General features: G+C 43.0%; 1 protein-coding gene across 1 annotated transcript; it reads left to right on the forward strand.

Annotated features, from left to right (window-relative positions):
• Window positions 1–15749: 15749 nt before the first annotated feature.
• Window positions 15750–57171, forward strand: TBC1D30 (TBC1 domain family member 30). The gene is made up of 12 exons (XM_040637226.1): window positions 15750–17059; window positions 20473–20534; window positions 21047–21112; window positions 22925–23050; window positions 24758–24943; window positions 30648–30816; window positions 32870–33038; window positions 37923–38028; window positions 45288–45400; window positions 46874–47013; window positions 49651–49857; window positions 53262–57171. Exons 1-12 carry the CDS (start codon window positions 16570–16572, stop codon window positions 54044–54046), a joined length of 2619 nt encoding a protein of 872 aa, XP_040493160.1. The 5' UTR covers window positions 15750–16569; the 3' UTR covers window positions 54047–57171.
• Window positions 57172–72089: the final 14918 nt, after the last annotated feature.

Below are 72089 nucleotides of genomic sequence, written 5' to 3' on the forward strand. Positions count from 1 at the left end.
GAACGTAGTTCAGCCTTTCTGACTCAGGCCACGACGTGGACGAACCTTGAGGACATTATGCGAAATGAAATAATGCAATCACATAAATCCTCTATGATTCCACTTGCATGAGGTACCTAGAGGAGTCAGAATTATAGAGACATAAGATAGGTTGGTGGTTGCCAGGGACCGGGAAGAGGAGGAAATGGGGAGTTATTGTTTAATGGGTATAGAGTTTTAGTTTGGGAAGATAAAGTTCTGGAGATGGTTGTACAACAGTGTGAATGTACTTAACACTCCAGAACTATAGACTTAAAATGGTTAATATGGTAAATTTATGTTATGTGTATTTTAATGTGCGCGCGCACACACACACACACACATACACACACACACACACACACACACACACACACACACAGAGATGCTTGTGCCCGCGTGGGTAGTTGGTGCTGTATTTCCTCTTACCTCCTGTTCTGTGCTTGTCCTAATATGCCAGTCATGGCATTCCCCCCCCCCTCAAAATTATGATCAGAAGCTAAAGCATCCTTCCTTGGGTTGGTTCACCACTGCCCAGAAAAATAATTTTCATTGTTGATGTGTGGATGCTGCTTGACTCCATCTCTGCCTTCCTCTCCTTCACGTCACTTGTCACTCTGTGCTCCAGGCAGGTGAGTTACACTGCAGTGCTTAAACCTCACCATATTCTCTCCAGCCCCAACGACTTCCTCTGCCTGCTCCTCTTTTCTCCCCCACCTCTAGATGGTAATTTCTGTTTTTAGGGTCCTGCTGAGCCATCAGCTCTCCTGCAAAGTACTTTTGACCACATAGTCTGAATTAGATGCTCACTGTTTTCAGGGTCATCCTGGCTACATGGAATTGCCATACTTTGTTTCCTGGTCTGTATCTCACGCTGAACTTGACGTTTTCAGTGTCTAGCACACTGCTTGTATAGGTAGATGCTCTAAAATGTTTGCCAAAGATGAACTGTACCTTGGAAGATACTGCTGTAGGGGACACATATTCAAAACTGCCTGACACCGAGTCCCACTCTGCAACTCTCTGGCTTTTTTCTTTTAAGGGCATCTCTCATTTTTTTAAAAAAAGATTTTATTTATTTATTTGACAGAGAGAGAGAGCGCAAGCAGGCAGAGGCTCGCTCCCAGGACTCTGGGATTATGACCAGAGCTGAAGGCAGACGCTTAACCAACTGAGCCACCCAGGCACCCTCTCATTTTTTCTATCGTGGTAAAATACACATAACATAAGCTTTATCATCTTTATCACTTTTAAGGGTATAGTTCGTGGTATTAAGTATCTTTATATTGTACAACCATCACCACCACCTGTCTCCAGATCTCTTTTCATCCAGCAAAACCATGCCCGCTAAACAAGAACTTCCCAATTTTCCCTCTCCCCAGCCCCTGTCAACCAGCATTCAGTATTTGTCTTTATTTCACTTAACGTTGTCAAGGTTTGTCCATGTCGTAGCATATGTCGGAATTTCCTCCCCTTTAAAGGCTGAACAATGTTCCACCATATGTATGTGCCACGTTTTGTGTATTCATTCATCTGGCGATGGACACTTGGGTTGCTCTCACCCGGTGGCTCTTGGGAATAATGCTGCTACAAAGTAGCTCTGACTTTATAAACATGGCAGAGCTGGCCTTGTGCCATTCATACAGCACTACATCAAAAACACACCTTTCATACTCTGAATTCTTTTTGAAATTAAAAAAAAATATTTTATTTATTTATTTATTTTAGAGAGACAGAGAGAGAGAGAGCACGTGAGTGACCACAGGGGGAGAGGGAGAGGGAGTCCCAAACCGACTCTACGCTGAGCGTGGAGCCCAAGTGGGCTCGATCTCATGACCCCGAGACCATGACCAGAGCTGAAAAGAGTCTGACTCTTAACTGACTGAGCCACCCAGGCACTCCTACCCTGAGTTCTTAATAGCCTTCATCCTGAACTGTTTTTCTCCATCCATCTGCTTTTTGTCCTGTTCCAGTCTCCCCAGCTTTGATCTTGTGACTTGTTTTTCCTCACTTAAAATTGCTTCTGTGGCTTCCCTCTGCTTCTGTGATTCATACCCACCCACTTGTTTGTGGTTTCAGGTCGGTCATCCACAGGTCCTGTCTGAAGGCTTGCTACCATACGTCATGGAGTATGGGATCTCTTGATAGAATGTCTTCCCCTCCCTCTTCCTCCTGTACTTTCTCCTTCCCTCCACGGCTCTACCTTTTGCTTTTCCCAGCTATTCTCATCAGAGAAAGGAGGATTCTCTGGCTGGAGCTCTCCCATGCTCTGTTCAGCATGAAGCCTCCCTTCCTTACCCTTCATTCCTGCTGGCTCCCCTCCCCACATCTCCCACGATTGCAAAGCCTAGGAGAAATGAAGAGTGACCTCCTGTACCGGAGACAACCAATAGCAAAATACAGCCCCTGCTCCCAGCAGCCCTTGTTGGTGGATCTGGGCAGGGGCAGCAGCGTGGTTCACACCTAATCTGGTTTAGCCTTCTGACTTCTCCACTGCTATGTGCTCCCCGCCCCCATGCTTTCCTCCTCATTCCTTCGCTTCACTCTCACCCTGCGCCTCCTTTGTCATTCCCCAAAGTACCACTGGCGTGAGGCTGCTTGTGGGTAACACACTTACCTGAAGGTTCCAGGGTAACATGGAAGAAAACTGCAACATGCACAGAAGGACACAAGAAATGGCTGGCTATTGACTTGAGTCTAAGACAATCTTGTTCTTCAGTGTTCTTTGGACTTCTTTCCCTGAAAACTTCTCTTTGGCAGTCATTTCTGTTAGGCCCTACTAATCTATTTTATTTATTTTATTTTGAAGATTTTATTTATTTATTTGAAAGAGAGCGAGAGAGAGCACAAGTGGAGGGGGAGGGGCAGAGGAAGAGGAAGAAGCAGGGAGCCAGATGTGGGGCTCCATCCCAGGACCCTAGGATCACAACCTGAGCCGAAGGCAGACGCTTAACCGACTCAGCCACCCAGACGCCCCCCTAGTAATCTATTTTAGAGCACAACTGTCCTTACTGTTAGGAAGCCAGAAGACTAAGGAGGTGGAAGGTGAACTCACATCATTGGCCTAATCTGATTTGTCCCTTCTGGAAGAGTCAGTCATAGAGGAATTTGCTGCCTCTAACATCCCTCTATGTGGTTCCAACTCACCTGGGTGAGGTCCGGTGGGATGGTGGAAGCATCCTAAACATTTCTCTTTGACTAAAGTTCATTTTGAATCAAATTGTACATCAGATTTTGTAATGCAAATGTGGGACATATGGCAAGGGAGCATCTGAAGTGTTGATTCACTGCATCGAATCTTTAGCATCAGTAAGTAGTTAATGAGATTTTGCTACCGCGTGTGATATTGCGCAAGAGTTTTCAGACACGTTCTTAAAAGTCTGGGCAATTTGGTTTGAATCATCTCAAATGTTATCCTCACTCCGAGATGTAGTAATTACAACAGCTGCTCCTTGCACATGAGGGAACGCAACAATGGCACCAGCATCATTCAAGACTGATTACACCCTGAGTCCGCATCATTTACCATTTGCTCTCTATGGAGAGGGTCTTTGGTTTGTTGCTTTCTCAGCTAATTAAACCAGCTTCCTGCTTCCTGTTTCACATTTGGCAAATTATTTTTAGAGATAAATCATATCTGCAGCTTCTTGGGGGAACTTCAAGGTGGCCCAGATTTTGCTTGGATGAGTTGTGGGATGAGTTGATGCAGAAAGACATGCCCCATGGGGTCTCCACCAAGCCTACCTCTCCAAGGGCACTAATTAACTCCTGCATGCCCCATCATGTTGTCATAAAGGATACAGCTGGTTTTCTGTAATCCCAGCCTAAGAACTTCCCTCGTTTGCTCTGGCATCATGGGGTTTTTGTTGTTGTTGTTCACTGCTGGGCTAAGCTGACCTGGTTGAATTAGCTCCTTGTTACCTCTACCCACACTTTGTTTTAGTAGGTTAATAGAATAGGGGGAGTTTGAGGAAATGATGGGTACTTTATTCACTTTTTGGTAACATAAATGGGGCTGTGAACAAGTCTTTCAGAACTTCCAAAATGTTTTTGATCCTGCTCAGATAAAAATTATCTGGTTATATTTTATTGGCTTAGAGGCTAGAGTGCGGCTTTGGAGGGAGACAGACCTGCCTTCAAATCCCAGCCCCACCACTTATTGTTTGTATGACCTTTGGAAAGTTATCTCATCTCTTGGTTTGTTTGTTTGTTCCTTCTTTCTTTCCTTCCTTGGTTCCTTCTTAGGGAATAAAAAAAAGTCAGGAAAGTACAAGGAAAAATACAGGAAGCTCCCATATTCCCACCACACAGGATTCATGGTGTTGGATTGTATTTTTCTTTCAGTCATTTGTTTCCTCTGCTTAGCAAAAAATTATATGCATACACTTTCTTTTACTCCCCATTTCTTGGAAGATAATATCTACCTTTTTGGGTTAAAATGAGCTCATTAAAGCACCTAGCTTAGTGCTGATTCAGAGTAGACAATTAGTACGTGATGGTTGTTATTAGTTGTTCTCCTTTCATCCTCGCTTCTTTCTTTGTGCATCTCCCTTAGAAAATATAGTTCTGGAAATTTACAGACTTATAAAAATGATTTTTTTTTTTTGGACAACCTATTTCTCCTTCTAGAATGTCTTTGCCACTCTCAGCTTGAGGAATTAGTGTTACTACATGTAAGAATGTGGAATACACCATACAACTTATTATATTGCAAATCAAAATTTATCGAAAGACCAAAACTTTCTAATATATGCTGGCCTACATTTGGGAAACCTTTACAGTAAAATGATTGAACCAAATTTCGGAAACTTGCATGCATTATTTAAAACGTTATAATATTGGTGGAATGGAAAGATTGAGAAGAAAATTGCTTACTTAAATTGTGCTGTGAAAGATTGATTTCCTGCTTGTAGTGATCTTGTAGAGCAAGTGGCTGTTGGGTAACTAATGCTGGGGCTTTATTAATTTATGAAGAGAAGGGAAGGATTAACTTGTCTGCATTGAAGTGAGTTCTCAACATGTCAAAAAAAATCAGGGTGATGAAAAATGTGAGCAGTTTGTCAATTTAAATGAATGTTCTTTTTTATGGGCTTCCTAGACTAGTTTTGCACTAAAATCTGGATTGCAAAATGGGTAGTGACATAATTAAAGAGCAAAGAAGCTAGAGTGAGCTGGTGGCATTGTTAGTAATCTATAGCAATACTGATGTATTAGTTTAAAATGTCTTTCCTTTAAAAGATAGTCTCGGGGTGCCTGGATAGCTCAGTTGGTTGAGTGACTGACTCTTGATTTTGGCTCAGGTTGTGGAATCGAGCCCTGCCTTGGGCTCCAGGCTCAGTGCAGAGTCTCCTTGTCCCTCTCCCTCTGCTCCTTCCCCTGCTCTCTCTCTCAATTAGATAAATAAATAAAATCTTTAAAAAAAGACAGTCAAAGTGCCTTTTGTACTATATATATATTTCAAGATTTATTTACTTATTTATTTATTTGAGAGAGAGAGAGTGTGTGAGTGCACAGTGCCCAGAGACAGGGGGAGGAGTGGAGGGAGAGGGAGAAGGAGAGAAGCAGACTCCCCCCGAGTGGGGTGCCCAATGCAGAGCTCGGTCTTACCACCCTGAGATAATGACGTGAGCTGAAATCAAGAGTCTCAACTGACTGAGCCACCCGGGTGCCCCCGTTATACTAGATACTAAAGATATAATAGGTTATATTTATATAGAGCTTACTGTGGGCCAGACATTGTAGTAAAGTGCTTTACCTGTATCATTGGATCGTTAGAATAACTCCTATGAAGTAGGTACTTTAATTGTCTCATTTTGTGGATGAGGAAATGAGACAATGAATTTACCCCAGTTGCATCGCTACCGAGTGGTAGAGCCAGGTTTCAAACCCAGGCAGCTGGTTCTAGAGTCTGTGCTTTTTCGCTGCTTTATTATGCTGACTGCCATTAGATATAGCATTTCAAGAGCGTCTTCTGCCTGATAAGTAGAGCACATATGTGACATTTGAGCATCACATATTTTGGAAACTTGTCAGGGAGACTAAGAATAGTATTTGTGGATTTTTTGGTACATTGTACAAATGTCAGTGAAAATAACTGTTCATAAACACATCTGCTTATTTCTCTTGTGGTTGAATAAAAAGCTCTTTTTCAATGAGTGGGAAGGTATGGCTCTCTTCTTGGCATGATGAATTTATGATGTGTATTTTTAACATTCATGTACTGAGTACCAAACGTGTACAGAGTTCCAGGCTCGCTGCAGGCAGGGGAGGGGAGAGATACAACAATGAATAAGACTTCGTCCCTACGCTCCAGGGAGTTTATGATCTATTAAGAGGAAAAGATCTGCCTATAAATAATTCAAAGGCATAGATGAATCAGCTGTGGGGTTGGGAGAAGTGTGTCATATGGAATATAGGTGTGAAGGCAGGTACCATTTGTAAAAAAATTATTTTTATTGAGAAATAATTGACACCTTAGTTTTAGGTGTACATCATAATGATTTGAGATACGTATATATTGTGAAGTGATTGCCACAATATGCAGGTACTTTTTTTTTATTTTATCGTTTAACATTTTTATTTGCATAGAGTTGGCACACAATGTTACATCAGTTCCAGGTGTACAACATAATGATTCAGCTTCGTGTACATTATGCTGTGCTCCTCACAGATACAGCCACCGTCTGTCACCATGCAATGCTCTTACAGTATTATTGACTAGATGCCCTATGCTGAACCTTTTATTTCCATGCCTTATTCATTCCATAACTGGAAACCTGTATCTTTCACTCTCCTTCATCCATTTTGCCCATTTCCCCCCACCCCCTTCCTTTTGGCAACCATGAGTTCTCTATAGTTCTGATTTTGCTTTTAGTTTTTTTTATTCATTTATTTTTTTAGATTCTGCGTATGAGTAAAATCATATGGTATTTGTCTTTCTCTGCCTGACTTATTTCATTTAGCATAATACCCTCTAGGTCCATCCATGTTGCTGCAAATGGCACGATCGCATCCTTTCTTATGGCTGTGTAATAGACCAGTGCGTGTTTATACCACATCTTCCTTATTCATTTGTCTATCAGTGGGCACTTAGATTGCTTCCATATCTTGGCTATTGTAAATAGTGGTGCAATAAACATAGAGGTGCCTAAATCTTTTTGAAGTAGAGTTTTCGTTTTCTTTGGGTAAATACCCAGTAGTGGAATTACTGAATTGTATGGTATTTCTAGTTTTGATTTTTAAAAGAACCTCCACAGTGTGTCCCACAGTAGCCGCACCAGATTGCATTCCCACCAACAATGCATGACGGTTCCTTTTTCTCCACATCCTCACCAACGCTTGTTATTTCTTGTTGTTTGGATTTCAGCCATTCTGCCATGTGTAAGGTGGTATCTCATTGTGGTTTTGATTTGCATTTCCCTGATGATGAGTGATGTCGAGCAGCTTTTCATGTGTCTGTTGGCCATCTCTATGTCTTCTTGGGAAAAATGTCCATTCAGGTCCTCATGCGGGTGCCATTTTTAAATGTTTAATCCAGGATCATGATCTGATATTCTCTGTGTGTCACAGAGGCAATTAAAAAACCACAACATTTACTGAGTGCCTATGGTGTATCAGGACCTGCGCTAGAAAATCATTTAGAATTTTTCTAAAATACATCATGGTACTTAGTTTTCAAGGGTCAAGAAGCTTTAAAATTTAGAGAAACCAGAGATAACTTTTTTTTTTAAGACATAATCTATTCCCTCCCTAGGAGCTGGCATATCTGATTGATTCTGGCATTAGGCCAGACTGATATACTGCCAAGTGACACTCTGGAGAGCGGGGACTAAAGACAATGGTAATTGAAGGTGCTGGCACTGCCCTATCAAGTACATGAGTATAATAGGCCACAGTTGTATTGCTTCTAGAGGAGAAGGAGCACATAGCAAGTGGATTTACTAAGAGTTGTCTGCTTCTTTAAGAGTTTTTCTCTATTACCAAAACTTTAGGTTGACTTTCAAAAGCTAGAACACGTATATGACCATTCCCAAGGATGCACCGGTGGATTCCTAAAGCTTTTATAAAGGTAGAGGTAGAAGTGAATATAAATCACCAGATAAGCTACACTGAAGCTGTGTTGATAGACTGTAAAATCCCTCCTGCCCCCAAGTATCTGTCACCCGTGTAATTCAGGAGATATGCGATTTCCTTTTCACGTAGTTCCTAATGTGATTTGGAATTTCTTTCTAATACCTGTCTTGGACTCTTATATAATAAAAATAATGATCTAAAGATAATGTAAGATTCTTAATAAATACAGAAAAATTCGGTTTGTTCAGAATATTCTTTTTAAGTCAGGAAAGTATAGTAATACATTTTAAAAGTATTCTTGGGGTGCCTGGGTGGTTCAGTCGGTGAAGCGTCTGCCTTCAACTCAGGTCATGATCCCAGGGTCCTGGGATTGAGCCCCACGTTGGGCTCCCTGCTCAGTGGGGATCCTGCTTTTCCCTCTCTCTCTGCCAATTCCCCCTGCTCGTGTGCTTTCTCTCTCTGTCAAATTAAAAAAAAAAAAAAAGTATTCCTATTGAGGACCGAAGCCAAAAGGATCTTTTTTTTTTTTTTGCTTAAATTTCAGTTTACCTAAAAATATGACAACCCAAACTGTATTCTCTATGCATCACAGTTGGTGATATTGGGTTGAGGACAGAGTAATAGAATCTGAGTATCAGTTAAATTGAAGCTACCTCACTGGTATTGATTGTTGAACCATACCTCATTTTACATGTCCTCCCAGGGTACTCCTGACTGCTGGGCATGCAGCCTGAGAGCTGCAAATGACAGGGCGTTGAAGACCTCCTGAGGCTCTGTGTTTTATTACGGTTAGAGCGTTCTTGAATTTTGCAGATATCTGCCTCCCTGTAACTCCCATGTAGCAGTTCTGATTTGGTCCTTTGGAGTACATAGGAAGCTAATCTCAATACTCCTATCAAGTGAGTGAGGGCAGGAGGAGAAGAAGGTAGAAGAGGGAACGTCTGGGGAGGACCTCAGTGAGGTGTGCTGGCCAGTCAGACGCTCCTGTGGGTCTGGGCCTGGTTCATCTGCTGGGCAGGTGTCCGGGTAGACCGCGCACCACGCCATTTTAACCTTTAGCCTGTAACAACAGTAACAGCAAGTACTAAGAACAAAAGGACACCAAATGTAAGTGTTATTGAGTGCCTGCTTTGCGCCACTGTGTGCTAGACTCTTGACTTGTTATGCCATTTCATTTTCACAAGAATGTAAATCAGTAACATTGATTCTAAAGGGGAGGAAACTGAAACCCAGGAATTAATGAACTTGCCCAGGGACATTGAGCTAGTTGAGTGTGGGCGTTAGAATTCTCACCTTGTCTGCAGCGCTTTCGTGACACACCACACTCCCTCCTGGAGGGCTGTATGAGGTGCAGAGACTGCTTTCATATGCTCCCTCATTCGTCTGCACATTCTGCATCTTCTCTCTGAGTGATCTGAGCCTCCCAGCCCAGCCAAGCCAACATTAATGTCCATTCTAATCTCTCCTTCCCACACTTCTCTCCTCTCACCATCAAAATTAAGCACGTCCTTTTCCAAGGCACGACCCTTCTTCTCTGCATAAACGTATATTTCTAAGCCACCCTAATTTGCATCGACAGGTATCAGAAACCCTCTCTTTTCATATCCCTCGACTGGGTCAAAGGAATCTTAGAATGGTTTGGCCCAAAAGGTTGGGAAGGCTAAGCTAAGTAGTTAATCAGGACTGGGTTGAACAGTGATTTCATCTTCTAAAGTGATGGTGTAAGTCTTCAGTTCCACTCTTGATGTGGAAGCAAAGAGCCAAATACCATAATTGTAAGAGCAGAGATGAGCTTTTTCCTTGGCTCATTTTCAGTTGAAATATAATAGCTCAATAAAATAAAGCCCTGGGAAAACATTGGAATGTACAATCCTTAGGAGGAGGTAAAGATAATGCTATCCCTCCAAGTACTCACATAGTATTTTATTTTATTTTTTATTTTGAGAGAGAGAGAGAGAGGGAGCAACTGAGTGCAGGGGAGGGGCAGCGGGAGAGGGAGAGAGAGAATCCCAAGCAGACTCCATGCCTAGCGTGGAACCCAACCCAGGCTTGATCTCAAGACCCTGAGATCATGACCTGAGCTGAAATCAAGAGTCGGAGGCTTAACTGACTGAGCCACCCAGGCGCCCCTCACATAGTATTTTTTAAACCTGTAACACTGTCTTATCTCTACCCACTTTGTCTCTCCTTCAGTAAACTGTAAGTTCCTTGAGGGTAGAGAATGTACTAAATTCATACTTTTATTTCCCCAGACCATAGCATGATGCCTTTCCAGCAGCAATTGACAAATAAACATTTATTTCATGAATGAATAAATAAACAAAAGAAATAGAAAGATGTCATTATATGGTCAACATAAACCTACCTTAAGTAGTATTAAATCAGCTTCAGTTATTTTGAGGCCAGAAAATACTTCACAGAAAATAACAGGTCAAGAGGAATAATATGATGATTTCTAAAATTTTGGGTTAGCTGTGTATCTGAGGTTATGTGGACCTACCTGGCTGTGGGATTTTAAGTATATTTCCAGTATGGTACCCTGGAATGGGACTTCCACTCCCCTTGTGAATTATTATATCAGTTTTTAATTTAAAAAATTTCTGGTCTGTCGATAAAACTGATTATTCTTAAAATACTTCATCCAAAATATTTCAGTGTGTGTGGGGGAATGTGAGGAGTGGTTTTGTTCTTGAAAATATCTGATTAAAGGGAATGGTCCTGGGAAAGCATCAGCAGGGACTCTCAGGGGGTAGAAGGCTGGGCTGAGTTGATTTGGTATTGGAATTTCAAAGCCTCTCTGTTTCATGCTTGATAGAATCCTTTCTCTGTAGTAAACCAAATACAAAAGCCACACCTGATGGTCTTCGAGGATGCCTGTATTTAAACAGAGAAATCGGTTTTTATGACTGAGGGGGAGAACATCATACAAAAAGAAAAGAAAAAATGTTCCTGTGTACGTAAGGTGATGTGTCAGATAATTGTAAGGTTTTTCTCCTCCCCTCCCCCCCAAGTTTCTTCCTGCTTCTTCCTCTGTGCCTCTTCCATGAGGGGAAAATGGTTATGAAGCTCGTCACCATGAGCTCAGATTGTGTGGGCTTCGTCCTGGGTCATGGGTTGAGGGAACTACTTATTACGGCCTTCGTTTTAGGTAGGTCTGAGGAGAGTGTCAACTTCTTACAGCTCTGCCCACAGAAACGATCCCTTCAGGGGAGCTGTTATTTTTACTATTTGGGAGCTGCTCACAGACCTTCAAAAGTCGTGAGGGGAGCAAAGAGGAGATTGGGGCTTTATGCCACCAGCCCCCCACCCTTTTTATTAGCAGGGATGCAAAGGTGTAGTACCCACCGTCTGCCCAGTGGGAGACACACTAGACCTGCTCTCTGCTGAGACCTCTTCGGACCCGCAGAGACTTGTGCACTCGTGAACAACGGCCAGGGAACACTGCAGCTGGAAGGATGAGCTCCAGGCCCATTTCCCCAGAGCAAGCCAGCTCCCTGCGGTTTTTTTCTCTCCTCAGAGCAGGCTTCCAGGGCTTTTTCTCTTGGTAATTGTCACCACTTGTTCTGTGCAGTCCCTGAAGATAAGCACGTAGGCCCTTTTTATTTTAAGATTTTACTGTTAAACAAAAATAGCAGCATTAGGAAATCACAGAAGTCCCTGATTTCTGTCTGGAAGTCCCTTGGGACAGAGCTTTTATTCCTCAAGTTGGGCTTTCTGTTCCTTCTGACTTCTTTCCCCTTCTCCCATGAAAGGGATAATTTGCTCTCAAGGAAGCCTCACTCCCAGCTCATAGACCTGAAGGTGCAGGGGCAGCCGAACAGTCCCGACTTCTTGGGTCAGCCTGGGAACTTCCCTCTCTGGGGATGTCCCAAGGGGACTGGACTCTCGGAGACATGCAGGATGTTCCTTCAGCAATCCAAGAAAGATCCTCATTCAGTATGAAGCCTTCCTTTTCCCAAATTCAGCTAGAATTCTAAGTGCTCTGGACTGTGCCAAGATACGATTTGCCCAAGTGTGAATTCAGTGATGTTATTTGATTAGTGAAGGTCACTGCATTAGTTAAGAGGGATGTGAAGCAGGCCTTGGCTGGAAATCTTACCACCCGAGAACTTCAAGCAAAGTCCATGCTAGCATTGTTTTGGCTGCAAGTTGACTTCAGTTGACATCTTTTGCCTCTAGAAAACAATATTCCAGACATGAATAAGAAACTATGAGTCATACAATAAGTATAATACTAGGCTTGTGCCATGACTGCTCGTAGACCATTGTAGTTTAGTGCTTGTTTAATTATCTGTTTGCTATAAAAGTCGGCAATCTTGGCTTTCCTCTCCAATGTAAACAAAATGATATTACTTAATTCCCTCACTACTTATTGGTATAATAGTAGAAACTGTAAATTTTTTTTTTTTTGTTTTCAATTTCTATGTAGTTTAGAATGGGAATGGGAAGTTTTCAAGGAAACTTTTTTTTTTTTTTTTAAAGTAGGCTCCATACCCAGCATGGAGCCCAGTGAAGGGCTTGAACTTACAAACCTGAGATCAAGACCTAAGCTGAGATCAAGAGTCAGATGTTTAACTGACTGAGCCACCCAGAAACTTTTTTTTTTTAAGGAGTGAATTTTTCCTTGTAATAAATCTGAGGTGAAATACAATTTTTATCAACAAGCCCCTGTTACTAATGGCAAAAAAAAGTATAGTAACTGAAGAAGAGTTTCAAGGAGAGGGCTTTTTGTCAGCCATGACACATCTAGGTGGCTTGGCAATCTAGGGTCTAGATTCAGCTTTGGCAGTCCAGAAATTTGGTTTCCTCAGCTCCCTGAGAGTTGACCGAATTCAGGGGTATTGGCTGCGCTGTTAACCGGTCAGTACATTGTCTCCTTTGCAGCAAAATCTATGGGAAGTCAGATGACATTCAGTGTTTGCTTGGTGAGCATGGAGTCCGAGCCAAAGGGAGGGGGATGGTGTGAGTGGCATATGTCAGCCAGCTGTGGGAGCTGGATGTCCTTTCCACTCCAGAGGCAGTATTGTAGAGCAGCGCCCATTGCTCCTCCTCTTGGCTGCTGAGGCTGTCTTTCCTGCTGGCCTGGTGCTGGAAACGGAGTGTGAATAGCTTCTCTTGTTAAAAGAGAACACAAAACCCTCTAAGGTTTGAGCCGATGAGAGCTCTGGAAGACGAGATTGTGCATGCAGACACCAGCTTGTTTTCTTGGATTTTCCCTCTCCTTCCAGTTCTCTTCCTTTGATTCCGGCCGTTAATCACCATCTTCACCCCCAGGGGCCCGGGGTGCCCTCTAGAAAATTGGCCAAAGCCAGACATCAGTTCTCTTTCTGTTATTGTTCTCAGCACAGCTGAGATAGGCTGGAATAGTCAATGGACATCTTATTAAAAATAAGAGAAAGCTGAAGAAATGAACATGTACTGAAACTATGATATCATCAGTCTGATGAAGGATAGATTTTTGTACCCGAGCTTCATGTAAAATGTTGGGAAATCTAAGCCAAACAGTTAATCATGACCAGGTTAAGCAATGACTTCATCTTCTCAAGCGATGAGGCAGAGTATTGCCTTTTCAAAGCACCTTTCCTCTGGTGGGGCAGGCATAACTGAGTAGCTTCTATATCCCGTCTGAGCCAGGTTTACTTTTGAGGATTAACAATCTCATTTTAACAGATTCTTATATATGAAATGTATATTTTATGCTTAGGGTTGTGTCATTTCTGACATTGTCCTCAAATTCTGGGGCTACTTCACAAAGCCCAGAATGTACTGATTACCAAATAAGTATGCCAGAGTCGTAAGAATGACTTCTTTTCCAGCTCTTTCAGAGTCTCACTAGGAATGCATTTAAAAAATATTCCATACTTTTCAATCAATGGCAGCCATTGTTCCTGATGCTCAAAGTTTTCCATCTTTGGCCAACAGTAGCCTATTCATGTGACTCTCATGTCCTTTTGACATGACCCTACTAGTCTTGGAGCACTTCCTTACTTCCTTAGCTCGTCAAAATGGTTCAGGCTCATTTTGTACTTTCTTCTGGCTCGGACCTAGAATCAGTCACACTTCAAAGGAGCCCTGGTTCTTTTTAGTGGGCAATGGTTTTTAGAGACCACAGCCTGGGGGCTGTAGGTATTCATTGCTGTTGGGTCGTCCTTAGTTCGAAACCTACTCAGGGATACACAGTTGACCCTTGAACAACACGGGTTTGAACTGCATGGGTCCATTTATAGGTGGATTTTTTTTTGAGTACTATAAATACATTTTCTCTTATGTATGATTAAGATTTTTTCTCTAGCTTTATTGTAAGAATACATATATAATACATATAACATACCAAAGTGTTTTTTTTTTTTTATTTTTTTAAGTACTATCTCCACCCAATGTGGGGCTCAAACTCACAACCCTGAGATCAAGAGTCACATGCTCTACTGACTGAGCCAGCCAGGTGTCTCTCAAAAGTTTGCACAGAAATTAATTTTTAAAAAGATTTTATTTATTTATTTATTTATTTATTTATTTATTTATTTTAGAGAGCTGGTGGGCTGGGGGAGGGGCAAAGAGGGAGGGACAGGGAGAAGGAGAGAGAATCTGAAGCAGACTCTGGGCTGAGTGCGGACCCCAACACTGCCTAGCAGATCCCAGGAACTTGAGATCATGACCTGAGCCAAAACCAAGAGTCCCCACTCAACCCACTGAGCCACCCAGGCACTTCAGGAATTAATTTTTTTAAAGTAAGCTCTATATTCAACATGGAACTCAGGACCCTAAGACCAAGAGTCGCATGCTCTCCCAACTGAGCCAGCCAGGTGCCCCATCCAAATATGAGTTAATTGCCTGCTTTATGTTATTGGTAAGAGTTCTGGCGAATAGTAGGCTATTAGTAAGGTTTTTTGGAAGGTCAAAATTTATTTGCAAATTTTCTACTGTGGGAGGGGAGTGGGGAGAGGTGTATGCCCCCAATTCCTTTTGTTCCTTATTCAAGAATCAACCATGTATGTATTTTTGAAAAGAAAGAGGAGCATCTCGGTGGCTCAGGCCGAAGGCGGCTGCATTCAGCTTGGGTCATGATATCTGGGTCCTGGGATCCAGCCTCCCCCCATTCTCTGCAGTAGGGCTGGCTCCCTGCTCAGCAGGGAGTCTGCTTCTCCCTCTCCTGCCCCTACCCCCACTTATGCTCTCTCTCTCCTCTCAAATAAATAAATAAAATCTTAAAACAAAATTAAAGACATTTGACAAATGTCTGGAGACATTAAAAAAAAAGAAAAAAATGAGTTTATACCAGTATTTCCAATTTAAATATAATATTGCAGGATTTAAAACCCTTAATTTCTTTGTGCACTTGTATTTTCTGTCACACTGAAAAGATCTTGGTTCCTTTTAACGTTACATAATTATTTGCTTTATCCCATAGTGTTCATAAGAATTAAAAAAACAACATCAATATCATAAATAACAATAATGCTACTTATTGACATTTAAGATTTCTTTGCAGCTCTTTTTGCCCTTAGAATATAACCACCATTCATGTACAGTCATAATACTGTATTCTAAAGCAATTTATTATTTTTTTTCTGTATTCTTGTGCCATCAACGGGATATTCAGTTAGGTTCATTTGTTTCCACTCATTTTCATTTTTTCTTTTTATTAATATGCTATTCCAGAGTCAAAACTATGTAAGGCACAACCAGAAGATCTCTTGGTTTTCCATTCCTCTTTCTTCCACACTGTTTCCTCTCATATAAATACTTTTTAGTTTTGGTTTATCCATGTAGTGTTCCTTTTCTAAATATTAGCAAATACAAATGCCTCTGTATTTCCTTCCACATCCTGTCCTTTATTCCTCATTCATTTTTATGATTAATATTAAATTGGTTAATGTCATAGTTTAAGAATGACCTTTTTTTTTAAACAGTAATAATAGTTCATAGTTCTAAACTACTTAAATGTCTGGCTGGAGACATGAGGGAGCACTTAAAAAAAACAACACTGCTTTTAAATGTGAACACTTTTTTTTCTTGAAGCCTATTCTTCCAGGAGAAACAACCAATATTCTTATTTTTTTTACGTGCTTTCCGTGTCTCTCTAAGCTGCTAGAAAAGAGTTTAACACAATTTGGGATGAAGCTTTTGTTTCACCATCTGCCAGCTTCCCTGCCACGCTGCCAGATTCGTCCTTCCGTCTGCGAACTGTCCCTTCTGACGCTGTTTGGTTAGGTGGGCACTTGCATCTCTCTGATGTTCTGCACCTGAGACTTGCCCTCTTTGGTGCACCCTCCCCAGCCCCTCCCAGATCTTGGGGAAAGCGCAGAAAACTCCCGCTGCTTCTGGTCCCGGGGCGCAGTTGTTCACCCGGCCGCTCTCCAGTTCCCAGGCTCCCGGGCTCCGGGGTTTCCAGGCTTCGCAGCTCTGCGGCTCCCGGGCGCAGGTGCCAGGAGCCCGCCGGGCGCTGGGGAGCTAGGGCCGCCCCGCCTGCGCACAGTGATGCCGGGATTGGGGGCGGGAGCACCGCCTTCGTCTCCCGCGCACTCGCTCGCTCCCGCCCTCTTCCCCGCCCCAAGCCCTCTCCTGCCTCAGCTGTGCAGGCTCCGCACTGCAGATGCCTGCCGACCGCCCCGCGCTCGGCGCCTCCAGCGGTACCCCGCAGGTCCCTTCGACCCCCGAGCGCCGGTCGTACTCCCGCTGCTTCCAAGGGCTCCTCGACTAAACCGACTCGCCAAGTTCGGCGCGCGAAGCCGCTACGCCGGCGGGGTAGCGGGGACCCAAGGCGGACGGTGGCCGCAGCGGAGCCCAGGGCGCTCTCGAATGCGGCAGGACAAGCTGACCGGCTCCCTGAGGCGCGGAGGGAGATGCCTGAAGCGGCAGGGTGGCGGCGGCGGTGGCGGCGGCGTGGGGACCATTCTGAGCAATGTGCTCAAAAAGCGCAGCTGCATTTCTCGGACCGCGCCCCGGCTGCTCTGCACCCTGGAGCCGGGTGAGGACCCGGGGCTGCAGATAGGGCACTGGAAAGTAGCGTGGCGCCCCGGAGCTGGTGCCTCTGCCTCAGTTGGACTCCGCCTAGGCCGGGGAGCGCTCGCAGGCCGCCTGGTGCGGGGTTCCGCGGCTCCACGCAGGCGGGGCTGGGTCGATCTGGGAGGGAAGACCGCGGACGAAGGCCTGGGCGCGGGCAGCGGCCTCCCAAGGCTGGGAGGACCCGCTGCTGCCGGCTCCTGCCGGCGGGTCCCGACCCCGCGGCCTGTGCGCGGTCTAGCCCTGTTTGTGCCGGGAGCCGCTAGTGAGCGGTGCGCTCGGCCTTGTGCGCGTGATAGGGCAGTGCCGGCGGCTACCCAGGGTACCAGAGGCCGCGCAACCAATTGTGCTCCGGGCTTACAGGAAGCTAGATCTTGAAAGAGGTGTGTGAGGTAGCGAAAGGCACAGGTTTGATACTTCGGGACCGAAGGGAAGGCAGCGGCTGCGAAGGACAAATCGGGTGCATTTTCCTGAGGGTCTGTGCCGCGTGAGTGCCAGGCTCTGCTCGCCTGGAGCCTCTAATTTGTATGCCCGTGTGGGGAACGGGTAGGACGCACTCTTGCAAGTAGAGGTTCTTTCTTAGAGCCAAAGTCCGGGAGCGCGCTTTGCGTGCTAGGCTAGGCCTTTTATACTGCTAGCTTGTGTTTACACATCACTGCTTCTCTAGGCTGCATAACTCCGCGTCTGCTCCACCACCCAGCATCCCTCCCTGGGGTTTTATGGGCCCGGCCCTGGCGCGGGCTCCTGGGCATAGAGCTTTCTGTCAAGGGGTGGCCGCAGAGGCAGCCGGCTGCACTCTCACCGGTGCTTAGCGCTGGCTCGCTTGTCCCCAGAGTGGCACCAGCGTCGTTCCAGGCGAGTTTGTCCTCCCCCCGCCCCTGCCTCCTAGCGCCATCGGGGACCTGCTATCCTGAGGCTGCTGGCGAGAATCTGACGAGGCGCAGAACCCCAAAGGGTGGTACGCGTGACTGTCTTTACGAACCTTGTGGTTTCTTTGTTTTTCTCCCCAAGGAAGTGTCTAATTGCAGAGACTGTAGTATTTATTCACCATCTTCCTTTACCCTTAAAAAAAAAAAAATCTCCTTCCCACGTTAAAAATGTTTTGTATTTCTGAATACGGAACAGCAGTGACTATCAGATGAAACATAAACCTTCTCCCCTCCCTTACTCAGAAGAAAAGAGGAGAAAATGACCTGATTTCAGCTATCCCATGCAGGTGGTGAATGATCAATTCCAGTTAAATCCTGTGACTCATTTTAGATCGTGAGAAAATAGTTGTGGTTTAGACTAACCCCAGCCGGTTTTCAGCACCTGATGCCCAGCAGGTGCTCTGAGAAAGCAAAGGGAGCATAATCGGTCATACATACAGGGAATCCAGAGCTTTTAGGTCGGTTGAAATAAGTCAGCACGGGACAGAATTTTCTTGCCTTTGTTACAATAAAGCAAAAGTCATGACGATATGCTCCTCCGTTCAGCACCCCGAATCTGGACAGCAACCTTAAAACGAAGTGTGTTTTTCATACTGCCTTAAATCATTCTCTCCAGCTGGAGGCAATCATGTGGCCATCGTGTCATTGCTCTGCACTGAGGCAGGACTTCATTTAAACCATCTCAGAGAGATGAGAATTTTCGGGGGTACTTGATATACCCTTGGAGAAGGAGATCTTATCTATTTAGGCAGAATATGCTTGTGGCCCTGAAGCTTTGAAAAGACATAGCAGGGCATTGATTGGATGCCTGGGGTTCTGTACCGCAGCTTGACTTTAGAAATCTAGGACCCAACATTTGCATTTTCAGTACTCTTCCAGGACTCCCAAGAAGGGCATCTGCATAGTGTCATGGGCTTGGGCACCTCGTGCACATCTCTTTCCAGCTTCTTGACTCTCTCTATATATGTTTTTAAAAAGGACAAGTCTACTTTATTATTGTAATTCTAAATTCTGAAGATCGTTTCTATCCACATACCAGTCCTAAGCAGTGGTAGTTGTGGGGAGGGTTTCAGTATGTCTAATCTGCAATCAACATCTTAGAAGCAAACATATTGTCATAAATGACAATCATAAATTATAAAACTGAAATGCTGTTAATAATGTTTGGTGTATCTTGATCCTTGAACTTTTAAGTAATAAGTCTTTAAAAAAGTGACTTGAAATATGATTTAATTGATTTTGAAATTGTAGAAAAAGAACATAAAACATTTTCAGATTTGATTATATTATTTTTAATAAAATTTATATGGGAATAAAAATTGTCATGTAATTTCACTTCAGGAACAACAGCACATACTTCTAACGTGGAATTCTGAATAAAAGCCCAATATGAATATAGCATGTAGTCTTTATATATTATAAACACATTGTCTTGATATATTCTCCTATTTCTTTTGTTCTTTTCCTTTGATCTGGGATTGGAATCAAAGAAGTTTATTTAAAGTTGTAGACAACTTGGAATTAGAGCCCAATTATATTTTTAGCTTGTAGTCTATGATTAAACATACCAACTGTTTTATCTTCAATGAGCAAGTGTATCATGACAGAATTTTAAGATACATGAAAATCTCCAAATAAGATTGTTAACATGGATTATTCCACAAGTGAGAAGGCAGTGACATTATTTTTATAACTTTTAATATTTCACTGAAGTTTCCTTCATAGACTTAGTCCATGCAAATGTCTTGGAAAGCAAATTCTGTAAGTAGAGAATTCTCTTCCTAAGTTTCATAAATATTAATTATACTGTGTTGGGTGGTTTATAGTTAACCTTCACAACAATCTACTGACATAGATATTATCATCCTCATTTTAAAGATAAAGAATTGAGGGGCGCCTGGGTGGCTCAGTCAGTTAAGCCAGCAACTCTTGGTTTCAGCTCAGGTCATGATCTCGGGGTCCTGAGATTCAGCCCCGTCTGGGCTCTGCTCTGGGCACGGAGCCTGCATATTAATCTCTCCCTCTCCCTCTGCCCCCCTCCCCATGTGCTCTTGTGCTCTCTCTCTCTCTCTCAAAAAAAAAAAAAAAAGGAATTGAGACTGAGACAAGTTAAATAATTTGTTTGACTGTAGGAACCAAAGTTGAGTGGGGGGGCGTCTGAGTGACTGCAAGTCTGTGGTGTCTTGTTTTTGTTTTTTTTTACGTTCCCGACAGTTGTGGAAGCCACCATTCTGTGTGGTAAGCTCCGTTCTAGTGGCCGCAGGATGTTTTTCTATTTTAAAAATCAGTATTATTACCTTTAATTTTAACAAAATTGACTAAAATTTAGTAAAAACATATGCTTTAAAAATGTTATGATGATTCAGTAGAATCAGGTTAATTTTTACTTTTATTTTTGATCTAACTTGTTATTTTCTTCCAAAATAACAATTTTATATTTTTCTTTTAGGAGTTGACACAAAGTTGAAGTTCACTCTTGAGCCATCTTTAGGTCAAAATGGTTTTCAGCAGGTAACTATTTTCGGTTTTGAAAATACTCTTATTTGGGGGCATCTACAAAGTACACTGAGATATATTCTCGAAGTAGGAAAATTAGCATATACTTTGATACACATAAGGTGAGTCAGTTTTTAAAATTATAGGTAAATTAACTTATGAGCCTACAAGTGGCCTGGATTTATATCTGCGAAGAAAAATTTTATACTTGCTATTAATGGTGCAAGTGTGAGAAAAGATTTAAAAACCCGAATATATATTATTTTGAATCCATAATACATGTTTTTGTTTCTGAACTAGAGCTTCCCAACCATTGTGTGTGCACATGAGTCCCAGGTGTATTAACAGTACCTAAGGTGGGGGGTGGGTAGACATTGGAGCCTAGCTGAAAGAAGTTCTATTCACCTCAGTGTGCTGTACAAATTTTGCCATAACTCTCTGGGTGTCAAAATAGGAAAAAGGTTGAAAGCGCTTATTCAGGTGAGTATTATCACTTTACCAATTCAGTGTTTCTTCCGTGTTCCCAGTGGTATGATGCTCTCAAGGCAGTTGCCAGATTATCAACAGGAATACCAAAGGAATGGAGGAGAAAGGTAAGGAGGACTCAGAGGGCTAAAATACAAAAGGATCAGCACTGTGTTCCTCTTTAAAGTGTCTGAAATGTCCAAAAGAATATTCTAGATTTAGTAATTTGAAAGCTGTCTCTCTTCATTTTTTATTCATTTAATAAACATTTATTGATGATCGATTCTGTGCCAGTCCCAGATCCTGAGGATACAGGAGTGGGAGGATAAACAAACAGACCAAAGTTTTTGTCCTCATGGAGTTTACAATGAATACAATATAAAGTATGTTAGATGGTGATAAGTGCCATGCATAAAATTAAAGCAGAGCAAGAAATGAGGAGAGCGGGTGGGGGTGGGGGAATGGGGATAAGGAGGTGGAATTTTAAATAGCAAGGTGACATTTGAATGGGGCCCTGATGGAGGTGAGCGTCTGGGAAGGCAGCTACCTGGGAGAAGAGCACTGCAAACGGGGAAACACCCTCCAGCGAGAGTATCTCAGGAGTATGCAAGCAAAAGCAAGAGGCTAGGGTGGCTGAAGCACAGGGAGCAAGGGGAAAGCAATTGGAGAGACGGTCATAGAGGTAAATGTGCTGGGGGTGAGGCGATGGCAGATCACGTACACCTTATAGGTCATAGTAGGACCTTTGCCCAGCCCGAGATGGGCAGCATTGGGAAGTTTTGAGTGGGGGACCAACCTGATACAACTTATATTTTAAATGGACCTCTCTGGCTTGATAATATGAGGGACAAGGGCAGAAGCAGGGAGATCAATGGAAGACTTGGGATAATTCAGGCAAGAGGTGGATCCAGGTTGCAGTAGTGGAGATGGAGAAAAGGGGTCAGATTCTAGTTATATTTTGAAGGCTGAACTGACATGGATTCCTGTTAGATTGAATATAAGGCATGTGATTCTGATGTTTGGGAGAAAAATCTGGCTGGAGATAATGATCAGTGTTACTCCTGCTAAAGTATGTTCAAATACAAAAACTTGAAATACTTTCTTCGTATAGTAATTTATAAACCTAGTCTTAACATCCCTAGAATTTGAACATTGGGGTTTCCTCAACATATACATTAAAAATCTTACGGAAACAGCTTTTCAGGATAAAGTAATCAAAGGAATAAAAATATCCAGTGACTCTTTTAAAAAAGTTATTCATTATGGGACCCCATCTGTCAGATTTGTGTGTGTGAGAGAGACTGAAGGATGATTTAAAGCAGAGGCTGCTCCATGGTGAAAAAAAGACCCATTCCCCATGAACGTCCAAGTACAGACAGCAATTCTGAGCCAAGTATAACAAGCTCAGAAGATAATATACCTAATCCAGTGAACTGAAATAGGAGTTGACATTTTTTTTTTTTTTTCTTAACAGTATACCTAATGCCTGAATCATTGCTTGGGTGCATAGTAGAAGCTCAACAAATGTTAGTGGAAAGAAGAAATGAAAGGCCCTAATTGGTGCAATTCAGTAAAGCAAACATTTCAATGAAAAGTTGATTCCTACGTGTGGGTTCTATTTGGTCTAGGATCAGTTCCCATTTTCTTGTTAGATGCAATAACTATTTTTTAATAAGAAAGGTGAAATTATAGATTTTACTTTACCATTCTTTTTTTTTTTAAAGATTTTATTTATTTATTTGACAGAGATAGAGTCAGCCAGCGAGAGAGGGAACACAAGCAGGGGGAGCGGGAGAGGAAGAAGCAGGCTCCTAGCGGAGGAGCCTGATGTGGGGCTCGATCCAAGAATGCTGGGATCACGCCCTGAGCCGAAGGCAGATGCTTAACAACTGCGCCACCCAGGCGCCCCTAGCATTCTTCTTTATCTCTTAATATTTTAGGTTTGGTTGACCTTGGCAGATCATTATTTGCACAGTATAGCTATTGATTGGGACAAAACCATGCGCTTCACTTTCAATGAAAGGAGTAATCCTGATGATGACTCGATGGGAATTCAGATAGTCAAGGTAAGACCCCTGAGTTTGGCCTGTTGTCCTGACTTAGAAGGTTTCTAAGAGCCAGATGTTCCCTGGACAGAGGATCAAACCTTATAGTCTGAATGTCTGTGTATTTTCTGCTTTCTTATTCCATTAGTTAACAGCCTTTTAATGGGAACTTTGACTATGGTCTTGTTTTCATAAATTTGCATGTTGGCAGTAAGAAGAAAATGTTCCTATTCCTATTCTATTTATTTATCTTGCTCACTTGATAAGAGATTGAAATTTCTTTTTCTTTCTTTAGCATGGGTCAGTGCTGTTAGCTGAATTTTGACATAAAAGTTACAGGTTGGGAAATTTAAAGTTAAGTATATTTCATATTAGAATAATTGGGTTCTTACTAGGGTCTTTGATGATTTCTTAACTGCCAATTTATGAAGATAGAGTGACTGATGGGTCTACTTAAAACCAGATGGTCAAGGGGTCAAGCCAGCTGTGGAGGCAGCTGTGGTTTGCCTACTGGGATTATTACAATTGATTAGGGCCTGTTGCCAAAAGCCAAGGTTGCTGATACCATTTGATCCCACTCTTGTTCTCTTACATAAGCCTCTAGCACATGGCTTTTGATTTTATAGGAGTTCATTACAGTGTAATGCTAAGCTGGGGTTTTAAAAGGAAAGTTGTCTCATATACATTTTGGCCACCAGAATTTGGCTAAGGTTTTGACAGATTTGAAGATACTTTTTTCTTGAAGAAGTACTAACTGAAAGGAGCTACTTTGTGGTCTAACTTGGTCTGTTTCAGACAGATGTTAAAAACAATGATGAAATTCTATTTTGTATGTTTTAAAAGCCTGGGCACTGTCCGCATTTCAGCTGTTTATTCAGGATTTCAGAATGTTTCTCAGAGATGAAGTATTCCGTATTTGAAATGTTTTCTTTCTTTTAAATTGTGAGTTAAGGTCGTATACATTTTATAACAATCATGTTATTAAGAGGATCTTTCATTTTTCTCCTTGAAGTGACTGCTGTGTCAGTAAAAATGACACTAGCTTCTGAAAACCATAGTCTCTGCTGAGTTATTAAATGATATATATTGTCCTCATTAAATATTAAAGTGTGACAGATGTTTCTGTATGTTTTATACAAATTTATAAAACAATTCTGATAGATTTTTCTGTCTTGTACAGAATGGCTTTCCTGTCTCTCTCCAGTCAGATTGCATATTTGCTATTTTGATTTTGCTCCTTAATCTTATTTAGAGTTTTGATAGCTGAATATCACATCGTGTTTCAGAGAAAGGAATAATGTTAACATCTGTCCTACATGTGTTGAAATGACTCGCTTTATCTGAGACATAGTATTAAAAGAAACTGTCAATTTATATAGACAGGTAATGTAATTTTTGTTGATCCTGAATCACTTTTGTGTTAATTCTGGAAACACTTTAAATTTTGACAGGAAATTATAAAGAAGGTTAGAAAAGTTGCCTGACTGAAATGCCTCTTGACGATGTTCTAAGTCAACTATATCTCAATAAAACTGGGAAAAAAATGTATCTTAGCCTATTAGAAAACATTAAGAAAAAATTTAAAAAATTGTTTTGGCTCAGGTGTATAACATTTTTAAAAACTAAAATCCATGTTGATAATAATGCTGAGGCAAAGTTATAACTAAAAGCATTTTTTTGGAGCGACTATAAGGAGCCATTTTAAAAAACCATGTTTGCCTCCTGCAGGATCTTCACCGCACAGGCTGCAGCTCTTACTGTGGCCAGGAGGCTGAGCAGGACAGGGTTGTGTTAAAACGGGTCCTGTTGGCCTACGCCCGATGGAACAAGAATGTTGGGTACTGCCAAGGCTTTAACATCCTGGCTGCTCTAATTCTGGAAGTAGTGGAAGGCAATGAAGGGGATGCACTGAAAGTGAGTATGAGACTTTGAAGGGCAATTGAAATTCTTCTGAGAGTGAAATACTGGAACTGTAATTCCTCCTCCCTGATGTCCCACCCCCCTTCCAAGATGTTTGCTGCACCTTTGTAATGACCCCTAATGACCATTTCCCCCACGGTAAAGCCAGGTCAAGTGACAGACTCCTGTAGCGGCCAAATGTGAGGAGAATAATTATGTTTTTGGTCCCACATATAAAACATCACATTTTTATTTTTATTTTTATTTTTTTTAAAGATTTTATTTATTTATTCGACAGAGATAGAGACAGCCAGCGAGAGAGGGAACACAAGCAGGGGGAGTGGGAGAGGAAGAAGCAGGCTCCTAGCGGAGGAGCCTGATGTGGGGCTTGATCCCATAACGCCAGGATCACGCCCTGAGCCGAAGGCAGACGCTTAACCGCTGCGCCATCCAGGCGCCCCAAAACATCACATTTTTAAAGCAAGTTGAATATGAATTGTATTAATTTTTCATGGCTCGTAACAAATTAGCCACTTAAAATAGCAAACATGATTTACCTCACAGTTTCTTTGAGTCAGGAATCTGGGTGCACCGTAGCTGGCTCAAAGTCGTATCATTGTGGCATCCAAACTGCTGGCTGGGACTGCAGCTTCATCTGAAGGCTCAGGTGGAGACAGCATTCGCTTCCAAGTTCATGTGGTTGTTGGCAAGATTTAATTCGTCACAGGTGGCTGGGCCGAGGGCCTAAGTTCCTGGCTGGCTGTTGGCTGGAGACCTTTTTTAGTTCTTTGCCATGTCTCCATCTTACAACAAGGTGGCTGGCATTGCTCAGAGTGATTAAGAGAGTAAAAGAGAGTGAGCAAGGTAGGAGAGATTAAGTTGCAGTTTTGTAGCTGAGTACCAGAAGTTACATTCCATCATTTTTGCCATATTCTATTCATTGGAAGCCAGTCACTAGGTCCAGCTCTTACTCAAGGGGAAGGGCTTATGTAAGGATGTGACTACCAAGAGGTGGAAGTCACAGGTGTCATGTTAGAAACTGCCTACTCCACAAGTTATGTTTAATTTTGGTTGGATCTTCTTATTGGGTTGCTTTACTATTTCATAGATGGGGGGAGGTATGGAGGAGGTAAGTTGGGAGTGAGTGTATAATGGATGGAGTGAGTGTATGATGGAAGCTATTTGCATGGAGAAAGGTTATGGAAGTGAATTATATTTTATTATCTTTTAATCTTCAATGCCTGGAAGCTTTATTAGTAAAAAACTTTCTGGAAACACTCTGAGATAGGTTACAAGCAATTTAAGCTTATAAATTGGAATGTGAGTCTGGGAGTCACCAGAAAGAATCTTTATGAGAAATGAAGCATTTAACATGCACATAATGGCTACTTCCTTATTAGCTTGGGGGCAATATGGGGTTGCTAATTCATATTTGAGCTCTCAAACTGCTATTGGTTGCATTGCTTTGTGATGGATGGGCTGGATACTTACTCTTTGTATTCAAGAGCCTCCCCCAACCCCAGCCTTGTATTTGATTGTGGTAAATACCTTAGTGATCTTCCCAGTCACTGACTAATGTCATATGGAAAAACAAACAAATGTTCCTCCTGGTTTTATATGCATCATGGTGGAATTAATTATAAACCCAGCCCGACCTAGTCTAAATCTGTATTCACCCTTTCATTTTTTCCATTCTTGTACTTAAGGAAACAGCTCTGAAACTACTTGTTCATCAAATAAGTGGGGGAGGGGGAGCCAGTGACAAATCAAATACATGAGTTTAAAACATTTTTTATTAAGCCTTTTTTTTTTTTTTTAAACTCAGTCTATCAGCTTTAGTCGATTTTTTCTTTTCAGAGGTAATTTCCATGACTATAAAATGAGAACTCTTCCGTTGAAAGGTTGGAATAAGCAGTTCAGGTTAGGGGGTGAGGTGGAGAAGTCTGGGGGAGGGGACATACATGCCAATCAAATCATGAAAAAAACTCCTTGAGAAACTAAAAATTCACATAAAAAAGATGGATGAGAGAAAACTGAGGAACAGAATATTTATATTTCGGCCTCTAAGAAAATGAACTCATGAAATGAAATGACATCATCATCATCATTTCGGAATCTTGTGGTTAGACATTAAATACGCAGAGGAAGGTTAGATTCACGAGGAATCACTTCAGATGCAAAGGAAGATATTGGGGGTCAGTGTTTTTCAGCAGCTATTTTGGCCCCTGCAAATTTTAATTATTAGGCAGATATATAGTTATTTGAGATGTAGGCAAACCATTTTGAGTGCTTTTCAGCACCTACTGGTTTTCGTTAGTAACTGTTTTTAACTATTTGTGAAAACGTTGAAGCTCCTTCATTATTTACTTTAAAAAAATACGTAATTTTTTTTAGAGCAGTTTCACAGCAAGATTGAGAGGAAGGTACAGAGATTTTCCATATGCCTCCTGCCCCCACGCGCGTACCGCCTCCGCCACCATCAACATCCCCCACCAAGGGTACATTTGTTACAATCCATGAACCTCTGTCATGAACCTCTGTCAACATGTCGTGATCACCTAAAGTGCAGAGTTTACATTGGGATTCACCCTTGGTGTTGTACATTCTGTGGGTTAGACAAATGTTTAATGACCTGTCTTTATTGTTGTAATATTCATACGGAGGATGTTTACTGCCCTGACAATCCTCTGTGTTCTGCCTGTTCATCCCCCCACCCTCCCGCAACCTCTGCTCTTTTTACCATCTCTACAGTCTTGCTGTATCCAGAATGTCATATAGTTGGAATCATACGGTATGTGTAGCCTTTTCAGGTTGGCTTCTTCCACTTTGTAATATGCATTTAAGGTTCCTTCGTGTCTTTCCGTGGCTTGGTGGCTCATTTATTTATTTATTTTTTATTTATTTATTTTTTTAAAAGATTTTATTTATTTATGTGACAGAGAGACAGCCAGCGAGAGAGGGAACACAGCAGGGGGAGTGGGAGAGGAAGAAGCAGGCTCCCAGCGGAGGAGCCCGATGTGGGACTCGATCCCGGTACGCCGGGATCACGCCCTGAGCTGAAGGCAGACGCTTTAACGACTGCGCTACCCAGGCGCCCCCGGTGGCTGATTTATTTTTAGTGCTGAATAATACTCCACTGTCGGGATATGCCTAGTGTGTTTATCCATTCACCTGCTGAAGGACGTCTCTGTTGCTTCCAAGTTTTGGCAAATATGAATAAAGCTGGTATACACATCTGTGTGCAGGTTTTGTGTGGATGTGAGTTTTCAGCTCCTTTGGGTAAATACCAGTGAGTGTGATCGCTGGATCATATGGTAAGAGTATATTTAGTTTTGTAAGACACCACCAAACTGTCTTCCAAAGTGGCTGTACCATTTTGCATTCCCACCAGCGATGTGTGCGAGTTCCCGGTACTCCACGCCCTTGTCAGCATTGGGTGTTGGGAGCATTCCACATTTCGGCCATGCTAATCATTGCAAGCGGTGGTATCTCGTCTTAATTTGAATTTCCCTGAGGACGTATGATGTGAAGCATCTTTTCATAAGCTTATATTCCATCTGAATACATCTTTGGCGAAGTACCTGTTAGAGTGTTTGGTCCATTTTTAGTCACATCGTTTTATTTTGAGTTTTAAGAGTTCTTTGTGTATTTTGGATAACAGTCTTTTATCAGATAGGTCTTTCACAAATATTTTCTCCCAGTCTGTGGCTTGTCCTCTCATTCTCTTGAAGTTATCATTCGCAAAACCGAAGTTCTTTAATTTTGAAGAAATCTAGCTTACCAGTGATTTCTTCCATGTATCGTGTCCTTGCTCTTGGCATCTAAAAGGTCATCACCATACCCAAGGTCATCTGGGCTATGTTATCTTCTAAGAGATTTATCGTTTCGCATTTAACATTTACGTCTGTGATCTCTTTTGAGTCAATTTTTTGTGAAAGGTGTAAGGTTTGTGTCTAGATTTATTTTTTGACATGTGGATGTCCAATTGTTCCAGCACCATTTGTTGAAGAGACTCTTTTTGCACTATTGCCATTATTTATCCTAATTTTTTTAAAAAGGTCTAATGTGTGGTCTTCGAAATAGATTAGTGGGTGGAGTGACGTACCTAACATTACACAGAGCTGTCTCTGGTGTCCTGCATCAGAGTTTGAGATGCCTTTGGACAGAGAATTTCAATGTGTCACAGGAATTACTATGATAATTGAACATTTATTTTTGTTTTTCTTGTTTCATGTAATTTTGAGAGCTCAAAAGCTGAAGTATCTCTCTTAGTATTATATCCTTAGATAAAAAGTGCAGCAGTAGACCATTCCCTTTAAATATTGCCTTTGTGATCCTGTAACATCCCTCTTGTCCTTACTCAGAGAGGGCAGTCTGCTGTGCTGGACATCTGCACTCCCCAGCAACTGGCCCCAGTCTCTCCAAGACCTCCTTCCTCCACACAGATTGAATATACTGTACTCCCTTTATTGCTAAGCTCCACCTACCCACTCTTATAATAAAGGTCTCAGAGGGACCCTCTCAAGAGTATGGCCCAGTCCTGGGGCGCCTGGGTAGCGCAGTCGTTAAAGCGTCTGCCTTCAGCTCAGGGCATGATCCTGGTGTTCCGGGATCGAATCCCACATCGGGCTCCTCCGTTGGGAGCCTGCTTCTTCCTCTCCCACTCCCCCTGCTGTGTTCCCTCTCTCGCTGGCTGTCTCTCTGTCACATAAATAAATAAAATCTTAAAAAAAAAAAAAAAGAGTATGGCCCAGTCCTTATTGTCTTAGTCGAAACAATGACCCTAAAAAGTAGAAATTACAAGCCAGAGATGAGGGAAAGATGGGCACTTGTCAGGTCTGGGAGAGAATTTTCTTGGAAAATAGAGTTTCATGTTAGACTGAAAATTAAAATGTGAGACCATGATATAGGGTCAGCTATGATTTTATTCTTATAATTATGTTTTTCCTGCACTCTGGGGAGTGAGTGGTCTCGGGAGAAGGAGCACAACAGAGGATATGAGCTGACAGGGGAAGGACCAGAGATTGGCATATAGAACTCTTGCATTTTGCTGGGTCATTCTGCTGGTTCTTGACATCTTAACAAAGGTAACACAAATAGAAAAGTAAGAATAAAAGTAGTAATTTCAAGAACTGGTGAGGCAATCTTATGAAATAAATCCAGATTTTGAAAGTACCATATGTTCAAACAAAACCCTTGTTGCATTCTCCTGGGAGAGGAAAGTGGGCTAAAGGCCACTCTGAGTTCTAATAACCGGGTTGATGCTGAGTGTATCTCGAGACTTGCTTTCACTGCGGAGGCGGGGGGAGTTATGATGGCTCAGCTCTTGGTTTTCATATGAAGGTTGTGAAACTGTGCTGACATCAGGGAGCCAGTATTGGGATTCCTGCTGGCTGCTGGTGGTGCATGGGCTCCATCACTTCTGAGTGAGGCTGAGGGTTGTACCAGCACAGCTCCTTAGGGGGGTGAGCTCAGGTCTAGTGACCCATCTAGAAACTTTAGACAGCAGTGGGCTGTGGGTCTGAGTTACTTAATCATTATGCCACTCGCTCCTTACCCAGCATGGAGATGAACCTTGAAATTCCAGAATATTCGGTATTGACACATTGGAAGGTTGGTGTGCTTTGGCTAACTGCATTTTTGAATATGTTCCTTCTATTTGGGACATATTGGGATTCTAGTTTTAGGAAGCAATCTTACTCTTTATTTTTTTCTTCAGATTATGATTTACCTTATTGATAAGGTACTTCCCGAGAGCTATTTTGTCAATAATCTCCGGGCTTTGTCTGTGGATATGGCGGTCTTCAGAGATCTCTTGAGACTGAAGCTCCCCGAATTATCTCAGCACCTGGATACTCTTCAGAGAACAGCAAACAAGGAAAGTGGAGGTAGTGATGACTCAGTGCTGTGATACCTTTGAAAATATTTTACTTCCCCGATTCTACAACCTGAGCCTAAACCTTGAGCGGAAATACTTGTTTTCAGGTATTTCTGTTAGTGAGCGTTTGGTGCGGTGAACTAGATGGCTAGAGAACAGAAACACAACTGAAAAAATCACAGGGCCACACGTTGAACCTCCGACTGGTCCTGGTTAGGAAATCCGTCAAGAACCGAATACTTTACCACTACCGGCTCAACACCTAAAATGTTGTATCGCACTCTAGATGAAGAGTGCAGTCCGTGTCTTACCATCCAGTTGAGCTGCTCTCAGCTGGCACCAAGCCATAGGAGTTGTTTCAAGCCGAGGATGGTACAATTTACAAAAAGACTGGGTTTGCCTGAACCATGGAGCCTATGGAGAGAGGAATATGTATCTTCCTTAAGTTTTGGGAGATAAACCACCAGTCTTTTGGATTAAAATATTCAGTGCTCCTTTTATCTCTCCGTGGTAAGAGTATTTAGATTTACTAGAGGTGAATGAGCTCCCCAGGACCTCCAGGTAGCATCTGAGCCTTGCAGGGAGGCCCCGGGTTGAGGCCGGGATGGAGTCGCTGCTGTCTGGTGGGCATCGCCCAGCTTTCTGAAGCGCCCGAGCTCGCGGCTGTGGTTGTACCCACTGCCTGCACTTCCCTGGCAGTGTGCAGGGTACCGGGAAGAACAATGAAGTTTGTTGTGTTTCCTGTAAACGGTAACCAGTTCCCCACCCGTGCATTTAAATCTGGGAAGATATGAAAGGATGTGAGGACCTAACCTGTGATTACAGGACACTGGAAATTTTAGTGGTGCCCGGGTGTCTCTCAGCATTTCCTTTTCAGCCATTTGAATAATCTCATTTAATCTGGCTCTGCAGTGTCCTTGTGCACCTGTGGGAATTTCATAATACTTCAGATAGACTGCCTGTCCCACGTCAGACATGCTTTCCTGGGTTCCACCTTCTGCACTTGCCCGTAAGCATTGCCCTCAGATTGTAAGTCTCTGAACAAAGATGCTCCTTTGTTCTTGTGGAAGAAGAGAAAATGAGTGCAGGAGAATAGAGCTCTTTTGGCTTATCCTTGGGTAAATGCATAGTCTGACTAATTTGGACGGAGGATCAGTTTAAATATGTACATTTTTATGTTTCATAAACTACATACTTAATGTCATCCTGGGAAGTAGAAAGGAGCTCTGTGTTTTTGGTGAACTCAGAAACTTCAGTGTGAGCTGTGTATAGTTTAGTTCACAATATTTTAAAATTTCATGTTGTTTAATCTCCAGATACTCTGGGCTTTTCCAGCTCTCTTCCTGTTACTGATTTCTAGTTTAATTCCACTGTGATCTGAGAGCTGTGCGTAATTTAAGAAGTAGACAAATAATTTTGTAATGAGCTATGTTTTTATCAGGAGCATTTGAATAAAAGTGGGCTTTATGAGGTTTTGAAAATTGGATTCTGCTTTTAAGAGGCTTAAAATCCTTTCTTTCTATCCTGTTTTTTGGTGAGGAGAATATTCTCCTTAATTTTCAGCACCCCACAATAGGTAGAGCCAAATTAAGTTTTCGGTTAAGATTTCTGAAATATCGGGGCCCCTGGATGGCTCAGTCAGTTAAGCATCTGCCTTTGGCTCAGGTCATGATCCCAGGGTCCTGGGATCCAGCCCCACATTGGGCTCCCTGCTTAGCAGGAAGCCTGCTTCTCCCTCTCCCTCTGCTGCCCCCTCCCCCCCCCCGCTTGTGCGTTCTCTTTCTCTCTCTCTGTGAAATAACTAAATAAAATCTTTTCAAAAAAGATTTCTGAAATATCATAAAGAATTTGTGGAAATCTCTTGAGATTTTTATTAAACACACCTCTGTTCTTCCAAAAAGAGGAAGGAGAAAAAGGAGGAAAGAACCTGAATTTAGAGATCAAAAGAAATTAGTCAGGAAATGTAACATATTTGGTGGACATGGATGATTGAACAAGGCTAATTTTATATTTTGCGAAGCATCTATTCTGAGGAAACACAGAGTGTTTTTTTTTTATTTTAGGTGGATACGAGCCCCCCCTTACGAATGTCTTCACGATGCAGTGGTTTCTGACTCTCTTTGCTACATGCCTCCCTAACCATACGGTCTTAAAGATCTGGGATTCAGTCTTCTTCGAAGGTTCGGAAATCATCTTGAGAGTGTCGCTGGCCATCTGGGCAAAATTGGGGGAGTAAGTGATTGCCCCGTTCTGTTCTGTTCTGTTCTGTGGGGGGGGGGGGCTTACGCAATGTTGTGCTCTAACGTGCAAAGCATCTCTATTTAAGTAGGAGCAAAAGAGAAAGTTGGGAACTTTGTCGAATTGCTTTAGCCCCCTGAAATCTTAGTTGGCTGATTCTTGATTGTTGGGGGGGAAAATAGAATCTATTTAGGGGAAGGGGGCAGACTTTTCCAGGTCTGTAGATCTCCTTCTCCTAAGTCCTAGTGTTCTGGCTGGTTTACTCTGCAGCCTGTCCCTGAACTCTAGTTGAGAAGTAGGGGAAGGAGAGGAACGGAGAAGAGGAAGATTGGAGAGGAGTAGCTGGGTTTGTTGATTAACATTCTTGGATGATTTTTGAATCCTTAGTCTTTATTTAGTTCTGCCCTTCAGGGTCATGATAAAATTAAATGAGATAATATGTACAAGGTGTCTCTGGTGCTTAATACATAGTCAGTAGTGGAAAACACAAAGGGCACCTAGCTGGTTTAGTTGGTAGACCGTGCTACTCTCCATCGCAGGGTTGTGAGCTCAAGCCCCACTTTGGGTGTGGATCCTACTTAAAAAAATAGTATCTGAGTTTCTTCCAAATTTTTCCTTGTGGTTGAGTTCCAATTTCAGAGCGTTGTGGTCTGAGAATATGCAGGGAATAATTAACTAAGAGACACATGAAAAAATGTTCAAAATCATTAGCCATCAGGGAAATTCAAATCAAAACCACACTGAGATACCACCTTACGCCAGTTAGAATGGCAAAAATTGACAAGGCAAGAAACAACAATTGCTGGAGAGGATGTGGAGAAAGGGGATCCCTCCTACATTTTCGGTGGGAATGCAAGTTGGTACAGCCACTCTGGAAAACAGTGTGGAGGTCCCTTAAAAAGTTAAAAATTGAGCTACCCTATGACCCAGCCATTGCACTACTGGGTGTTTACCCCCAGAGATACAGACGTAGTGAAGAGAAGGGCCATATGCACCCCAACGTTCATAGCAGCATTGTCCACAATAGCTAAATCGTGGAAGGAGCCGAGATGCTCTTCAACAGATGACTGGATTAAGAAGTTGTGGTCCATATGTACAATGGAATATTACTCAGCTATCGGAAAGAACGAGTTCTCAACATTTGCTGCAACATGGACGGCACTGGAGGAGATAATGCTAAGTGAAATAAGTCAAGCAGAGAAAGACAACTATCATATGATTTCTCTCATCTATGGAACATAAGAACTAGGATGATCAGTAGGGGAAGAAAGGGATAAAGAAAGGGGGGTAATCAGAAGGGGGAATGAAACATGAGAGACTATGGACTCTGAGAAACAAACTGGGGGCCTCAGAGGGGAGGGGGTGGGGGAATGGGATAGACTGGTGATGGGTAGTAAGGAGGGCACGTATTGCATGGTGCACTGGGTGTTATACGCCACTAATGAATCATCGAACTTTACATCAAAAACCAGGGATGTACTGTATGGTGACTAACATAATATAATAAAAAAAATTAAAATAAATAAAAAAATAGTAGAACACATGGAACTTCTTTCCTTTCATCAAGAATTAATTCTGTGATGAAATCTATTACTACCAAACATATTACCACACAGATGTTACTTACATTTGTTACCAGTAGTAGAACTGCAAAAAGGAGGGTATTTTCACCCATCTCTAATATATTATGACTATTATGTTGAAATTCTACCTTTTGGGTAATGGAGGGGACATTAAGATGAAATTGTTATAGTTACGATGCAGAAAAGTTTTTGATGTTTCTTTCCTAGAGCTATAAATGACTTGAGTGGGTACTCATAGACAACATGTCAGAAAACTAATAAATCACTGCCAGTGTTTTGTTTCAAAAACCTTTTAACTAGCCTTTTTATTTATGATAAGTTGTTTCCTGGGAGACTTGCAGTAATTTCATACTTTTTGCAAGAAAGCTCCACCAACTATCAATTCAGGGATTTAGAAAGATCATTATTGTGTATAAGTATTTTGAAACATCACACAGCTATCTCCTTTGCTTTTGTTTTATGGTACACTGCTTTTCAGCTGGGCAAATAAATGAGAAGGTTTTGGTGCGCTGTTTACTTATCTTTTCATTTCCCGCCAATATCTAGATCTTTCTTCAGTCCTACATTTCCAACCTACTCTATGCCTGAAACTCTTTGAACTTTGCTAGTGTCTGTGGGTGGGATAGTACGGTCACCCGGTAACTAGTTCATGGGATTAAAATAGTGTAGCACTTTACTGTGTGCTGAGTCCATTAGAGTCGCCTTTGTGTTAGTTCTTATAGTTATGGGGCAGGAGGAAAAGAAGAGATTCTGGTTTTACTCCCCACTATCCATTATGTGTAGCATCGGAATTTATTCATCTGGTCCTCCCAGGGATGTCACACTGTGGACCAGCATTGCTCTAAGCACTCTAGAAGTGAAACTAACTCATTTAATCCTCACCATCATTTTATGAGGTAGGTACTGTCCTCACCCGCATTTTACAGACGTGGGAACTGACACAGAGAAGTTAAGTGAATTGCCCAAGGTCACTCAGTAAGTGGAAGGGCCTGATTTTGAACCCAGATACCCTGGCTCAAGGACCTGCACTTTTTTTTTTTTTAAACTTGAGATTTTAAAGTAATCTCTACAACTAACATGGGGCTCGAACCCACAACCCCGAGATCCAGAGTCGCATGGTCTACCACTGACCGACTCAGCCAGGCGCCCCTAGAATCTGCACTTTAATAATGTGAATCTACTGACACTAAGCAGGTATTGTTTATGAAGTTCAGGGGGTATAGGGAATCACACTGGTGGGACTTTAAGTGTTTCTGTGTCTTTGCTCACTACGCTTCTACATTTTTTGAGCATGCCGCCTGTTAAGCAAAAGGAAGGGCAGCCAACACACGTTCCTACGCGCCTACAGTGCTTTCATTATGTCAGGCAGCTTAAACACATGGTCTCATTTGGGTCTCCGCATAACCCTGGGAAGTAGGTAGGATTCTTCTCCTGCCTTACCAAGTGCGAAAGCTACCCCAGGAGGGTGAGTTGACCAGGTCCTGGTCACATATCTCATTAGTCGCAGAGCTGGGACTTAATCTGACTCCAGTGCCCGTATTCCTACCCACAAACTTTCCACTGGAAAAATTATGAACAACAGATCCATGGGACCTCTCCATTCCCCTTACCCCTGCAAGTTGGCATTTCTTCTTCTCATTCACACCACGGGTGCTTTGGGAATACGTAAGCTGTGGACCCTCAGCGCACCTTCCCCCGCGTCTCTCACATATCCTTTCTCGTCTGACGCTCTGCGTTGGCTTGCTCCCTCATACCTCCTCCCGGCCTAGCGCGGTGTTTCTGCCCCGGTCTCCCTGGCAAATCCTACACTTGCCGTGCGACCTCCAGCCAACCTTGCCGAGGGCACATCTGTTCCCACACTCCCTGGGAAGTGCCTTTGAGGGGCTTTTGCCCTGAAGAGGCTCAGCTGGCACGTGACCCCGTTGCCATCTGCTGTCTGCAGCCCTGTGCCCTCTGCTCTCGCTGTTGCCCTCTGGCCATGCGGGCTTCCTGGCCACCTTTGGTTGCGTGGAGCTCCTTGCAGGGCCCGGAAAGGGCCTGCCGTCTTTGGCCTGTACGTCTTTGGAAAGCTTTTTCTTCCTTGTCAGCCTGGAGAATATTTTTCAGAACTCATCTGAAGTGTGATTTCCCTTCCTCACCCTCCAGGGAAAACTTAACCACTTTTTCAATTATGGCCACATGCTACTCTGTAGTTTTCTAATAGCACTTCAACAGTCTATTTCATTTAATGGCAATGGGATTGAAGAGCTCTCCAGAACCTGAAGTTTTTCCATCATCATGTTTTTTTGGGGTGGCCCCGTGGAAATTCCCTGACATTAGTATATGTCAAAATGTACGTCTTATGGTCGGTGGGCAAATACAATCATCCTACTGTACAAAGAACGTTGTAATAGATAAAACAAACACACAGGACTTTTGCTTTATTTTTTAATATTTATTTATTTATTTTTCTGTGCCAAAAAAGTTGTTTTTATTAAAGCAGAGGGACAGGACCCGTGGGCAGAAAGAGCTCTTTTGCTTTAGACCGTTCCTTTTTTTCCCCCCCTCTAGAAGAAGGATGAAAGTCTAACCTGCCTTATAGGTTGCCAGGTGACAGATTTCTTTATTTACATGTAGAACCAAATGCAAGGAGCAGGGTGTAATCTCCAGCTGACTGCGGTGCCCGGAGAAGAACGGAAACATTTCTGTCTGTGAAAGCGTCCTGTGGATGATGAAATATGCAGAAAAGTTCTTGTTCTTGCATTTCTCATGTTTCACTTCTACTGTGGTTTGGTTTCAGTCTATCAGTGATAGCACCATTTTGCAGATGAAGAGCCCCAGACTCCCTGCAGGGGGTAATTGTTCTTCAGTACTCAATTTTGTGGTTATTAGTTCTGATTGGTGGTGGACATTGGGATGTGTAGACGGTGTCACGTGAAAATAATAAAGATGCCACAGGTGGGGCTGTGAGGCTGGCGACCAGATAGGAACGATAGGAACTCATTCTGTAATAAGTACCTCTAAGCCGCCTTTGGTATTTTTTGGGCAAACTCTGTACCAGGGTTGTGATTAAAAAAAAAAAAAAAATCAGCAAAAATGGGTTTATTTGGGAATAGCAGAGAATTGCAAGCCAGGACATGCAAACTGTGACGAGGCCATGGGCAAGTGCCCAGGATTGTGATTTTTGTTGATGGCCGAGGATTGTGATTTTTGTTGATGCTGACTTCGATGGCAAGAGGCAACATCCGGTTGCACCTGCAGTATATACCTGATAACCAAAATGGGGTCCTAAACATTTTCTTCTTCTGTTCTTCAGGCAGATAGAATGCTGTGAGACAGCAGATGAATTCTACAGCACCATGGGGCGCCTCACCCAGGAGATGCTAGAGAACGACCTTCTGGAAAGCCACGAACTCATGCAGGTGAGTGGGCACCACGGCCCCACCTCAGGGAACTCAGGGAACTCAGGGAAATATGTTTGGTCAGCCCTCAGATTTAGTTTTTCATTTGACCAGGAGTCTATATGTAATTTGATCAGAATGTAACTATGTCACAAGAGGAAGAAAGACATGAATCATGGATATTTGTTATGCTTCATTCAAGCTGTGTTGCTTAAAAGTCCAGCCTCCAAAAAAACCCCCCAAAACTTCCGAATCTGATTTTTTTTTTTAGATTTATTTATTTCTTCGAGAGAGAAAGAGAGAGAGAAAAAGAGTGTGCAGGGGGAGGGGCAGAGGAAGAGAATCCTCAAACAGACTCCCCACTGAACAGAGCACCTACCGTGGGGCTCGATTCCATGATCTGAGCTGAAATCAAGAGTCAGATGCTCAACTGACTGAGGCAAATTCAGGCACCCACGAATCTGATTTTTAACCTTTTAAAGGGAGACTTGTGGGGCAACATAATTATTTTGTGGGAGAAATTATTGAGGATAAAAAGGAGATTAGTCTAATCAGCATTTTGGTTTGTCTTACTTATATTTTCTACTCATGTTATTATGTATTTTTATTAAAGATTTAATTTATTTGAGAGAGCACAGTGTGGGGGGAGGGGCCGAGGGAGAGGGAGAAGCAGACTCCTTGCTGAGCAGGGAGCCCGATGCGGACTCCATCCCAGGACAGTGAGATCTATGTCTTAATCGTTAAGTTTCAATATGAAAGACTTGAAGGGTTTTGTTACTTTCTGGCATGTTATTATATCTCAGTATTATATTCATGAAGGCATTAAAATTGATAGTGAGTGTAGAAAAGATAGCAAATTTCTTAACATTCTCTCTTCCATTAGGTTGTGTAATATAATTTTACCCTTATTTTCCTCTGATGCTTCTGACTGCTGCTGCTTCTCTTCCTGGTTGTTTCTCTTGCCCACTAACCAACCATGGGTCTTGTCCAAGGTTGTCTTTGGGCCTTATTTCCTTCTTTCTCTGTGATTTCTCTCTCCTTTTTCTGGGTTTTAGCTTTTACCCTTATGTTGGGTTCCATGTGTGAGGTCATGTTTGGGTGCTGGGCCCAGTCAACAGATTGGTACACGAAGGCTCAGACCCTGACTTAGGGCTGGAGAAGTGGGGGAATTTCTATTCCTTTGCTCATTTCCTGGCATCTCCAGCTCCTTCTCAGAATCCCTGATTTTTAGCAGACAGCTACCTGACTCATTGAGAATGTTGGCCACCTGATAGAACTTCCTTGAACATTTGTATTTCTCATTTCAACTTTTCTTTGCATTCTCATCTCTTCTTCCTTCTTTCCTGTCTCAGAGGAGGAAGGGTTCTGTCGACGCTGACATCGATGCTCTGATCCCGACTCTTCTCACGTATCCCAGGGCCATTGCTGCATCATTGCTCATCCTCACTCAGAGGGAAGTACCTTTTACTGAACATGGCTCTGGGTGCGAGGTCCATTCTTGGCATTTTCCACGTATGAGATCCCCTACGTCCCACACAACTGCCTGAATCATATGCCCAAGGCAGGACTCTGGTGTGTCGTCCTTTCTCCCTCACTCACGAAACTCCAATAGCTCCTTTGATGTACTGCGTACAAAATGGAGCGTGGATTTCTCAGCTTACCATCCAGTGCTCTTGACTGTCTGGCGTTAACCTGTCTTTCCAGCCATGCTGCTCCGTTTTGTACCCTTGAATTAGTCTAGTCAAGTCAGGCTGTCTTCCACGCTCCCTGAAATCCCTGGGAATATGCCTCCTCTGTCCCTGTGCCCCCTCGGCTCAGTCTTTCCCTTCTGCCTCCACATGTTCAAGGCCTGCCTCCTCCTGAAAAGTTCTAGTGCACATACCATCTCCTTTGTGGAACATTCTTTGATAATCTCAACGAAAATCATCTCCCATTTCTCTGAATCACCATGGCATTTTCTTTGTTCCTCTCTTGTGAGCCTTCATCACATTTGACCTTGACTGAAGACCATCTTATTTCCTTAGTGATATTTTTAAACTCCTCGAGGACAGAGACTGTGCTTTGCTCGTAAACACTTAGCACTTTGGCTTTTACTAGAGCTGCTCAATAAATTTATTACTTCATTAAGCAAACACCTGTTGAGAGTCTGCGATTAGTTCCCTGCCGACTCTTTTTCAATAAATGTTTGCTGGATTAAACAACACTCACAGATGGCGGCCCTCCTTCTAGATTCCCTTTGCTCTAATGCAGTTGGCATTTTGCTGCCAGAGCGATCGTCCGCACTGCTTGGGTCATTTCTCTGTTCTTCATAACGCCTTCAGTGTTTTCTTGTTATTAACTGCAGTAAATAAGATGCTTCAGCCTATTTTCTAGGCCCTATATTAACTTCTCCAAATATTTTTGAGCATTTCTAGCTGTCAAAAGACTTCCTTGAGGAAGATAATGTCTGGTTTTACCTTTAAGGATGGCGTTGGTCAGGCTCTGTGTGTGTGTGTGTGTATGCACATGGGTGCCTGCACACGTGAGATTGTGTGTGTGTGTGTGTGTGTGTTGGAGGCAGTGGTGGAGAGCAGGAAGGGGATTCATGGTTATGGGAGTGGCATGAGCAAGGGCATAGCAGTGGAAAACTGTGTGTGTGTGATGGAGACTACAAGGAGTTTGGTATTTGGGGTAGGTATGGAAGACTACAACCCGTGGTAAGGATTGGATTTGACTTTTTAGGTCAGTGGTTGTGAAATCGTGCTTGCTGAAATTCTAGGGATTCTGTGGAGCCTTTGGAAAGGGAAAAAGAAGACCTGAAAGGTCCTAAGGAGAGAAGGAAAATGATCTGAGTTGTGGCTTCTGTCAGATGCAGGCAGGGGCAGACTGTGAAGGGAGGACTTGAAGGGGTCAAGTCTATCAGCAGGAGCCCGTGAGAGGCAGTGATGGGGAGAAACAAGGATGGAGCAGAGACGATATTTAGAAGGCAAAATCAATAGGACTTGGCCATAGAAAATGGATATGGGGTGAGGGAGAAAGAAATGGGGAGACAAAGGCAGCTGACAAGTCTCTGGCTTAGGAAGGCGAGCGTAAGTGTATGGGGGGAGGAAGATGGGTTTGTTTGGAGACAGGTTGTGTTGGAGGTCCATTCTGGCTGCCCCATGCCTTACCCATGCGAGGTGTTTCCACTACTTTACAGCCGGAACCTTCTGCACTGGTCAGAGCTCTGTTCCCACCCGGCCCTCTCTGCTCGTGCCCATACCCGGGCTTGTGGGTCCCTCTGACAGTCTCTCTATGCAAAGCTGTGTGCCTACCTGGACCCCGCTCAGTCCCTTCTCTCCCCCACCCCCACACAGCCTCTCTCATCTCAGCCCTCACCGACGAGGCTGCCTTGGTGTTCCTTCAGCACGTAAGAGTTTCAACAACCAACTCAATGCTAATTAGAGATGATTTTACATTTGTTGGCATTTTTTCAAATATGTTGATCTTATTTCTCTAATGAAGTGGTTAGTTCCTTAACGATAAGGGCCTCGTTTTACTCTGTATCCTCATAACATCTAGAGGACTGTTAAGAATACACCTGGTTGCTCATTGAACACACAGACTCATAGAACATTAGAACTCGAGGCAGTGGTTTTCAAACTTGACCGTGTATGAGAAACCTTTCAGGAGTGTGTTAGAATGCAGGCATTTAGCCCATGGTGATTCTGATGCAGGTGGTTTTTAAACAACACTTAGGGAAACAGTGGTTTAAAAGAAGCTTAGAGGGGCACCTGGGTGGCTCATTCGGTTAAGTGTCCACTTTCAGCTCAGGTCATGATCTCAGGGTCCTGGGATCCAGCTCCTCGTTGCGCTGGGTTCCCTGCCCGGCGGGGAGCCTGCTTCTCCCTCTGTCCCTCCCCTCGCTTGTGCGCTTGCTCTCTCTCTCTCTTTCTCGCTCTCCCCCTTCTCTCAAATAAATAAATAAAATCTTTAAAGAAAAATGAAAGAAGCTTAAAGATCAACTAACTGAATTCTCTCACTTCAGAGAGTGAGCATGTGGCCAGTTCCTTAGATTGTCTTGTGGCAGACCCAGGACCAGAGCCAAGTGCTCCACTCCTGGCCCGCTACTTTCCCCCTACCACCCAGCACACCGCTTCCACCTTATTCAAAACATGTCTTTCTCAAGGCTTAGTTCCCCTTTAGAAAAATAAAGCAATATTTTATTTCACTTAAACGTTGCCAGAACAAAGGAAAGACATGTTGACATACACCATTTTTGTCCTATAGAAGTGTCCAATCTTAGGAATTAGGAGAAAAGAGAACCACCTCATTCCCCTGCTTTAAGAGAATCCTAGAGGGAAGAATGCAGGCTGTGGTTTGATTGATGAGATGCCATTTGAATGGCTTTTCTTCTGCTGAGGAAAACATCTGGGTGGAGATGAACTGAGCCTAATTTTGTACAACTATGTTTTCATGTTTTTTTGTAAAGCATGTCAGTCGTGAAAAAAGAAGTAGGATTTTTTTCCAGCAGTATCTAAATATAAATGTCTATTTAAGTGTACGTTGGTAGTTTGGATCGTAAATTGACTTGTTGGTTTTCCTTGGCATCATAGGGTGTTACAGAGAGAAATGGCGAATGTCATTTCAAGGCACCCTCTTTCCTGTATTCACTCTTTAAAAAAAAAATAATTCAATGGCTGGGATCCAATTATGGTGGGCCATAAATCTGTCAGCAAACCTGAAATGGCTCCAGATGAAGAATGTAGGCTGCGTGTAAGGTCTTTATTTTTGAGCTGAGGACGTGGAAGGATTCTCCCTGGTGGTCTTCCCCAGTTCTTTCAGTTCTCAATGCCACACACATAATAATCTGCTGGGTTTTTTCCTTCTGTAAATCACATCTTTCTCTCTCTCTTTTTTTTTTTATTAGCAATGGCTGGTTTAAAAAAATTGATAGTGTCTGGAAAAGAGATTTGGAGGATGCCAGTGAAATTGTATATATGGATTTCAGTAAGACGTTTGACAAAGTCTCTCATGACTTCTTTGAGGGCAACAGAGAGAAAAATTAGGTGCTGTTGTTAGAAGGGTCTGTAGGTGCTTGGGAAAGCCTACGCCAAAGTGCTTGTCAATAATGATTGTTACCTGGGGGAGTGCTCCGGGGCCATGATGTGGGATCTGCCCTTGGACTGTTCACTCTTTTTTCTTTATTTAAAGATTTATTTATTCATTTGAGAGAGAGCATGCGTACACGAGAGAGAGGTGGGGGGAGGGGCAGAAAGAGAGGGAGAGAAAGAACCCCAAAGAAACTCCTGTGAGCGCGGAGTCCGACACAGGGCTGGATCCCAGGACCTCGAGATTATGACCTGAGTTGAAACCAAGAGTCGGACACTCAACCAACGGAACTACCCAGGAGCCCCTGGACTGTTCACTTTTTTCCATCCGTGATGGCGTGGAAATTACAAGGATGTGGATGCTTGTGCAATAGAAGGATCATGTTTGATGAATTAGTGCTGTCAAAAATTGTCGCCGTCTGCTCTGCAAAATAATGTGTGCCCGTAACTGGAAGCGTTTAAGTGGTGCCTTTGTGACCATCTGTTGGAGATGCTCTAGAGGGAATTTCTACTGCAGAAGGAAGTTGAACTAAATTATGGTCACACGCCTTTCTAGCCCTAAGATTCTATTAGCGCACCATATTTGGCTCTAAGGTGATTCCTAACATGTCTTCCTTGGAATCTGTTGTAAGTCTCTGATTTACGAAGTTGGGGACCTTGAGCTTCTCAGGTACTCTGAGGACTGTGGTGATGTGTGGCGTACATTCCTGGCATACACTTGCCTTCAGATGTGAGACCTTCAAATACGTGAGTGAATATATGCGAAGAAGTACTAGAAACGCATTTGTTTCAGGAGCGCTGATTTCTTCTTTGAAGGACTAACTGAAAGTAAAGGATAGAGGAAGAAAGACCAAAAATAGAGAATGAAAGCACCAGTGGGGCCAGTTTTCTTTTTGGTCAGATGTCTGAAACTGAGTGGAAGCTTGAAGGAGCTTCTAGGAGCCCGGGCCAGTTACGCTGGGGCAGGATGGGGTGAAGTAGGGGCGGGATGGACTTCCCATTCCTTTCTTACCAGCTTCCTTCATGGGGCTGGACAAGGGACTGTTTTGGTAACTTTCTATATGACTGGCAAAAAATAATACACAAGTGAATCTTTAGCTGATTCCCCTACTAATTGTCTTCAGTGAGACATCTGACTTCATTTATAAGCAATTTTGAAATTCCTAGCATTAATAATTTCATCTTTTAAACTTGAATCCAAATGGCAGGGGTTTCTTTTTTTAAATTATCGAGGTATAGTTGACCTCTATAACATTGTTAGTTTTAGGCTAATGGCTTCCTGGGAGAAATGAAACTGTGATTAATATACGTTTTCTGGTGAATAAGTACTTGAAAGATTGAAGAAATATGTTTGGAGCAATTAAATTTTACTAAAATTAAGAGAGCAAACAGGATTACTTTCCTCCTGCTGATAGAGGGATATATAATTTTAAAATTCTGGAGGAGCACAGGTGCTTTTCCCATTTTTATTTATAGATTTTTAACAGCCTCTGCTTTACACCCTGTCACTTTTTTCTTGTTTTTTTTTTTTCTTTAAAAATAACAGCTAACGATTTTCACCTGGAACTCATTCCCAGACATTTGAAAAGGTGGTATCTTTGGAGAAAGCATGCAGCTGGTCACAAGATCATCCACTAGACTTAATTTTGTCCAGAAAGTTGACATTAAATGTCTATAAAAATCATCAAACAAAGCTTTGAAAAATAAGCACTACATATGAAGATAACTGATGGGTACTTTGTTAAAGAAGTAATAGGGGGCGCCTGGGTGGCTCAGTTGGTTAAGCTTCTGGCTCTTGATCTCAGCTCATGTCTTGATCTCGGGGTTGTGAGTTCAGGCCCTGTGTTGGACTCCACGCTGGGTGTGGAGCCTACTTAAAAAAAAAAGGAAGTAATAGGGAGCTGTGAATTACTGAATTACCCCACCTGTCACTTGGGCACGGAGGCAGTCAGACTGCCCCCATCTGCCACCCGTGTTCACCACCTGGAATGCCTAGGCACAGCTAGATTGATTTGAGAACTCACGCATTGCATTTATCAGTATTTTGTTCTTCTCTAAAGCAGGTATTGAAGTAGAATCTCTCCACCTGCTGTATAAGGAGCAGAATCTACCTCTTCACGTCCAAATCATAAAACTGATGTCTTTCCAGGATTGATAAGAATTGTTTTAGGCCACCATTTCAGACTTGGCATTTTTGCTTTTGTTTTTCAGACTGTTTACTCTATGGCTCCATTCCCTTTCCCACAATTGGCAGAGTTGAGGGAAAAATACACCTACAACATTACACCATTCCCAGCCACAGTTAAACCCACCTCAGTTTCTGGGTAAGGTCTCTTTTCCCCTCTGCCTTTTCTTGTTTTTATGATGGATGACTTAGTACAATGTGTTATTGTAACTTCCTATTTGTTAAGACCCAGACGTATATATTCAAAGTATTTCAGTACTTAAAATCTGAATGTCTCTTTCCCAAAGATTTTGATTGAAATTCAAGAGAGAGACTTTTAAACCTGTACTTTCCAAAGAAGATTGGAACATAAACTAAAGGCATTTTAGAAACTTATTTAAAAATATCAAATATTAAACATTTTAATAATTAAAATAGTATAGAACAGGTGCATGAAGAGACCGTGAACTACTTTAAAATGTAAAGACTGAAATTGACAGATATATATGTATAAATTTAGTGTTTGACAACAGCATATCAAATCAATAGTGAAAAATATATTTAAATGGAAAAAATAATAAAATTAGCAGAAGAAAATGTGGAAGAATATCTTTAGTTCATTGGCACTGGGAAGGCCTTAATAACTGCCTCAAAAACACTAGGGAAAAAGTTAAGTACTTTAAAAATAATTTTCTACACAACTGAAAACAGAACAAAACCAAACCACCATGAGCAGGCACAAAAATACTTGTGAAAAAATATTTGTAATTGATATATCTCATATAGAAAGTTCTAGAAATCAATAAGAAAATGACCACCCATTGAAAATGATGAAAGAATGGGAATAGGTAGTTTACATGAGAGGCAACATCACTTGTATGAAGAGAAATGTAGCTTACAACTAGATTGAGGCTCTGTTTTTACCTGTCAGATTGATAAAAATGGAAAAGGTTGATGTGCACTCTGTTGATGAGACTGCACGTTGCTGGTTGGAGGTTAATTATTACAAGATTTGTGGCAGGCAGTTTGGCAGTGTTTCCCCAGATTATTAGTACATATACCCTTTGACCCAGCAATTCTACCTTTATGATTATCCCACAAATATATGTGTACCCCTGCAAAACACAGTACGTATAAGGTTATTTATGTCAGCATTGCTTATAATAGTCTGTGAGTGGAAACCACTCAGGTGTATGTCGTTAGTGGCCCAGGTCCATAACACGGGCTACCTGCATACAATATAATGCAGCAATAAAAACAGGACGAGGAAGCTCTGTGTGTGAATATGGAGAGACTTTTAGGTAAATAGATGCGAGGTACAGAAGAGTGTATATAGTATGCTAATATTTATTCAAAAAGAGGAGAAAAATTAGATTATATAGTTCTATTTGCTTACCTATGCACTGAAGAACCCATCAGAAATTAGTAACAAGGGTCATCTTTGGAAATTAGATGGGGCAGGGGCAGAAGTTGGACAGGGATGGGAGGGAGACGTTTTATATATTAGTTATATGTATACTTATGTATAAAAATTATGTATATGTCATTTAAACCATGTGACTGTATCGTTTATTTTTTAAAAACACCATTATTTTCTTTGAATATTTTTTTTCCTTCTTTTATGTTTTCCAAGACGACACAGTAAGGTCAGAGACAGTGATGAGGAGAACGACCCAGACGATGAAGATGCTATTGCTAATGCTGTGGGGTGTCTTGGACCTTTCAGTGGGCTCCTGGCCCCTGAACTGCAGAAGTACCAAAAGCAAATTAAAGGTAAAGAGGCGGCTTTCTGTGTAGGTGATCTCAATGTATTGGTTCACTATAGCAAAGGTATTATTATTGTGTCTGATAAATGCCTGCTGTTTCCTGGCCTGATTACCAGTATTAAAGGTCTTTATTAAAAGTGTCTTCTGTGTTACTTTATCTTTTTTTTTTTAAGATTTATTTATTTTTGAGAGAGAGAGAGCGCGTGCGTGCGTGCCCACGCGCACATGGCAAAGGGGCAGAAGGAGAGAGAAACCCAAGCAGACTCCGTGCTGAGCATGGAGCCTGAGGCAGGGCTCGATCTCATGACCCTGAGATCACCACCTGAGCCGAAACCAAGAGTTGGTCCCTTCACAGTCTGAGCCACCCAGGTGCCTTTATCATTTAGTAGGATCTCTGTTAGGTGTTGCATACATCATGCATATTTCTTCTTCTTTCTGATGTGTTTTCCTCCCACTTTATCTGATTCCACTTTGTTTGCTCAGTTCCTCAGCTCAGAACCTGGCATATGATAGATGCTTATTACCACCTGCAGTTTAAGTTTAATTGATACAGACTGGCTTCTTTTCCATCATAGAAATGTACTCTGAAACATTAGGATAGCCTCTACTTGAATTTGAGTGATTAGAAACTCATTATCTCATAAGACATTCTGCTGGATCCCTCTGCTTAGCCCCTGGTTTCTAGTTGGGAAGAGATAATCTCCACCAACCAGTTCTTTTAATAGTTCTTTTGAACAAAACAGAACAAGTCTACTCCCTCTTCCACTGGACGTCTCATTAAATCTTTGAGAACAGCCATCATGTCCCCCAAATCCTTCTGTATGGCCCAAGTTCAGAGTTTTTCAAAAGGTATCACTTCCAGAACTTTTAATATTCTGCATATTCACCTTTTAATGCCCTGCTGGTTGGTAGTGTCCCTCTGAATTGGAGGCTATGCTGCATTTGTTTTTTTCTTGTGGAGAATGGACTCCCTGTGGTCTGGACCCCATGGATGTAATGAACTCTTTGGAAGCAGTTCGTGGTCCTCCCACTGTGTTCTTTCCTATCTTGGGTGACGGTTCCTCCTTTAGAACATTTGCTCTACCCCTTCTAGTTTGAAGACCGTTCTCCCTGGTGAAAGAGGACAGAGACCAGAGATGTCAAGCCCTACTGTGTTCTCTTTGCCCTCTGCTAGCCTCCTACTACCTTCTCAGAGTCGTGGGGCTATTTTCTCATTTTTGTTCTTTGTGTTCAGAAGGTTTATTTTTCTTCGGCTGTTTTTTTCTGCTTGTGGAAGTTTTGTGGTAGTCTGTTTCTCAAGCCTTCGCTTGTTTTGAGTTTTAGCCTGCTTTATAGTTTTGGTTCACGTGATTTGGGTGTATGTCCTTGCTGTGTACTCTCATCTCTTTAAATGGATTTTATTTATTTTAATTTTTTAATTTTTTTAAATTTCTATATATTTATTTTATATCAGGCCACATACCAAATATTCTCTTATTTTCATTGATGGTTTTTAAACAACCTAAACTCAGCAAGAGTCCTACTGATTTGTTGTGCCCTCCATCCCTTCTCTTTGTGACCTGAATTTCAGCTTTTGGTGTTTAGCCACGAAATCAATATGTACTTTAACTCTAAATTTTTTGCATCTGCATTTCTGTAGTCTGGGTATGTGTCCTTTTTTTTTTTTTTTTTTTCCTTTTCCCCTTCTGTTTTTCTTTCTGTGTAGCCGTTATGTGCTTCAGGATGATAGGATCACTTTCTCCTAAGTTTTATTGTTAGCCTTTCTTGTCAGTTTTAAGTAAGTTCAGATTAGCAGGTCCCCTCTAATTTTCTTCTCCTCAAAAAGGTGTTTTCAGTGAAAAAGGAAGTAAATTTATCTGATGTTTAGGCTTTATCTGAATAACACTTTTAGTAGATGTTAGCATAGTTGAAATCCCCCATTAATCATTTTTTAAAAGGTTGTTCCCAGGCCACTTTCCCATATTGTGCTAGAAAAGCCTGTGTGGTATGTGTGTACGCTCTCACACAGCACTTATTTCTGCTTCTTTGATGTAATCTCAGTTTTATTTAAGGGCCAAATCTACTAGTTGTAGGCGTCACAGGAGCAGAAACCACATCGGACAAAACACGTATAGTAGACAGCAGGAAATGTTTGTTAAAGGGAAAAAAAAAATTCATTGCCAGAGATGTAGTGATCTGAAATTTTGATGATTTTATAGAATGTTTTGCTGTTTTTACCTTAAAAACTAACTTCTAATGACTGACTAAACTCTCTAATCAGTTCCTTATAAATCCTCACGCAGTTATATGCTAATCTCTAAACGGACTTTAGACACCTGGAGTTCTCTTTTCCTAATGGAATTTTAGAAAATGGCAGTGACTTTCATGTCAGAACAGTTGATCTTCGGTCTACCTAATGATCAAAGTGGTAATAAAAATCCGGCAGTGAACACATACAGCTCATTTCAGAATCCACAGTTAGGCTAAGAAAATGCAGAAATATTTTCAGAGCCAAAGAAAAACACGAACCAGACAAATTGTAGCGAACGTTTTTTTTTGGTGGTTCGAATTAAGATACTACCCCGGAGCATGGTGTCATCAGTGCTCATTTAGTCTCTTTCTCCTCTATGACACCGTGTCCTTCTGTCTCTCCCCTGGAGTGCAGAACCGAACGAAGAACAGAGTCTGCGGTCTAATAACATCGCGGAGCTGAGTCCAGGAGCCATCAATTCCTGTCGAAGTGAATACCATGCAGCTTTCAACAGTATGATGATGGAACGCATGACCACGGACATCAACGCGCTGAAGCGGCAGTATTCTCGGATTAAGAAGAAGCAGCAGCAGCAGGTGCAGCAGGTGTACATCAGGGCAGGTAATGCGATTCTCTGTTTGAATCGATTTCAGGTCTGTGTCAGCTTGTGAAGGAAAGAGCAAGTAGTCCGAGGATAGCCTCCGAATTGCCCCTCTCTGTGGCTCAGCATTCACAAACACAGCTAGCATGAGCTAACAGCACATTTAGCATCTCATTTCTTTTTTTTTTTTTTTTTTTTTAAGATTTTATTTATTTATTTGACAGAGATAGAGACAGCCAGCGAGAGAGGGAACACAAGCAGGGGGAGTGGGAGAGGAAGAAGCAGGCTCATAGCGGAGGAGCCTGATGTGGGGCTCGATCCCATAACGCCGGGATCACGCCCTGAGCTGAAGGCAGACGCTTAACCGCTGTGCCACCCAGGCGCCCCTAGCATCTCATTTCTTATTTTATCAGGCTCTACGGAAGAAAAAGACCATGGGTTCCTTTTAGGTACCAAGAACCAGGCAATCGATGGTATTAAACACCTCTTTACTATGTGTGCTTGTGGAGAGGGGTTGACGACTGATTCAAATGTTGCAAAAGCCATGCAGTCCTTGGACTTGAGACATTTTGGAGCTCTTGCCTCTGGAACGCATTCATCTGGGCGCTAGTCAATTAAGCTATAAGCTATCCACCAGTCATTTAGGTAGTTATATAACTGATAGTTGTGGTCAGAGAAAAAGGAAAAAAAAAATTCCTGTGTCTCACTGATGGGTCGGCTTTGTCTTGGGGGGTCTGCTGAGAAGAACGTAAGTGGGATGCAGTTGGAAATGCTCTTTTCCAAGGACTGTCAAACTGCCTTTTTCTTTTTAAATTCCAAAAATCGCAACGAACAGTCTGCTTTATTCCTTAATACATGCTGATTTGGGAAGTGGTTCGTCTCGTCCTAAGTGAAATCCTAATGATTATGATGCCTGCTTGGTGTTAATCAAACTATGAAGTTGACATGTTTTTAAGAGGCTTGCGAGCCTGTGACTGATCTTGCACAAAAACTGAACTTACCTTCCACTTATAAGGGGGAAGGGGGCGACTTCCCGAAGATTCCTACTTTGACCTGAATCATTAAGAAGGAAAGCTCAAAGGAGACAACGATAGCACTTTAATTTTCAAAATATTGGTTCATACGTATCCTCATTTTGTCCTTAGAGCAAATCTGTGAGGAGGGGAAGGATGGATATTCTTATATCCTTTTAAAAGATGAGAAAATGGTGGCTCAGAAAGGCTTAGCCAGGTTACGTGGCTTTGGTGGGTGGTCAGGCCAGGGCTAGACCCCTGTGTTCTGATTCTTTGTGTAGTCCCTTTTCATACGCAGCATACACATCTATGGGTGGGATGGTGAACAGGGGGTATTACCAGTGGGTATTAAGTCAGCCCAGTGCCTTGTACTCTAGTCAGGGATCCGTGAACTATGCGCCACAGGTCAAATCCTGCTAGCTGCCTGTTTTTATAAATAAAGTTTTATTGGAACACAGGCATGCCCATTTATTTACATATTGTCTATGACTACTTTTGCACAACAGTAAGGTATTTACAGTCAGGTCCTTTACAGGAAAAGTTTGCTGACTCTTCTCTAGATCATAGTTTATGTGCTTCTTTTTAGGGAGAGATTGTTGCTCAAAGGCAAAGTTCTAGAGCATTGCTTCTGAAACTTCAGTGTGCATATAAATCACTTGGCGATCTGTTAAAACGAAGAATCTGTTTCAGCAAGTTTGGGGTGAAGCTGAGATTATGCATTTCCAACAAGGTCCTAGGTGATGCCAGTGCTGCTGGGTGGGGATCCCACTTTGAGCAGCAAGCTTTTAGAGGCGATGGTATACGGTGGGATTAGCAGTGCAGGTGGGAGTGGTAGCACGTGACCTCAGCTTCTGAGATGTAAAGGAAGGTGGTGAGGATGGTGGCTGAGGGACCAACTTCCCAGGTTAGGGAGGACAGGAAGTTAGGGCCTTTTGGACCTCATAGCTTCTGTTTTTGTGGAGCAATTGGAGATAAAGTCATTTGCTTGGGAGTAAGCTGGGGGACTAAGGTGGGAGAGTAGAGAAAGTAAGGAAGCTTTGGATAGGTCATTGGATGGAATGGAAGAGGGAAAGGAAAAGATTGTTCAGTGGCTTTGAGGACCCAACAAAATAGGAAATTAATGAATTTGAAGGGCTTTCAGTCCACCTGTCTGTGTGGTCCCCCCAGCTTTTTCGAAAAGATAATGTGATTTGTGGGTCCAGGGTTGGGATTTTGCCAGGCATAAAGTCATGGGGATGTGGAGAGTGTGTGGTTTTTGATGAAGCAGCAGTCCCAGAGATCAGCCATGCATCTAGCCTGGTAGGGGTGTAAGTGACCCAGACACAGACGAGGGTGATGGGATGGTTGAAAGATCAAAGAACCAAGGTCTTTTTGTTTCAGTACCATAGATGGCTCTATTGAGAGCCCGAGTGCTAGAAGAGTCAAAGAGAAGAATAGGAGAGTTAAATATTTTTCAGGTAAGGTAGATCTGAGTGATGAGGTTTGGGATAGGATGGGGGTGGTTGAAGAAGTATGAGGATGGGTCAGTCAGAGAAACACTAAAGTAACTGAGGGGGGTGATAGAATATGGGGTGAACAGGAGAGAGTTGTCAGCATTTTCAGTAAGGACTGGAGTGTGGCCAGAGGTAGATGACAGTAGTCGAGAAGCGTAGAAGTGAGTTCAGCTGATGACATGGACGTCAGGAGGAAGGTCGTTCACACAAAGGTGGTGGGGCCTTCTCCCTGGGGCCGTGTGTGTTTGAGCATCATCTGAAATAGGGGCTTGGTTGTAGCCACGGGAGGAGGAGGACAATAATACTATCAACAGTGCCCTCCAGGAGAACACAACTTTTGGTGCTTTCCAGTTTTCGATCTGCTTTCAAAGTGCATTGAGGAACCAGGAATGGATTTTCGTAGCTAGGCCCAGGCATCGGGGAGCAGTGACTTCACTGCGTTATTACCACCTTCTTATCACTTCTCTCATCCTGCTGTCTCTCACTTCATAATACACAGTATGTTCTTTTCCTACCTCTCAGAAACTAACAGCTGATAATCCATATGGTCATAGTGTTTGACTTATTTTAGAAAAGTCTTCTAAGATTTTCTAGATACAAGGCCTCTGCCATTGTTTCTCAGAGACAAAAACTCTTGGGAAGGAACAGTAGAGTGTCTGCCCTTGAGTTAGTAATGAGGGGCTGGAGTCCGCTTCTTCTGTATCCTTAGCCTCGTGTGTCCCCCTCTCTGAAGAGGACGGAATAGGCACAGTGGGCTCTAGGGTTGAATTCAGTTTTTGTTCCCTTCAGTCACATGGCCTTGCCAAAACCTGGGAAGTATACGGGCAGGATCGGGGGACAAGCTGTCTGTGATTCCTATGCCACGACGGATGGTTTCTCTGTGGTCTGTTTCATCCAAACTTTCACCGTTTCTTTCAGACAAAGGGCCAGTGACCAGCATTCTCCCATCTCAGGTAAACAACTCTCCAGTTATCAACCACCTTCTCTTAGGAAAGAAGATGAAAATGTCAAACAGACCTGCCAAGAATGCTGTCGTACACATCCCTGGTCACACAGGAGGCAAAACGTCTCCTGTCCCCTATGAAGACCTGAAGACAAAGCTCAACTCCCCATGGCGAACTCACATCCGAGTCCACAAAAAGAATATGACGAGGACCAAGAGTCAGCTGGGCTGCGGGGACACCGTTGGGCTCATAGAGGAGCAGAATGAGGGCTGCAAGACTAACGGCCTGGGGGCAGCGGAGGCTTCCTCCAGTTGTGTAGCAACAGCTGGAAAAGAGGGCAGCTGTTCTGAAGGCAGCACAGGGAGGACGATCGAAGGGCAGTCTCCGGAGCCTGTGTTCGGGGATGCCGCTGCCGGTGTGTCCGAGGTCCAGGTGAAGTTAGAAGCCTTGGAACTGAACCGGAGGGATACCGCTGCTGTCCCCGAGCCCAAGGCACACCCGCCCTGCCAACAGCACTTCCCGGAGCGGCCTGATGCCCCTGGTGAAAACAAAGCCCCCAGCAAGCCTCCCCAGGGCAGCCACCCAAAAGCGCCCATCTTCAGCCCTTTCCCCAGCGTCAAACCACTGCGGAAGTCAGCCACCGCCAGGAATTTGGGGTTATATGGTCCTACTGAAAGAACCCCAACCGTGCACTTTCCTCACATGAGCAGGAGTTTCAGCAAATCGGGTGGTGGAAACAGTAGCACTAAGAAACGATGACGGCCCTCAGAAACTGAATCCCGATTCACCTTCTCGTGGCCGTATAAGGGTTCCAGCGGAATGGCTCGTAAGAGTTTCGACTGTCCAGCGAAAACGAATAGATAGGTTCAGAGATGAACACCAGTCCGTGAAAAGGGGAACTGGAAGTTTTGTAATGGAGCTAGAATAGGTACGTGTCCCCACCCACCGATAACTGATCCAGTGAATTCTCGTGGCGGAATAAATATCGTAGTTTTAAAGTGTGAAGTTTTCCCAATTTTTCATTGTGAGTTGTTTAGATAAGACTGTGCATCTAGACTGTTAACCCCTCTTCCTTCTTCCTGTGCTGAGGGCCTTCAGGGTCCCTGTGACCACACTCCCCCCAAACCTTCTGGTTCTCTGGGTGTTACTGACCCTTGAGCATGCACAAACTAGCTTGCTAGAACAGAAACTGTAAAAAGGATGTAAGTTTCTTAGTTTGCAAAAAACTTCCCGATTTCCCTCTCCCTGCCCCACCGAGGGAATGTTTGTGTGTGTGTTTTTCTTCAGTAGTTTTTTCAGCCAGTCTCAAGATTGTTTTTTTTTTTTTTATTCTTATGCTACAGTGCAGGAGAAAAATGTAGATAGCCTTTCTATTTCTGCCTGCAAAATGAAGAAAACCTCTATCTGTTGAAATTTAGGTTGGTCCTCCAACTCGAAGATCTTATGCAGTGAACACACATGGGATATGCATTAAACAAGCGCCCTGAGCAGCTTGCTGATTCCACGAAGCTTTTCCCAAGATTCCTCTTCTCCTCTTCCGAAGAGTTACGGTCCTCAGTGGTGGGATGCCTCGATGGGCTCCACACGGAGCTGGTCCCGCATCTTCCGCCACATAGCTCATTTACCTACCAGCTCTTCACGGCAGATGCCGCGAGGCCCCTGCTATTCAAAAGCCAGAACATAGCACCTGCAATTCTGTTACTTGAATTTTGTGCTTTTTCGATTGGAGTACTTTGTTGAGGACTTTGTTACTTGAACACTGCCTTTCTTGAGAGAAGGCGTTAGTGCTTTTAGCTCTCTCTTACCCACCTCTTCCCCGGTCCCAGCGGGTCAGAGACAGCACCTGTTATTTCCACTATGCAGATGGGAACTCTGAGCCACAACAGAGGTGAGGTAGCACCTCTGACCCTCACGGTAAATACCCCTGGTATTCAGTGTGACTGTGCCAGCGCCGTAGGCGGATTTAATGTGCTTTGTACACAGATGCATTGGCTACATGGGTTCTAAAAACCAAGACCGGGAAGCCATTCACGATGCTCCCTCCCGACTCGGAGGACCTTTCTCCAGATGTTACAGAGCCCTGCGATGGCGTTTCACAAAACCAGCTCTAACCTTTTTACTCAAAAAGGTGGTTCATTTTAAAAATGTTTCACGCAGCTGTCATTTGTCTGAACAAAGGCTCACGCCACAGTCCCTTTCTCTTACTGTCATTAGAAGAATAGACTCAGCATCTTTAGCCTTATCTCTGAAAGACCTTGGCCATGCTTGCAGGCCTAGTGTTGATGCAGTCGATGTTAATTTGAGCTAATTGGGTTGCCAGTTCTGAAACCAAAGCTATAATTTTAGAGAGGGCTTTTACTATGAGAGGTATTAATTTTTATAATAGAGAATGTGGTTGTGTGGGCTCTTTTGAACAGAAAACACAAGAATGACATACAGTGAGAAAAGCCATTTTATCCCTTCTGTGGTATTTTTACCCCCAAAGGAGCCAAAGATGGAAAATATGACTAATAAGTCATTGCGGTTTTGGTCTTGAATTCTGTGCCGTCTGAAGTTAGCATGCAGCTTCTTAAAAAGCAGCGATGCCCACCACCTCTGTCTTAGGAAGAGTGTAGGTGGAATGTTGGGCTTACTTTGCATTCCACCCCCAGGGGATGAGACCCACTGCATTTTCCAAAGTTAAGCAAATGATATGATTTTCTTCCATCTGCTAAAACTTTACAGATAAGAATGATTCCACCTTATATTCTTTTCTCCTCCCCCGACCCACATGAGTCAGAACAGACTCATCCCTTTGAGGGACGTCTGACTCGAATAGAGAATTGTTCTTTCTTCTCTTGAGGGGGCTTGCTGCTCCCTGAGGGTCTGGGCTTGGGGAGGCGGGGCGTGGGGTGGAGCCCACTCGCCACCCTCCTGAGGATGGCGCTGTTGCTGTCTACAAAGCGTCTTGGCATTAGCGCATGCCCCGCCCGTTTCCCGGTGTTGGTCTTTCTGAGAAAGGGCTGGATGCGATGGCACGTGCTTTGGAATAAGCATTGATCCCAAATGAAGGAAAGAAGAAATGAAAGTGTAATAGTCCTTTGAGGTAAAAATGACCTTGTCAGGATTTTAAAAACCGACGGATTTCTGTGGAAGCACGCTCTGTACCAATAACGTGCATGCATTGTACCATGTACTCACAATGTGAATTGGTCAATTTTGGAGCCTTGCCACCTTTAGAAAATGAAGACATGCGCAGTAGCCTGAACCACACAGCATGTGCAAAGACCAGTATGGACTTGTTATCGTCCCTGTGTATTGGACACTGTGCAAGCACCAGAAATACTTACCAAGTAGCAGTTTCTTTATTTCTAGCTATGTCTGTCCCGTCAACACTTGTGCGGGGAGCCGGCTCCTTCCGATGCTTCTGCACCTCAGTACTCTTAACAAAAGCCTCCAGATGATTTAAACCTAGTTTGTAATGTTGACCTCTGGGCTGTCACTGAAACACTGTATTCCTTTTTTGGGTCTCTGTTGTTGTTCTGCAGAATTGTACTGATTACAGAGATATGTGCATAAAGATTCTCATTGTAGCTGTTGTGCCGTTTTCTCTCCGAGCGCATGCATAGAATATTGTCGTGCCATTGACATTCCTCTTCAACTTTCCCCCCTCGCTGGTCACGTGATCCGGGGACCCGCCCAATAAGCTCCATCCCTTCCTGTCTAATCACTGGGTTGCGAGGTGGTCTGTGACCTTTGGCGAACTTGGCAGAACAGCGGGTTCCTGAGTATGAGTAAAGGGAGAGTTTTTTTTAAGAATGTGTGTGGCAATGTATGTGTGTGTATAAAAGTAACCTTTAGATTTGTCATTTTCCTTTGTTTTAATAAAACAGAACAATAAGAATGCAACTTAGCTTCCTGGTCTTGTGGATCCTAGATGACTGGAGAGTTGTGACCACGTGTATAGCTGCAGCCTGCTTCCCTCCTAAAGTCTCCCTTGACTCTTTCTCTCTTTCTTTCTTTCTTTTTTTTTTTTTTTAAGATTTTATTTATTTATTTGACAGAGAGAGAGAGAGACAGCCAGCGAGAGAGGGAACACAAGCAGGGGGAGTGGGAGAGGAAGAAGCAGGCTCATAGCGGAGGAGCCTGATGTGGGGCGCGATCCCATAACGCCGGGATCACGCCCTGAGCCGAAGGCAGACACTTCACCACTGCACCACTGCATCACCCAGGCTCCCCTCCCTTGACTCTTTCTAAGCCACTTTTTTGCTGCCTACAGCAACCATTTGAGGCAGTATTTAAAACACAGTATTTTTCCTAATTAAAAAAGTAGCATGTATTTTAAGAAAATTTGCAAAACAGAGCGTAAGGAATCGTCAGTATCCTGGTACGGGCTTTTCCAGTATGTTCTTGTTTGTGTGCTGTGTGTAGACACACACCAAAAGGTAGATTAGAGCTGTCGTTCCAGTAAATGCTCTTATACGGCATCATTTTCAGCGACTGTAGGCCATCACGTGTTCAGGCCAGAATTCACATCAGCAGTTGTCAGGTGGTTCCCGTTCACAGGAAGTTCTTGAGAGAGCGCCCCTTAGTACTTACATCTTTGCGTACAGCCTTAACTGTCTCCTCCGGGTATGTTCACCGAGGTGGTGGTGCTGGGTCAGGAAGTATGAACATCTCTAAGTCCTGAATAGTGTCCAGTTGCTGCCCTTAAAGTTGAGCTTCGCATACAAGCCGCGAATGAGAATGCCTGTTTCTCTAACCCTCGGATGAGGCAGCAGTCTCTTTTTTTTTCTTCTATCTTTTTTTCTAGGACCTCCAGTATTGATAGAAGCAGTGACAACGGGCATTCATATCTCATTCCTGGCTTTTAAGGGAACCATTAAGTAAGATGTTTGCTGAGATTTCTGGTAGGTATCTTTTATCAGGTTAAGGAAATTACCTTTTATTCTTTGCTCACGAAAAGGTTTTCAAAAAATCCTTAGGTACAGTTGACCTTGAACCACAGGAGTTTGAGCTCCTCAGGTCCACTTATATGTGGACTTATTTGATAAACACAGTACTGTCAATACATTTTTTCCTTATGATTTTGCTAACATTTTCTCTTCTCTAGCTTACTTAATTGTAAGAATACAGTGTATAATGCATATAACATACAAAATATGTGTTAATTGACCTAATGTTATTGGTAAAACTTCTGGCCAACAGTAGGCTATTAGTAGTTAAGTTTTGGGGGAGTCGGAAGTTATATATGGATTTTTGACTGTGCTTCTAACCCTTGTGTTGCTCAATGGTCAACTGTATTGAACTTCATCAAATGATCTCCAGTTGTGTCCTTTGAGAAGAAAGTAGTGTTTGGGATTTGAACTTGAACTTGAGAAAATAAGCATTACCAGGTTTTATCGAAGAGTAGTAGATATTTTAGAGTTGGAGGTGATGGCAGTAAAAGTTTTATGTGCAAATTTTCATCGCAGTCAATTTACTAGTAGAAATTTGGAAAGAATGTAAACCTCTGAGAATGGGGGAAATGGTTGGTTGGGTGAATTATGGCTCGTCCGTAAAATGGAAATGCAGTGGCCCACGAGTGTTTGGCCCATTGAAATGATTATTATCATTACCCACTTAAAGCAGTTTGAAGTCAGCAAAATCTGGCGTCATAGAGCCACTGGGATACAGCTGTGGATGGGAGGCCCTTACTGGATGGTGGTGAAAAGTAGGCAGAAAGAACCAGGCAGTCGTTCTTTCACAAAAGCAGCCCGTACTCAATTAAATGGGGACTGAATGGAGACTGGGAGACTGTAGGGTTGGATAAGCTCCCAAGAGCTTTCCAGTTGGCTGTCTCCTGAACCTGAGTCTACATCCTTCCTGGAGCTCAGCTCTGCTCAGACCCACTGACGACCTGACGACCTCCATCCCGTCCTCTTCACCTCCTCCAGCACCTCCTAATCCTTATTTGATTGCCCTACTCTGTAGCCCAGGGGCCTCGAGAATCTTGGAGTTAAGAAAACCAGAGAGTTGACTGTTCCTTAGTATTTGCATTCCTGCTACAATCCTAGTTTTTCTTTAGGTAATGCCGATTCTGGGGAAGGAGGTGGATCCGTTCCCTTAAGGGACCAACAGGGCTGGGGGGAGACTAGCTGATACCTCCACCCAGATGTCTCCCCACCCCTGAGGAGTCCAGAAATCTGTATGAAAAATCCTAGTAATTTTGACACTGAGCTAGATTTGGCAACCACTGGTCAATCTGTTTTAATGGTCTCTTCACTAGACCCCATCCCACCCCTCCCCTGCCCCCCCTACTCCCCACTGCTGTAATTACATATTGCTACCAGAGTGATCCTTCCAAAAGGAAAAACTAATCAGGCCATTCTTCTGGTCAAAATTCTCCCATCATTCTCCATTTTCTGGCGGATAAAATCTAAAATCTTTATCTTAGTATGATATGGCCCATGGTTATTTTTTGAGCTTATATTCTGGCAATCTTTCCCGTTTATTATCTTCTACAACCTATCATCAGCACAAAAATATCTGCCATTTGTTGAGTTTCTATGTGCTAGGTGCTGTCCTAGCTCCTTTATTATGTTATCTTACTTATTCCTCCCAAGAACCCCATGAAGCCTATGATCCCTGTATCACAGATGATGAATGTGAGGTGAGCAGTTATGTCCTTGTCCACGGTCACCTAGCTGGTAAGTAACAGAGTCCTGATCCCTCTGACACCAGAGTGAGCTCTTTTCTTTGTTTCACTGGCAGCTTTGCAAACCACTTGAAATTCGCTGCAAGTTCCTTGCCCTCCCAACATCCTTGTAACTGTGTATTCACAAACCTCTGCCCAGAGCACCGTCCTTGCTCCAGTCTGCCTGGGAGACACCCACTCATCCTTTTAGTCTTAGCCCAGACCGTATTGAGGTCAGATCCAATCTGTGCCACTTTCCAGTTCTATGATTTTTGTGCAAATCACCTAACAGCTGGGACCTTTGATTTCCCTATCTGTACGGTGAGAATAGTAATTTCATCGTTACAAGGTTTGTTGTGGACTCTGCTATTTTTGCTGCCGAAAATTAACTGTCTTCCTCTGGCAGCAATGCCCTGGTTTTGCTCGGCGAGCTGGCCCTCCTCCACTTCTGTCTGAGTGCTTCTGGTGAGGCTGATGCCCCTGGAGCACAGGGCCTGAGCTAGTCCACTCAGCCTTCTCCTTCCTCCTGGCTATGGTGCCTGACCGATGCACAAGCACATGGGCAAAGAAACTCAGTTGCTGGGCTCTTGTCTTGAAGTCTTGGGGAAGCTGACTCGCTCATTTGTAATGGATTTGCACCTGGAGGGAAAAGCTCATGAGTTGCTGCTGGGAACAGGCTTGTAACCGCAAGGGCAGGGCCTGCCAGAGAAGACACAACACCGAGCGAGCAGAGCTGAGAGACTGAAACCAGGCCCTTTTTCTATCAAGTGATCCCTGGATCAGATCATAGCTGACACTAAATCTGTGTCTCTCTACGGCATTATATTACATCAGCAAACATGCTGGTGTTTGCTTTTAGTCCAGTTTGGTCCAATTTCTATCGTTCGTATTAAACATCTCTTACTTGAAACAGGGATGTTATGAGGATTATAGATTATAAAGGCAAACCTGTGGATGTTTTATCAGTGAAAAATAATAATAATATTTCTTATTTTATGGTGCTTCAAGCCTCTCTTGAGCTGCTCTCTGCTCTTTTTGGCTTTGTCCTCCCTAGCATAATAATAGTGTAAAGAGTTGACAGTCAGGGAGCATAATTCTTGTTTTACGGAGAGTGTTCTTGCCTCAGGCCCTGGAGTCTTCTTTGGTCTCGTATCTCCTAGTCACAGAAGGAGAGGGGATTCTGAGTATGAAACTGTCTTTGGCTAATCTTGCCTACTATTCCAGCCCCATCTGCATTCATGGCTGAGTCCTGTGGGGAGCAGAGGGACTGTAAGCAAAACAAGAAAAAGGAATTTTCACCGAATTCCACAAAATTTGGGAGCTCAAGCAGCTTCCTTGTGGAACTCCCCTCACAGAGTGTAACAGAGATGGAAGGCTGGTTCCCTCCGCCTACATTAGATGGCCATGCAGCTCGCTCTCATGGAGAAGGCTCCAGCATGTCTCAGGTGGTGTGTCTGCTGGGAAGGGCTGGACGTGGGCATGTCCTCATGGGGACCTGTAGCATTTAGCAGAGCTGTGGGGGCACGTGCTGGGACCACACCTGTTTGGGAACACAGAAGAGGCACCCCTGAGGATTTCAAGAAAGCCTTGCTTGGTCTGTTAAGGGGACGGGAAGACTTTATACACACTGTTTCAAAATATATCTGTGAGGATAGTGATTTGCGTCATTGCTGTTGTAGGGACCCCATTTGGACAAAAAAGGTGCTAAGGTCTGGGAAAATCAGGTTACATATAATTGTTTCATGATAAATTCCACGAATGTATGTGCAGCAGAACCTAACAAATGGTGAAAAGCTTAAATATTTTCTTTGCATGTTGAACTATGACTAGAATTTCTAGTATGTTTTTCAAGTGGGAAACAAATCGCAGAGTATGGAATTATTTAATAAAAGTGTGTTGGAATAGTGAAATAATTAAATGTCAGTTTGAGAGATCACGTAGCTCCGTAGTTTTCAATGTTTTTTAAGCAACAGAATTACAAAATGATTAAACATTTAAACAGGCAGTGTTTGCACATGGTGAAAATTCAAAATGTACAAAAAAACATGTAGTAAGAACTAGGTCTCTCTCTGTACCTCGTCCTTGAGCCATCCAATTTCCCTACCTGCAGGAAAGCACTGTTTGCACTTTTATTCAGATCCTTCCAGAAGTATTTTGTGCATATTCAAGCATGTTTGCACATACGCGTACTTTCATAAATAGTAGCATGATAACCTTCTGACTCTTTTTTCACTTAATGTATCGGGGAGACTTTCGTAACAGTGCAGGTAGACTGACCTCTTTCCTTTCACTGCTGCATCCATTCCCATTCTAGGTCTGTGCGCAATGAATTCATCCTCTTGTCCATTGTCAGAGAATTTTTTGGCTTCCGATTCCATACCTAAGGAATATGCATGTCCTTGTGTATCTGTTGTTATGTTGGAAATGAGCAAGTTTAGCTACAGAATAAATCCTTAGATGTGGGATTACTTGTCAACAATGTACATTTTAGATTTTTTAAAAAAGATTTTATTTATTTGACAGAGCACAAGCAGGGGGAGTGCAGAGGGAGAAGGAGAAGCAGGGTCCCCGCTGAGTGGGGAGCCCGATGTGGGGCTCAATCCCAGGACCCAGGATCATGACCTGAGTGGAAGGCAGACGCTTAACTGACTCAGCCACCGAGGTGCCCCTACATTTTAGATTTTGATAAATGTTGCTAAATTACTCTCCACAGATGTTCTGTAAATTCCTCCCACCCTCACATGACTCGATATCTTACCAAGCTTTCTAATCTTTTCTGATTGGACAGGTATTAATGTCCATTTAAAAATATGCATGAAGTTTGCATATAATTAAAAATCATTCATAGGTCCTTTGTTTGTAGGCTTTGTTCCTTTTTGGTCTTTTTTTCTTACTGATACAAATTCTCTACGCATTAAGAAAAATGTCTTTGTAATATTGCAGTATTCTCATTTTTCTGGATATCTTCTGACTTTATGCTAATTTGTTGACATGTATATAGATTTAAACACATTTATTCAAATTCGTCAGTCTTTTATGGCTTCTAGGTCTTGTATGATATTTAGAAAGGCCTTCCTCACATCTTTGGAATTATTTGAAAATTCTTTTTTTCTTTTTATGGGTTTCATTTTCCATGCTTCAATCTTTGATCCATCTGGAATTTACTTTTGTGTAAGATGGGCACTAAGGTTCCATCTTAACATTTTTCCAAATGGTTACCCAGTGGCCCGAACACCATTTATCAAATAAACCATCTTCTCTTTTTTCAGTTATCCCGTACTCCACACCTGTGTGTTTTAGGGTTTATTTCTGGACTTTCAGATCCATAGTAGAACCCTGTCTTCAAACCAAATCTGAGCAATAGCAGAGCTGCTGTTGGTGGGGTTGGGGAAGAGGGGCCAAAGCCCTCCCCACTTATTTCCCTCTTCTTGCCTGAGGTCACCCCAAGCTGTTCTGTGCAGGCCTTGGGGTTCTGGGGAGTAGAGTTTGCAAACTACTGATCTGGCCCTTTTTCTCTCTGTCACTGATGACAACTGTAGTTCAGAGTAATTACGTGCCATAAAATGATATTCTGGTAATATGTGTGTGTGTGTCCCTCTCCCCCCTGTGTGCATGGAGTGTACCCTCGGTGTAGGAGCTGCAAGGTCAGGGGAGGGGCACCGGAAAGTGGCCAGAGGGCGGAGTCAGGGACCACTGCTGTGTCGCAGGTCCTCCTGCAGGTGCTTGGGGACAGATGTTTTAGGCCGAGGGAAGAGCAAGCACAAAGTTACCGGGATACATATGTATACGTAGAGATATAGGGAAGGATGGAAATAGGACAGGCACCACGTGGCTGATGTAGAGAGGCAGAGATGGAGGTAGGTCTGGAGATTAGATGTACTTCACCTAAGAGTAGGAAAACTTTCACCCGGCGTCCTGTCTATATGAGTAAGAATAGGTTCCTATGTTATGACATTCCTAGCCCACAATCTATGCATCGTACTGTTTACATTTTCATGGCACTCCTGGATGGAGTGGAATCATCTCAAGGTGTTTCCAATGAACGAGCATTTCCTCTCCAAATCCTGTCCTGCAGCGGCTTCAGTTTGGGTTTCGGTGCCAGCAGCTCAGAGTTTTGACTGATACAGTAACGTTTCCAGTTTGTAGAGCTAGTGTGGTGAGGGAGGGATGACCTGTGTTGTAGCGCCTTGTGCAGAGAAAAATACAGGCTCTGCACCCAAAGCAGGCGGCTCCAGGGAGCCCTGGTCCTCCCTCTTTTTGAAAACTGTCTCAGAGATCATCTCTGGAGCCGGATGCAGGGAATGGTCCACTGCGTGAGTTTGGTGGTTTGGAGCGTCATAGAGGAACACAGTGACTGTGATGTCACCTCATAGATTACACTGAAGTAGTCTGAAAGGTCAATAAAGAATAAATAAAACACTATTAAGAGGGTCTCACTCAGGGGTGCCTGGGTGGCTCATTTGGTTAAGCGTCTGCCTTCAGCTCAGGTCCTGATCCAGGACCGAGTCCTGCATCAGGTTTCCTGCTCAGTGGGGAGCCTGCTTCTCCCCCCTGCTTGTGTTCTCTCTCTCAAATAAATAAAATCTTAAAAAAAAAAAAGAGGGTCTCTCTCAGCAATATTTGTATAAAAGCTTGCCAAAACTACCACCACCAATCAATCCAACCTGTACTGATACAGAAATAACAAGTAATGATTAAGTCACGCACAATTACTGGATTTCCAGAATTAAAAAACCAAAAACCAAACGGGGAGACAAACCATAAGAGACTCTTAAATATAGAGAACAAACTGAGGGGTGCTGGAGGGGAGGTGGGTGGGGGGAATGGTTAAATGGGTGAGGGGGATTAAGGAGAGCACTTGTGATGAGCACTGGGTGTTGTATGTAAGTGATGAATCACTAAATTGTGCTCTTGAAACTATGATTACACTGTATGTTCACTAACTGGAATTAATCAATTTTTAAAAAAGATTTTATTTTAAAATTTATTTTAGAGAGAGATAGAGTGAGCAGGGTGAAGGGCGAGAGGGAGGGAGAGGGAGAGAATCTCAAGCAGACTCCAGGCTGCGCGTGGAGCCCACAGAGGGCTTGCTCTCACGACCGTGAGATCATGGTGTGAGTGCAAACTAAAAGTCTGACGCTTAGCCAACTGAGCCACCACCACCCCCGCCAAAAAAAAATTTCTGAGAAGGGAATTACGTTAGGCGAATGTTTTTTAGTTTCCTTGAATTGGCTCTCTTCCAAAACAAATTAAAAAAACGAAAACAAGAAAAACAATAACAGAAAACAATTGTATCCCATCCACCAGAAAAAGAGATGGATTCCAGGAATGACGTTATTAGTCACGATCAGGCTTCCTCCATGCAGAGGGTAGCGGGGCTCTGGCCTTCCGTGTGGACTGAGCTGGAGTTTCGGAACCCGAGGGTGTGCGGTGGCTCGGGGCGAAGGGTTTGCCTGCCCCTCTCACCAGCAGCTGTGTGTTTATGTCCGGTTTCATGGGCCTTCTAGTCCATGCACATCCTCCCAGTTTCGCCAGTGAGCGGACTTGGGGCCTGCTGCTCTGCTGGTACTAACACCCAGAAACCTGGACGGTGCTATGGGCTACAGCTGCCACTGCCAGGTGTGGTCTAGGCACCCCAGTGAGCCCCTGAGGTCCTTTCTCAGGAGCGCACAAGGAGTTTTTCAGAGGCTACGCGATGTGTGACATTAGAGCAGACTGAATGCAGGAGCAGAGAGGAGAAACAAACCATCTTCTCAACCTGACAGGAAAGAGATTTGCGAAAGTGTAAAGCAATGGCCCTCTCTTACCAAGCATTCTTGTTATGGAGAATGCAGTTATTTTTCGTAAAATGTTAGTTACGTTCATGGATTTATTGTCATTTAAAAAAATTCAAGTAGTTTGATTTGGTGTATAAAATGGTAAATGTCAAAAGATATAACATATATAAACTTAAGAACTTAGGGTCCTTTTAATTTTAAAGAATTTATGTAAAGGGGTCCCAAGACGAAAAAACTTGAGAACTGCAGGTCTATGGGATAAACACAAAATACAATAATCAATTATTGTCTGAATGCTTCCTGTTTGCGAGGCCCCGTGCCAAGGGCCATACATGGATTACCTCATGTAATTCTCATAACCACCCTAAGAGTAGGGGCCAGTGTTCCTTCTTACGTTCCAGGTAAGAACCTGGGCTTAGACAGGATAAGGAACTTTTCTCGAGACCATAGAGTTGGCGGAGGTTAAAGTGGCAGAGGCTAGAATTGAAGCCAAGGAGTGTGGCTCCAGCTCTCACACCCTACACCATCTAGTAGCCCTGCTTCTAGAAGCCCGTGCCTCCACCTGCCCTCATGCAGCCCCCTCCTCCCAGTAACAAATTTGGTACAATGAGAGACAGACCTGGGATGCAGCTGGAGAAGGGTGATGGGATGCCTACAAGATCCTGTCTCTGCATCAGGGGTGGGCTGCAACAGCTGCTGGCCTCCCATAGCGTGGTGGGCACTGCCTGGGGCCTGGATCCCCCAATACCGAAACCCACACTGCTGGCTTTCCCCTTTTAAGTTAGACTTGGAGCCAAAGGTCCATGGTTATTAAAAAGCAGTAAGAGACAACCCATAGAAACTAGTGGAAGAAATTGTTTCACAGGTGTCTTAAGGTTCTCACCTACTTAAAGAAAGACTGGCCATTGTAGATGATGTATAATGTTTGGTTTATGCAGCATAGACGAGCACCAACGCTGGGTCGGCATTTGGGAGAGAAATTTTGGCTGTACGTCAATGGTTGAATGAATGCATAGTGAGATATATTAAGTGTTCAGTAAGCTCAGCACGCGTCATTTTAATGATTCCCTGTTTTACTGACTTTTCCTATTTCCCAGCCAACTTGTCATCAGGTTTGGTTGGATAAGAGGAACAAAGGGAGGTTGGGGAGAAGGATTAGGTTTTTATCAGTTTTTCTCACATGAACGGAGGAAGCATGTGGTTACCTTATATCACCACTAGATGCCACTGTTGCTTTATGCAAACATCACCAGACGGCCGGTTCTAGCAATATGCGGGCGGTTTTCTTCCAATGTGTTCAGGATGCTTGTGTGAGGAAGGGAGCAAGAAGTTGCATCTCCCCTCCCCAGGACTCCCATCTCATCAAGTTTTAAAAGTATGTAGAATTGGTTCTTGGATAGGGAGTACTTAGGTGTAAAGTTCCCAGCCAAAGAACTTTATGTCTTGAAGAATGACTTCAAAAACAGCTTCCTTTCAAAACAGGTGGGAAGCATGGTAAGGGAAAGCAAGTGCAATGGCTGATTTAGGGCAAAAGGCACTACCCAGTGTCAGTGTAGGTCACCCTGTCACAGTAAGGTGCCCCATGGGGCAGCTGTCCGTGGATGTACAAATGGTAAAGTTGCAGCCCGGAGCCCAACAGCATCACCCTTTGAAGACTAGATTGCAGGTGGGGCTCACGGGAGAGGGGAGCAGCAGTAGCTAGACTGTGTTGTAAGCTGGCTATGGACATACCCTCCATCAGCCCTGATACCTGTCCAGGTTGCTCAGACTGAAAAAGCTTTTGCACGCCATCCAGCTCAGTTTCCCACTTAGTATAAGCCATTCTTTGGTAACATCCATGGTAGATGAGCATTCACCTGACGGAAAACTCTTTGTACGAAGATTCCTACTTCATGGGGCATCTCATTTCATCATGGAGCTGCTAGAAAGTGCATTCTGTGTTAAGCTAAAATCCACCCCCCTTCAGCTTCCCTGAATCATTTCTCATATGATTTCCAGATTCTTCCATATCAGTTCAGGGTAATTCAGTACTTACTTATTGAACAGCTTTAGGCCCAAGGCCCTGTGTTAAGCAATCTGGGAGCACCCTCTGGAGAAAACTGGGATTGCTAATGTCCTTCCTATTATGTCTTTCCTGGAACAAAACATAACATTCCAGTTGAGGTCTAACTCATGCCAAGTACAGGGACAATTACTGCACTTGATCTGGAAGCTTCCATGTAATAAAATTGTATTATCTTTTTTACATATTACAACGATGCGGGTTCATTTGAGTTTGAGTTGAATTTTAATTCCCGGAGCTCTTTTCTCAGGATCTGTGTCAAGCCAGTTTTTTCCATCGTGGACTTTTTTTAACAGAAATTTTCACTATCAACCCCAGTCTTTACATTCTGCATCCATTAGTTCAATTAGTGGATATCAAGCACTCACAGTCCTACACGCCACTTAGGTAAGAGATATAATTAGTCTACCTTTTCTTTCACCTAGTGAAACAGACCCTCCCAGGGCTGCATCATTCACATTCGAAATGTACGCCTGTCCTGACCTCATCCTAAAGGCTGAAACATGACTGCATGTGCTTATTTGCTCTACAGGATCTTTGAAAGATTCTGGCTAAGTTTTACAGAATCTGAGTCCACAAGGAACATGAATGAAACTTCTCTTGGGTTTGGTACTCTATTTATCATCGTGTTATAAACATGGTGTTTTAAAACATTTTGGAATTGTTACTTAATTCAACATTTTTGGTCAAATGTAGTACATATAGATACATGAATATGTTCAAGGAGTTCACAGAACAGTAGTGTATATGAGGAAAATCATATGGAGGCATATACCCTCTTATATGTGGGAAGCATTGCTGATATTTACTTTCGGGAGCTCAATTACTATTTGGAGGAAACATGACCTTGAAGGCCTTTTTTTTTTTCTTTAAGTACACCTGCTCTGAGCTTCTGATGTAGAAAGATGATCAAAAGCAAAGATGAGGCAGCCTCAGCTTCATGAGGGAGGAAATGTTTCTAAGAAGCCATCTAGAAATACATTCGGCATCTTCCTTCTTACAAAGACAGTGACCCGAGTTCCAATTCTGCTTTTGTTTGTACCTTGCTCGCTATTGGTAACTCATGAATGCCGTACTCAACAGATCAATACTCATCTGTATCCCTGGAAGAAATAGCCAAGTGAAGGGGTTCCAAAGGCCAAGTAAGTGTTGGGCTAAACCCTCAAAATTAACTAATTAATATGTTGTTTGAATAATATCAGATTGTTGATTAAATATTAGCCATTTTGTGTTTAGGGGATTTTGTTATGATGAAGTTTAGAGATAAGAACGACTCTTTCCCCAGTTTTGGTTTTTAGGTACTCATTTTGGTAAATGGCAAGATTAATAATTAGATAATGTCACAATATACTTAAGATATTAGTCATACGTGTTGATTTGGTATTTCTATCTCCATATATCCTATTCATGTAACACCTCAGCTTTCGGTTTATTTAATCAAACTGTGATAGCATCATAAATAGGAATATAGATGGACATTAAATGGAGACAAGACCCTGAACCACAAGAACTATACATGATAAATTAGTGGGTAATCAAGCATAGTGATGAAAGAAATATTTACATTGCGCTCTGCATTTTCCTACGCAAGTAGATTGCACATTTCCTAGACAAGTCCCTAAGATGAATCTAGGTTTAGTGAGAAACCTTCAATTCACAGAGTTTAGTTCATTGATGGATGGTTTTCAGACTTCGCCTGTAGGACATGACACTCTCTTGGTTTCCCCTCTACCTCTCTGATTGCTGCTTTTCAATCTCCTTTGCTGGTTGGTTCCTCCTTACCTTTCCACTCACTTAATATTGGGGTGCCCTGAGGCTCAGGCCTGGGTCCTCTTTGTCTTTATCTACTCCCTTGGTGACCTGCTCCAGCTTATGTCTTTAAATACCATCTCTGTATTTAAACAAGTCCCAACATTATACCAACAACTCAGAAATTATGCCTCCAGTCCAAAATCCCCCTGAGTTCCATACTTACAGAGTCAATGGTGATACAGCATGTCCACTGGATATCGAAGAACATGCAAACGTGAGCTCCTGGTTGTACCTTCCAAACCCGCTCCCCTCAGCTTTCTCATCTCAGAATATAACTGAAAGTAGTGCTTTATAATGTCAGAAAGGTAACAAGGGGTTAGATTACATAAGGACTAGTAAGGACTTTGGCTTTCCTGAGTAAGATGCAACGGCACTGGAGGGGTTTCGGCAAGGAATGAAATGATCAGACTTATATTTTAAAAGGCTCATCTGGGGCACCTGGGTGGCTCAATCGGTGGAGTGTGCGACTCTTGACCTTGGGGTCATGAGTTCGAACCATACGTTGGGTGTAGAGATTACTTAAATAAGTAACTATTAAGGGCCGCCTGGGTGACTCAGTTGGTTGAGTGGGTGACTCTTGATTTTGGCTTAGGTTATGATCTCAGGGTTGTGAGATCGAGCCCCCATGTTGGGCTCCGAGCTAGGTGTGGAGCCTGCTAAGATTCTCACTCTCCTCAAAAAAGGCTCATCTGACTGCTTTGCTGAGAATCAATAGGGACACAAGGATATAAGCAGGTGTGAGGTCACAGTGACTTGGATCAGGTGGTAATAGTAGAGACGAGTGAAGTGCTTAGATTCTGGATGTATTTTGAAGGTAGAGTTAATAAAATTTCTTGGCAGGCTGTGAAAAAGAGAAGTCAAGGATGATGCCAAGACTTTTACTCTGAGCAGCTGGAGTGATGGAGTTAACTTCAACTGAGATGGGGAAGACTGCATTTTGAGTTTAGGATATCTGTTAGATATTGAAGTGAAATATTTGAAAGGGAAGTTGACCATTCTAGTTTAGAGTTCACGAGTGAGGTCTAGACTGAATACATAAATTTGGGAGTCATTGGCATATAGATAGTATTTAAAACCTAAAGCCCAAGAGAGATCACTAAAGTTTAAAATATTTAAAGGAGTGTTTCCTGTAGACCTAGAATGGTGGCTCCTAACCAGAGGTGACTCCCCATTTCACCCAGGGGATATTTGGCATTGTCTAGAAACATTTGTGATTGTCACAACTAGGGGGAAGAGTTGCTACTAGCATCTAGTGGGTAGAGGCCAGAGATGCTTCTATCTATCCTGTAATGTGTAGGACAGCCCCCTACTGTCAAACAATGAATTGTGTCGCCCCAACTGTTAATAGTGCCAAAGTTGAGAAACCATTGTATGGGTGGGGAAGAGAAGGTCAAGGACCCAGCCTGGGCCACCCAGCAACATGTAAGAAGTAAGGCTGAAGAAGAGGAACTAGCAAAGGAGACAGAAAAGGTGCAATCAGGCAAATAGGACAAACCCCAAAAGTTGTGGATCCTAGAAGTCAAGTGAAGAAAGTTTATCAAGAAGAAGATGTATCAGGTGGTTCTGACTAGTCACATCAGATGAGAACTGAATATTAATCGTATTTAGGAACAGGCACGTCTTTGGTGATCTTGACAAAAATAGTTTCAGTGTACGTGGTGGGTGGGTTTGAGATAGAATAGGAGGAGGGGTATTGGAGACAATTAGTACTGAAGAGTCTTTGGAGAGGTTTTGCTGTAAAGACAGCAAAGAAAGGGGGCAGTGGCCAGCCAGAGGTAAGTGTCAGAGAAGTGGACATAAGATTTGGGTGCTGACTGTAAGACTACAACCAGCAAATGAGGCAAGGGCCCCAGAACCAAGAACAAGGCAGATTCAGATTGTAAAGATTCAGGACACAGCTTAAGAATGAGGCGAATGTCTAGGTATCAGTCATTCTGGGTGTTGGCTTTATGGGTTAGAGGCAGGCCTGATGGCTGGGGCCAAGCTGGACTAGACTCTTCTAAGACAATCTATTCTTTATATCCTTGTAAATAAAGAACTGGAGTTGGCTCCATGAATTGTTCACAATTACTGTCTTTAAGATTTCCTCTCATCTCTAACTTCTCCCTAGAAGTTCTTCTTTTGTGTTGCTTCGAATGTGCAGGTAACTTTCGGGGCAATGAGTGTTTGGACTATGGCAGCCGCCATTGATCTGACTCCAGCTTCTTCCCCCTTCACTGCCTTTTCTACTTGTAGGGTGATTTTTCTAAACACTAATCTGACTGTGTTGTTCCCCTGCCTGAAAACTTTATAGCTTCCCATCGTAGTCAAGATGAGAAGGTAGCTCCCTTGTGTGGCGTACAATGTTATCCTGCACTTAGTTCCTACCTCTGCATATCCTGCCTCGTTCTGCCTTGCGGTGTGTCCTGGACTTCCTGATATCCGCTGCACCACACACGTGTGCGCACACACACATGTACACATGCACACACATGCACACGTGCACACACACAGAAT

The sequence above is a fragment of the Ursus maritimus genome, unplaced genomic scaffold (assembly GCF_017311325.1).
Source record: "Ursus maritimus isolate PB19 unplaced genomic scaffold, ASM1731132v1 scaffold_21, whole genome shotgun sequence".
Taxonomy (NCBI): Eukaryota; Metazoa; Chordata; class Mammalia; order Carnivora; family Ursidae; genus Ursus; species Ursus maritimus.

Coding starts and splice junctions, on each gene's coding strand:
- TBC1D30 (XM_040637226.1), top strand. CDS start 16,570: ATGCCGGGATTGGGGGCGGGAGCACCGCCTTCGTCTCCCGCGCACTCG. Junction 20,535..21,046: donor GTCAAAATGGTTTTCAGCAG/GTAACTATTTTC, acceptor CCGTGTTCCCAG/TGGTATGATGCTCTCAAGGC. Junction 38,029..45,287: donor AAAGCCACGAACTCATGCAG/GTGAGTGGGCAC, acceptor TTTGTTTTTCAG/ACTGTTTACTCTATGGCTCC.